The following is a 72089-nucleotide window of genomic DNA, read 5'->3' on the forward strand; positions in this document are numbered from 1 at the left end:
CATACACTCCCGAACAAAATGGTTTGAGTGAACGAACTAATAGGACAATTGTAGAGAGAGCCCGTTGTTTATTATTTGATGCAGGATTAGATAAGAAGTTCTGGGCAGAGGCAACAAACACCGCTGTCTATCTTAATAGATCTGTAGCATCAGGACTAAATAATAAAACTCCTTATGAGCTCTGGACAAACAAGAAACCAGATTTAGCCCATATTAGAATATTTGGCAGTCATGTTATGGTTCACATACCAAAAGAGAAACGACTAAAGTGGGATAGTAAATCAAGACAGCACATATTAGTCGGTTTCTCAGATAGTGTAAAGGGATACAGAGTTTATGACCCCATCAAAAGATGTATAACAACCAGTAGAGATGTTATTGTACATGAGAATGCAAAAGGAAACTGTACATCAGATTCTAATGTATCAGTTTCAGTTGGGGATATTGTCCAATCAGAGGTTCCAAGCAGTAGCAATAACATTGATGAAGAAAAGTTGGATGTCATTATGAGCCCTGTAGATTTCACTGAAAATGAGTCGCATGATGACACAGTAGGACCTTCAGAGTCTAATGCTTTGACGACTGATTTGGATTCAACTTTGCATCAATCTCAAACATCTGAAGAGGTGAAGGAAACAATGTTACCAGAACCAGCAATTACAGTAATACCCAAACGAGTGAGAAGGCCACCAGAACGGTATGGGTATACTAACTAATGCAATGCCAGCTGATGTTCTGACTTAAGCGTTATGTTCCGTAAAACTTGTTTTTGTAATTATCGTTTATTTGCTGTAGTTGGGGTGTTAGAAAGTAGTTTGAACACCAAATAAACTATAGACTCTATAGAATGTATTGTCTATGTGGATTATAAAATAAAAGAGTCTCGATCTTCGGCTTTCACAGAAATACGTTATTTTATTTCAATTATTCCCATTATAATAATAATAATATGATTTTTTACAATTATGCGTTGTTTCAAACTCTGTTGCACTATTGCAGTATTGAAACTTCGTCACAAACCATCGAAAATTTTATCTTGATCTTATTTTATCACAAGTGTTATAAACAAACTATTCATCGAATACACCCCAACACTAAACCGTTCAGCATTTTAAGTATTTATGGTACCAGAATAAAACAGCATTGAGTCGCATCCCTAAACCCGCCGTCGGGAAACAGGCTTATACCCCCGATGAGTGCTATCACTCGTGGCCTCTCAGGCCGCTTCCCGCGGGACTGTGTGTACTCGACTTTATCGACTCCAATATGAATTTCAGATGGGCTATAAGATTCGGCTTTGAACAGACAGCACTAGCTAAACAGGCTTCTTTGTATAGTTATAATAGGCGCTATGGGACTTCTTGGCTGGAAAGAGAAGTTATGTTTAGCAGCTTTGTTATATTTTCTAAAATTTGTGTTTAGCCGACTATTAATGTGTAATAATGGTACATTATTAACCATTAAGTGTTCGTGAACGTGCATGAGTGTAGGCAAATGAAACTGGTTTGTTTCAAGAGAGAGATTATTGAATTTTTAATAAAACATTATTCTTGAGAAATCTTGAAAAGTGCAATATCACTTTTTAAGTTCTCTCAAGAAGTCCGCGTGGAAACTCGAGGGAAAGGGGTATCATCTCATCTATCATTGTCTTTCTTTATTTAATTTTCATCAATGGAATCTTATTTTTACTTGAATAATAAATACTTGACACTGGCTAAATATGCACACCGCACGAAGCTAATGAACAAAAAAAAGTCTGAATACACAAGCGTGTGCTCTCGACTTTACGCGATCGACTCCAATATGAATTTCAGATGGCTTTGTACAGACAGCACTAGCTAAATACTGCCATCTTATGAAGTTATAATAAGTTCTATATTGCAACGATTTTAGTCTGGCTGTACACAAGCGTGTTTGATAAATAAGGTCTCGATAGTTTTGTTCTCCGATTGGATTAAAGTATTACGTGTTTCTCTTTGAACTGGCGTTTTGTATTAAGAAGCTATTGGTTTTGATAGACTATTTTAAAGCTGGGCCTCTTTTGTTAATATTGCATCTCGTTAAGACTGCGATTCGCTTTTGAAAATTGAATAGCTAATTAGTTACAATTTCAGTAAATGCTTATCGAGCCAAAAAGTTTTGATATGTTTTGATAACTATTTGATATGTTTTCTTGCAAAGGGTGACTGGTTCTGCTTATAACCAGACTTAACAATTAATGTGTGTTAAGATATGATAAAAATAGACTGAAATAGAACCCTAACTATTCGTTTCGTTTCAACCCAATGAGGGCTATCGTTTTTATACATAACAGATGGCACCCCTGGCGATTGACAGGACCTTACTCTACAGTGGCGCCATCTTGATGAGTGCAAATGCGATAGTCCTCCTACCACTTTAGCGCTCACCAGTTGGTGCCACTGTCTTCGCTACTAGCAAGTGACAGGACCTTACTCTACAGTGGCGCTAACTGATGAGCGCTAAAACGATAGCCCTCATTACGTCCAATGCTAGACAAAGGCCTCCCCAGGATTTCCATAACTTTTCAGTGACTGAGATATTGTTTCACTTTTCAATTAAAGATAGGTCTACTTAATTTACTATAGACAATTCTATGAATTGGCACTAATTAGGTGATTAATTAGGTGATAATGAGGTGATGAAAAAATTCTTGTTCTTCTTCTTTTTTTTTCTTCTTGTTGATAACGTCTTCGATTGCATTCTTTCTATTTATTTCTGGCGCGAAATAAAATCATACAATATACGACCGCAATTACGTTAACATAATATATCCGTGATGTTACAAATCAATAAAATATATTCTTTGTAGCGATTCTTCTTACTACGGACTTAGGGTTGTCAATTTCATTAATTAACTGTACCTGTCGACTTCTAATTGACTTGTAAATAGTCTTTTTTAAAGTTAGAGAAACAATTTTAAGCTAAGTTACTTTCAAACAATCAAAACGTTTAATAGGATAGTGTGTTGAAGAGAAATTAATTTGAGTTTTCTTCCACTTCGTCATCATCATTTCAGTCATAATAAGACATCCACTGAACAGAGGCCTCCCCCAATGATTTCCACAATGATCGATTGATAGACCACAACACATTGTTCTTCCACTTATAGATACAGAATATTGCGAAACCGAAAACAATACAAAGCAAAAGCTAACCATTCTGACCGCACATAATCCTATTTAAATCCAATTGCCGAAAAACTTATTTGGCCGAACTATCAAGTCAGATCATGGAGTCAATAGAGAAAATTGCCGTATTTGTTGTCATCTCGTTCGGGCAGCTTAACTTATGAAGGGCAAATCCTTACTGGGCACAAATAAATAAGGTGCCTTGTATGGTGAACGACAAAAACGTGAAAGGATATCTCGTTAGATATAGTCACTGCTGCAAACTAAAGAAAATTAGGAGATGTGCTCTTACGTTTGACTTATGAAGGGCATTGGATTGCCTCTGGGTAATTTTTATGATGTACTGCATTGCACACACTAGCTTTGAGAGTGTAAGTATAGTTGAGTCGTAAGTATGCCTGTCAGGTAGACCAACCAAAGTGGTCAAAGATCCAAACTTGGAACAAAGTTTGACAAAACATTGTAATTTTTTTAAATCGTATATAATCGTAATTACTTCGGAATTAATTAGCAAACATAAGTAATAACAAGTTGTTGCTGCTATAATTTTATAAGAACTTTTCATCTACCTAGTAGATCAACGAATAATATCGTTGCACGTTATTCACTTCTATTCAACTGGTTCTCTACATTAATTTATTGTAATTATAAAAGATAGAAATGTTTGGGATGCGTTACTGCCTAGCTCGCATAAATATTTATAACTTTGTAAATTTTAAAGCCCGTAAACCTTTGAAAAAGAGGCTGACAATACTTAGTGACTGAGTTTCTTGCGCTGCTTCTTCTCAGCACTGGCCCATTTATTGTCCTGAAGCAGTGGTAGGGTTAATACTGGGACGTGTAATAGTGCTTTTTTAAAGCCTATTTACAGTAATAAATGAGTTTTATGAGTTTTTTACATCTATGCTTTTGTTCATTCACAGACGTGATATGATATATTCGCTATATTCCCTGTCCCCGGAGCAGATCCGAAAGGGTCAGTAGATTGCAAGGTCCGTAATACCAATATCGCTAAATTGGCGGGTTAAAGTTTTATCTATTATTCCATTCCTTATTTTCCTTGAACGAAATACTTGATGTCGTAAGTTAGATAAAGAAATTATGTTTTATTCCATTCATATTATTGCTATCGAGAAGGTTATAGGACTTATTGTTTTTTTAGAATTAATCAATCATCGTTTTATAATTTAATTTTGAATTCTTTTTTTCCTTAAAACACTTCTAATTTACTCGTCGTACTTAATTGAGAATGATTCCAAAAGGACATTGTCAGAAACCGCCTAAAAAACCGCCCAAAAACATTGACCCATCATAATTATTTTCTATTTTTTTTAATACATTAAGCACCCTTTCATTCTAACGGACACTTAAGCATTGAAAAATTAAATTAATAAGTCTTTTAACGTTTATTCTATAATACTATTACAACTTCCGGACGTTTTGGTGCGTGGCATGGTCTAAAACCTATCAAGTTCCATAATTTTTGCCGATAAAATCTGTACGAGGCATTACCGTACTTTATTGCTGGGAGTCCATGTATAGTGATGTTCCTGCGGCCATCATAGACAATAAAATATCGATTTTGAAAATAAAATAAATCGATTAAACTGCTTTGAAGACTAGATTTGCGTTAAAAGCTAAAAAGATATTGACACTATTACAAGAAGCTATCTAAAGTGTCCAACTGGTCGAAGGTCGTAAATAAAATAAAAATAATTAGGACCATAAACTGATATTCATGGTATCATAACTGTAAAAGTGTCAGAATCCGATGTTGAATCCAATGCCAGTTGAAGTGAGAGAAACATATATCAACCTAGTATAGTTGCCAGTCTCTCATAATCTATGCCAATGAGGGTTTTCGCGATTGAAAAATCCGCCAGATGGCAATACGTAGACGTGAGGTCCAAATGCTGCATGATTGGTTATTTTTGACATGACATTGACAGATATGTAAAAATCCACCAATCATGCAGCATTTGGACCTCGCGTCTACGTATTGCCATCTCGCGGATTTTTCAATCGCGAAAACCCTCATTCATAGCACATGTATAATAATAGACCAAATGAACTTTTATAGATTGTGAAAGAGAAGACAAAGATTTTATTATTTTATTAAAATCTTGCCACGAGGTAGTTTTTCAGTAGAAACCAGGATTGGATAATCGCTACAGGCAAGTATCAGAACATTTTATAAATATTTTTAATCGATTATATCCTTGTGAATCATTTTAATAAATTGTCATTTTACTTTTTCAATTAAAACTTTTTCAATCCCTAGTCTTGTCAAACTGTCATAATGTCAACAAATTATAAATGTCACGTCAGTTGACTCAATTTCAGTCTTCTGTGCGTTTATTGTATTTTTATTTCAATGAAATAGTGCTTAAGGGTTAGTACTAAAAGTGAAAGCCTTTTTTCAGAAAGAAAACCAATGTGGTGCCCTTATTATTCATACTGTTTGAAAGTTACAAGTCAGTGATACAGAGTTGCCGCCATTAGAACTCCGTAGTGATACCATACCAAAGAAGAAGTTTTCCTAAACACTTGTGTTATTTTTATATGTGATCAAATAAAAAGGATTAATTCTACTGCTCAAATGGAATAACTTATCCCAAGAGACCGAATATAAAAAAAAAACCTCTCCATAGATATTATCACCATCACGAGGATGTGAATTTTTTTTGAGAATTTGATATTGGTCCTGTAAGAAAAGTAGTTGTATTTCAGTAGTAGAATCAACCCTTCTTGTTTCATCAGCAAGAGTAACTATAAAAACGCCCTGTAGGTAGGTATTATTAAGCTGAAGAGTTTCTTTAGTGTCAAAGACTGTCACACAGTGTAACTTAAATTGGCATATTATGATAATGAACATAAAAACTTAAATAAATATTTATGTTAATATTTTTTCTATTTATTTATTTTCCCAAAGCTTCACAGTGACAGCTGAAACAGCAATACTGTTTTAAAACTAAACTTAGAACAAACTGTTACAAATATTTTACAAATTAAAATAAAACCGCATGTTGCTTTACTTTCTCGTATAGGTAATAAATGTAATTAATGGCTAGATTATTAATGTTACTTTGTTACCCTCAATAGTGAGGAGATCTTATAAAATGGTAACCCTGATTTTCATTGTCATTCAAGTGCTCTTTCTTCGCATAGGCTTCTGTGATTTGGCCAAGGGCCACACACATTGCGATAACATTATGCGACATTGATTTGACAGCAGCGGAGTGAAGTCTTGCGACTATGCAAAATGATACCCTGTAATCGTAGCGCATATAGACATAGACAGGGCGGGGCACATAGCTCGTAGAGCTGATGGCCGCTGGGGCAGGAAAGTTCTTGAGTGGCGACCACGAGCCGAAAGACGTAGCGTGGGCAGGCCTCCCACTAGGTGGACCGACGATCTGGTGAAGGTCGCGGGAGGTGCCTGTATGCGAGCGGTGCAGGATCGGTCTTCGTGGAAATCCTTGGGGGAGGCCTTTGTCCAGCAGTGGACGTCTTTTCGGCTGAAACGAACGAACGAATGATACGTATTACCACTATTTACCAGACATTACTATTTATTGTATACTCGCCGGATTACACGTAGGAGCACGCGCGTTACAGCTTCGGCCTTGCATTATTATAAGATCTTGTTCCGCCCTTTTTCGAACTTCCTCCGTGAGGATATCCCCGCCGAATTCTATGATGAACCTATCAAAAGTCATATTCTGCAATGTCAACCCACCACAAGGTGGACCGACGACCTGAAAGGTAGCGGGAAGGCGCTGGATGCAGGCCGCTACCAACCGTGCGATGTGGAAGTCATTGGGGGAGGCCTATGTTCAGTAGTGGACGTCCTGTGGCTGAAATGATGATGATGATGATGAAATGAATGAAAATGACAAATCTTCGAACGTGTATAATATCGTGCCAAAGTAATCATATAATTTTGGCACCTTAATAACTATTGCCGTTTTTGTTGTAAAGATCATGCAGCGCTACTTGCGGATATTATTGGAAAGAAAACTATGTAGGCTCTAGATCTGAAGCCGCTTTAACGAACACGAAGTGCTCATACAATGCGGCGTATTTTCTTCCAGTCTTTAGTCAGGACTTTAGTCGAATTAAAACCCCGGTTGAACGTGATATAGCCGCACTAGAATACGGTGCTTTTTTGCATAATCGCAAGACTTCGTTCCGGTGTCGACCGAATGTTATCATGATGTATGTGGCCCAGGGGTTACTGTAGCCGCTAAGGTTTGAAACTTCTTGCTTAAAATATTGTAGTCTTTGGCATAGACTACGACGGTAGTCATGGAGATAGGAGTTTGTTATCTCGTGTCAGATGTAAATGGTAAAAAGAAAACTCATGATTCGTGTTATTTTTATGCAATATGTAGGTAGGTATTTTATAAAAGTGGAACCCCGGGTGATCTCCAAAACCCATTCTATTATTATATACGATTCGGCTTCGATATCTATAATACAATAGGAGTTTATTTAATGTGTCAGATGACAAGGGTGGAAACAACCTACGATTCATGTTGTTTATTTACGTGCAATATGTGGGCATATTATAAAAGTGGAATGCCGAGTTGTATTTCTAAAACTTGTTCTATTATTTTATACTATTTGGCTGCGACTCGGCGTGACGACAATACAAAACATTTTTCGCGAATCGGTGTTCATACATTCACACAATACATTAGACGCCATGTTGTCATAAACGACATAATATTATAAAATCGCTGTGATTTAATATTCTTAATCATTAATTTTATGGCAAGTGTCCATCAGGAATCATTGTTCTTACACACAGAATCGTATTATTTCGCTTTCGGGTAGTAATATGTCAAAATTGTTGGTTCTTAGGCGAACAATGTATGGAGAACGAACATTGTCCTTTGCTCATAAAGAAAAAACTAGAATTTGCCTACTTAATCTTTAAGTAACAGTACAAGTTTCAATTATTCCAGATCCTTAGGACTACGATTACTTATCAATAGAATTTGTATTTATTAAACAGAAATGAATAAAGTGTAGTTTGAAATACAATATGTATAAAGAAAAATACAGGTTGCTATAGTAGGTAGGCTCTACTTTAACCAAAAAGTACCTTTTAAAAACACCATCGACATCGCCATTACGTCGCAAAATATATCAAAATGGTCGTCGCTATCCCAAATCTTTAACAAAATAGCTCCCGGTACACTTTAAGTCTAAGTAAGTGGTGTTCGGCGACCGGAGATTTGCTGGACCGACTCCTAATGGCCGCTTTATCCTTATTTATTGAACTCGCGGCGATACAAATTTTAAGTTTGCCGTCTCTATAATGCGAATTTGTACCTCATACCGAAGTGAGTCTGTACCTCTCTATGCTTTGGTGTGAGGTAGAAATTTGAAAATTTAATGTTGATAGGATTCGAATGGAGTGGACACCTGGAAATCTATTTCGGTAACTGAAGTAAGTGAGAACTGGAAAATTGCTGTTAGTTTCTATTAAAAAGGTTTGATTCAGTGAAAATTATATGTAGAACAAATTAATGCTCTACATACATATAAGTTTTCATAGAATTCCCTAAAATAAAAGAGAAGATGAAAAGATAATTGAGTTTTTGCGTTATCTCTCCTCGATATCTTCCGATAAGTGCTAAAGTACATTTTTCTAAAGTTTATTTTCTAGTTAAACAAGCTTGTTACCATGGAAATTGTACTACCTAAGTTTATTAGATCCACAGATTATTATGATAACTGATATTTTCATTGTGATAAAATTTGAACAGATTAGTAGCCCTCAGAAACAATTATCTTTAATAACATCTAAATAACAAAACATTCACTCGAAAAGAATCACAATCACGATTGCGCTCATTGTGAAATCAATAACAAGCGTTCTTCAGCTTCGCTTCGAATTTTAATCGACGGGGCTTATCACGGCGTCTTACCCACCCCACTCCAGGAGGGGGGTAAATAGGTCACAAGCCCTAACAAGTTCAGACAACCGTGGCGCTCGAACGCGAGTTGACGTGTCGTCTCACTAAAACCCGCACCTGGCTTTATAATCCAAGGGCACTTAGGATTTTCCATGGAATTCAAAAGGCTCGGATTTTCTCGGAAAATGTTTTCTTGGATATTCAAAATTTGCTTTGCTTTTAGAGTACTCAATGGATATTGGAAACACTTACTACTGAATTAATAATAGATCATAATAAGTAGAAGTTTGAAAAGTACTAATTTCTCTTTCACGGAAAAACTAATAAGCATGATTCAATAATTTTATGCATATAAAGTTTAAAAAACTCTGCTAAACATACGTTCCGAATTATAAACACATTCCGATTGATGAGTTTTTATACTGACAGCTAGATTGATTCAGATTTCAGCTATTTCAGATGTTAATCATGAGAGGCCGTAAATGTATTATGTGATCATTATTTTTGCTCCCTGTGTACCTACAATTATCAGAAAAGTTTAAGGTGAATTAACATCCCCCCCCCCCCTTGAACCGCCTTCAAAAGAGTAGAAGGAGGTTCGCATTGTAGAATTTAATCTATCACAGTTGTTACTATGTGGGTTTGTTCTTATTATAACACTATTTATTTATACGTTCCCAACATTTATCATGAAAATCTTGCTCTTACTGAATCTTACAGCCTAAAGCTCTGAAACTATAGAAGATAGATTAGTTACATACTGAAAGAAAATTTAATACCTAATAACGACGGTATTATATCAAGGCGGCTGAGTTGCACCATCTTACTTTAACTTTGACAAACGTCAAAAATCTGTCAAACTCCATACAAAAAGTACTGGTTAATGTTATTGTTACGGTTAAAATTAGGTGGTGCAACTCAGCCTTAATAAATTGTTACACAACGGTACATGAATAACGCTAAATGCTGTTGGGGCATGAGTAACCTATTCACGTATTTTTTGTACTGATAGTAACAGATATATTTCTTTGGGTTCGGTGATAAGTCGATACGTAATCAGTGATAAAACCGCGTCGATAACGCTCAGCTAATATACAGGTTGCTCTAGAAATTATTTTTTAAACCCGTTGTAGGTAGCTTATTAGGTTGGCACTTTTAATTTAATTACTCGCTATTCAAAACAGCGATGGAGCGTGCTATGCTCGGAGTTTCCCTGCGTGATCGAATCAGAAATGAGGAGATCCGTAGGAGAACCAGAGTAACTGAAAGCCCGCAGAATCGCTAAAATCAAGTGGTGGTAAATCAATCAGTGGGCAGGGCACATAGCTCGTAGAAGAAGCTCTCCAAGAATTTTTAAGCTATAGGGAATAATCAGCAAAAAGTAATACCGTAATAATTATATGTAATATCAATATTTCTTCGATATATTTGCATGCTATTGTTGATGGCTGGATAGGTGATCATATTTTGTTATTTTCGACCTTCTGTACACCCTATTCAAAGACAAATAAATATTTCTATTTCTATTTCTAGAGCTGACGGCCGCTGGGGCAGGAAAGTTCTTGAGTGGCGACCACGAGCCGGAAGACGTAGCGTAGGCAGGCCTCCCACTAGGTGGACCGACGATCTGGTGAAGGTCGCGGGAGGCGCCTGGATGCGAGCGGCGCAGGACCGGTCTTTGTGGAAATCCTTGGGGGAGGCCTTTGTCCAGCAGTGGACATCTTTCGGCTGAAACGAACGAACGAACGAGTTCTTAGCACTGGTTTTTTTCTAGAATTTTCATAGACATTTTCAACGACAAAAGGTTACTTTATTGTATGTTGTAAAACTTATATTCAGTACTCGTAGATTTAGTAACATTGCTCTGCAAAAGTTTTCCTTATTAGGCGTGAAATAATTTATGTTTTCGTACCTATTAACTGAATTCATTCTGAAATGAGAAGATCTTTGGACCTAAAACTAATAAGAGCGATCAACATGATAAATCTAACATTCTGTTATGTTGTTATGTGAACAATAAAGAGTCCACTATCTGTCAGTCATTCCATCTCGAAAATTCACGTGTGTATAACTGTAGGCATGGGCTAAAGCGAAAACCATGTAAAAAGAAATTATACAAAAACCATCCTGATAACGCTAAAACTAAATGTATTTACATTAACAACCCTATATTTTGATAGCTCAGTAGTGAATGACAGTGATAAGAATCGCGTAGATAGATGTACGATTTTGGCTATTGCTGTGAACGTCGAAAACAACCTGTATTCGGGACTATCTTGGGACCAACCTCGTACTAAGTTTACTATCTCCATATTCGATGTGAGTATTGGCAAACTCAGTCCTTATACGAGTGGTTTTGAAGAAATAATGTTTTAGAATTCAATAGTGAATATTGTTTTTGTTAGTGGAAAATTGTGTGTGTGAAAATTGGATTTTCATTTTCGTGCGTGGGTGGACATTGACGTAAAATGTGCAACAGATAATAAATGACATGGGGCCTGGTGAGTACTTGAAACAAAACACTAATGATAGTTTTTCTGTAGTTGTTTTATACTAATTTTGAAAATGGAAAAACTTCTGATTTCCATTGTTTAGTTCTTTGTTTTAAAAGTGATATCGCTGGCTCTGGTATTAACATAGCGATTTATATTATTGTTTTTTAAATCTGTTATTAATTAGTATGCAAAAGGTACCTCTTTATTAAAATAGGTGAAGTTAGGTTATGTTATTGTTTTTATCGTAACTATATTATACAAACATCATAAAATATGATTAGTTCAATAGGTAAATAATCATGAGCTAGTAAGTTTTAAATACACGTTATATTATGTTTATAAACTAAGTACCTACTAAACTTTATTAAATAAACTTATCCAGTTTAAGTGGAAAAATACAATCCCCAGTGAGTAGATAATACCGTCCCAACGAGTTTGATATAAAGTATGATAATATTTATCTTTTTCATGCGAATTTCTATAATATAGCCATCTCGATATGGCTATTGCCATTTATAGCTACCAGACATTATTAATATGTCATACGTCATTAGACTCCAGCGAGATTATATTTGTACAGTTGAACGATTTTGAAACGTCAAATGGATCGGAAAAAGTAACCCGGTATTGATGATTTATTAAATTGAAGTAGTGGGTATCTAATTAAAACAGGTTAAGTTTCCATAGTATGCTTTATCTAAAAATAGGTCACCCAATGACCATTGAGATGAGAATTTTATTGAATCTAAACTTCATTTACGATGACGGGCTATCGTCTCTACATATCGTTAACCTTAAAACTACTCAATGTGGTCCAAAACTAGCATTTGAGTTGAAATAATACACTTTTAATCTACAATTGCTATTATTTTTTAATTTTCAGGCGAATTTCTCACCCTGGTGATATCGATATGGCTTCTGCCACTAACAAAAGGAGGGCCAATAAGGCGAACGCGGGAGGTAGAGGCAGACCTCCCACAATGCCTCTCGTACATTCTGAATTCGAAGTTACACGTCGATTGCTCGGACCGAGAGCTGACTGAACTGCCTGAAGATCTAAATTACGAAGTGAGTAGCAATAGCAGTCGTAAGAGAAGATAATAAACGTTATTTTTGAATTTTAAACCAATTACTTTTGAAACGAATAATATTGTTGAATGTTTAATAAAAAGAAGTCGGTCGTCCTGGACAATTCCTTCATTTCCCTCATTCTTATCTATTTACAAAAGTATATCACTTACGAGTACGTTCCAAAATTTATAGAAGTCCTTACATGGCTACTTATAATATAATAATTCTAGTTTATTATTTTTCCAGGCTCAGGTGCTGATAATATCCAACAACAATTTCATATCGTTTCCACCACAACTGGAAAGATTCACAGGGCTGGAAACTCTAGATTTATCGGCCAACCATCTCAGCAGTCCATTACCCAGCTATTTCGGAAATATGAACAGCTTGAACACGCTCAACTTATCAAACAACAACTATGGAGTCTGGGTCGACACCGGCCGCACATTCAGCATTACAAGGCTAGATTTATCAAGGAACAAAATAAACAACATTGACGAAGCTGCTTTTTCCAGAATGCCCCAACTAAGATTTCTGGGCTTAACTGAAAACAGAATCAATGACCTACCATCACAAATATTCGCAAACACACACTCTCTAGAAATAATTCACTTGTGCAGAAATTACTTCGCAACCCTACCTTCATTTCAGACGAATTCTCTGAAAACTTTGCATCTCAATAGCTGTCAGATTTCAAACTTAGAAAAGGATGCATTGGCCGGAATGTCCTCACTCGTGGAACTGCATCTTTCCATGAATCAGATCGAGTCAATTCCAGATAATTTTGCATCGAATACTCTGCAAGAATTGGACTTGAGTTACAATGACATATCTTCTATCACTGACGACACCTTCGTATCATTACCGCATTTGGCAGTATTGAATTTGAGGGGCAACGATTTCAAGGAGGTTTGGTCCACTTCACACTTCTCCTCAAACCCGTTTTTGAGGGAGATCCAAGTGAAAGGTAATCGATGGAGTTGTGAAGGTTTCCATTTAAACCTCCTCTTGACTTATGAGTTTTTAACAAGAGATCCACCGAAGATAAAAGACAGGGCGTCGCTGATATGCTATTCGCCCGCTAACGTGACTCAGATGAGTTGGCAGCAGGCGTATATTAGGACATGGCATCCAAATGAGGTGTCTACAGTGTCGTACACGTCGTTTGCGGTGTTCATAGGGATTATTATAGGTGTAGTGGTGACGTCTTGTATTTGTCGAGGACTTATGGCAGCGAGTGGGTCTCGGACGCCGAGGCAGACTGCTCAGACGACTGTTGTGAATCTCAATGGTACAGCGCAGCCTGCAGAGGATGCCGTGGTACGGAGAGTTCCTTTGCGGGAGGAGGATTTGCCTCCGAGCTACGAGGATGCGTTGTTGATGCCTCGACTGCGCAGCTCTTTCCACTCTCTGCCTGACTTTGTTGAGGAGGAGGAAGAAGAAGAGAGAACTCGCATGTTCCGCAGGTCCAGGTCCATTGGAGACCTCACTGAGTCGCGGCCCAGGACGCACGACAGACGGTCTACGAGGCGTACCCTTCAAATACACGCTAATGCCAATTTAGAGTTATAAGTAATTTAAAATATTGTTACAAATAATTATTTTGTGTGCGTAGAAATAAGTTTAATTTAACGATAATTTTAATTATTTCTGTAGGATGACAAAATTGTTGCAATGTTCAATTTGTTTGTTACCAGAAAAACCTTATTACTCTTAGCTTATTTATTTTTAAATTGAATATATTCTTAAAACCTATGATTTTATTTAACTTTTACCTTGGTTTATACTTTACACTGAATAAGTAAAGGAAATCTATGAATTTGTAGGAAGAGGAAATGAAACGAATATTTTTTGGAACTTTTAACGCCATCTATATCTTTTTTACTCAAACTAATGTTTCTATAGTCTTTTAAAGTAGTTTCATACCAATCTGATAGATGTCACTATTTATGAAATGTGGATTTTTATGAAAAATAAAATAATGATAGGTAATAGCTTTTTTCTCAGACAGCATAATTGCAAAATTACATTCACAAAAATATTTTTGTGATTGAAACATAATAATATGAACTTAGAATAAATTATATTTATTTTGATTTATTTTCTCCTAAGCAATCCTATTAAACTTTCCAAAGCCAATACAAATGTTACATTTTAGTATTCAAAAGTATCGTTTATTTTGTCTGTATTTATGCTTACAAAGCTATTTAATCCAAGTGTAGGACTAGATTACAACACTTTCGCCATTCTTTATCCTTATCTAATGATAACACGTCATAATTGGATTCTGTCTCATACAATGTACTGCAATGACCGGGTCTGGACGTACAAGTTATAAAAAAATAAATATGAGTTTTGTTAGTTAATTATCCGTGTCAAATAATTGCTTAAACAACATCCATTAGTGGTCGGTGTTAGTGTTAAAAATAGTCATTATAAAACTGGATAGTAATCGTTTCCGTCCTCAAGTGCTGCTCGGATTTGTGTGACTCATAAGAAATAAATCTAAAAGTAACTACATATTTTCATACAAATAAGCAGGAAAAAAACAGGTAAGTTTGCTACATATTTGTAATTTATTTTTTTAAGTGAATTTCCAACCAAGTGTAACATTCGTCATTCATCGATGACTTGAATGATTGATCTATTACTACAATTAAAAGTGTATTTGTTGTAAAGGGATTCCAAAAAACGATTCCATTCCGTCTCATCTAGATCAATTTTGAGTCCAGTAAAGAAATTGAAGACTTACATACCCGAACTATACAGATAGAGCGTTATTTTTCTCCTTGAATGAAATGTGTCTCAAAAAACATTTATTCAAGGAGCTGATTTACCCATAGGAAACCGTACCGGCATATACCTAACAAGTTATTTTTTTAATAAGAATCATTTTCTTACTCCATTATTTTTAATTTGAAGACAATACAATTTGACAAAATAAAGAATTAAGGGAGAGAAAAATGTATTTATAATCCGTTTAATTCATAACCATGATAAGGTACGCTCAAAACGCGAAACGACCCAAATTAAGGTACCACAACCTACAACATTGTTATCAACAAATGATAACAAAGATAAAATTGTGTGTGGTATACATAGACAATGCAGATTTAATGTAAGTGTGCCCCAAACTCTTTTGGAGTAATACGGTAGTACGTGACTGGAAAAACTGTAGGGTGCAGGTGTTCAAACCAAATAGGCTGGTGGATTCTTGACCTTAATACGTGAACAAATTGCTATTAGGCAGCTTATAACAAATTAATAACTAAGAACCAATTGATTTCAGATAGTAATGACAAAAAGACGTGATGAATTTCCAACGCACGGTCTGTCTTCTGCTGTGCGCATGGGCAGTGGCGGCAGAAGTCTTGGACTTTGAAGACAAAAGCCCCAATGACTTGTGCTACATCTGCTCGTGTAACGAAGGACATACAGAAATAGACTGTTCTCGGAGAGGACTGCGTGACCTTCCTGGTGGCCTTGATGCAAAGGTAATTTAAAATTTTATTATTCCAAGTAAAGAAAGCAACTGTTAGGATATTATAATATTATAATATGTATAAGTATTATCGTATATTAATTTCATTTATTATAACATTTCAGGTCAAAAAACTGAACATATCAAACAATGAAATCGCCACTTTTCCTGAAGGACTAAGCAAACTCTCTAATTTGATCAAATTGGATATTAGTGGGAACCGACTCACAGAACTGCCTAAAAATGGACTTTCAAACCTCTCGGCTCTGGAAGAACTTAATTTGTCAAGAAATTACTTAGAAAACTGGATAACCATGAGCCCCAACGATTTTCTTGTTCCAGCTGTGAATTTGAAAGTATTAGACTTGTCTTATAATAGATTCAAATCTATGGACAATTTAGCAAAAATAGAATTGCTGATAAGCTCCTCGCTAGAAACCTTAATAATGGACCATTGCGAGATAGAATCAATATCTGGAAATTCTATGCTAAGTGGCTTAGGTAACATCAAAGTCTTGAAACTAAATTATAATCCTTTAGTAACACTACAAGGCTTGATATCGCCTACACTAAGAAGTTTATATGTCAACAATTGCCAGCTTACATCAATAGAACAAAATGAACTATCATATTTACCATCTTTGATCCATTTGCTGATGGCACATAACTACCGACTGGAACTCGCAGACTTACACTCCACATCATTAAGGTTTTTAGATATATCCTATTGTAACGTTTTACGACCAAACCTTAACGGTTTTCCTAATTTAAAAAAAGCTCTTGTAAATCATAATATGATTAGGTTTTTACGAAGCTATGAATTTATAAATAATACCAAATTAGAGTATCTGGACTTATCTTACAATAATATTGGTTCAATAAAGGCTGATACTTTTCGGGGACTAGGTTTATTGAAATACCTAGACCTATCATGGAATGAAATAGGGATGATTCCAGAAGGTGCTTTGTTAGAGATGCCTTCTTTGAGCCAATTAAAACTAGCAAGGAATTATCTAAACCAAGTTGGACATATAAAATCCATCTCACTCACAACATTAGATATGAGTGCTTGTGAAATACATACGATAGGTAAAGATTCTTTAGAAGGCCTACAATCGCTTATAGACCTAGATTTATCGCGTAACTTACTATCTCATATCCCTGATAGTATTTCGTCTAATACATTGAAGTACTTGAATTTAAACTACAATAGACTTTCCATGGTTAACAATTTTACATTTTTCATGCTTCCGCGCTTGACAGGACTAGCTGTAGTTGGAAACCGATTCACAAATGTCTGGAATAAGGCTTATTTTGACTCAAACCTTTATTTGGAGAGACTGGACTTAAGTGACAATATGTGGAGGTGTGATTGTAGAGATGCAAACATGTATGATTTTTTTGAATTCGTTACTTTAGAACCCTTCAAAAAAGAAGAATCATACAACCTTGTATGTAGCAGTCCAGTAAATGTTATCGGACAAGCTTGGTTGGAAGCTTGTTACTTCATATGGTATCCCACCCAAAATGTCGCAAATGCAGATAGTTTGATTTGGTTTATCGTTGTCATGATAACAGGATTAGCCTTGTGTATATTATTGGTCAATTGTATAAGAAATTCAATGAAACGGAGGTTGCGTGCTATTCAAGCAGAAAGAGAAAGGCAGGTGGAAGAAGCAAGAGATCGTTTGAGGCAACTAAGACTGCGGGCTGAGCAAGAATCCTTAATTAATGCCCCAGATCCTCGAGATTTGATTGCACCACCTTCCTATGACGAAGCTCTCACCATGCCTAAGCTAAATTCCTCAACACATTCCCTTTGTGATGCCGGAACCGGGAAGACTAAGAAACGGAGAGGTCGCAGAAAAACTAAATCCAGCGGGGATTTGCTGGATGAAACTGAACGAAATGGAGATTTGCCTGTGTTTGAAGACACAGAACTAAGTGAGACGCCAGATAATAATAGGAGGAGGCGACGACGGCCACCAAGACGGTTTGGTAGCCATGAAATAGCTGAACTTGAGCACTCACCGGGGGCTCGTAGAAGACAAGTGTCAGAATACGAAGCTGGAGATGACTCTGTGACCATAGAAATAGAAGCAGAAATGGAAAGACCTAGGAATCGCAGGCATTCTGGCGGCGACGAACCAAGGGAGAGTAATTTTTAAAATTGTGTATAATACTTGTTATTTATACCTATGTTAGGAATGTGTCCTTGTTGTTATGATTAATCAATGTTCCTTTTTACACATTAGAAAAATAAATAAGATCGATTCCACGTGTATAATATTATTTCTCAAAATGTAAAAAATATGATGTGTAAGAAATGAGTCATACTAAACTACCGATTAGTATAGGTACCTTAGGTTTATATTTGAAAAATTATATTTATTTTTGTAGTACCTAGTTATTGTGTTGTCTTTTTATCCTAACTTATGAATTTTAATTTTATATTTCTATAGCAGTTTATAAGTGTGTGTGACTTATTATTATAGTTGAATGAAATAAACGTTTATAAAATGTGTTGTTTTACGTAATTGTAATCAATAGAAGTGCCCCCTATTAATTAAATGTACCATATTTCAAAACTCTAGTCAAATGTTTTACTATTTACAAAATAAAATCGATTGCAAAACAATCAATATTAGTCATTTTAAAATTTCTTCAGAGATATAGGTAAATATTATTATTATTATACTATTACTAACTTTTATTAATACTAACTAGCGCAGCGTCATCTGAATTCCATGTCTAACAATACATTTTCACACATTTTGATAGCTGAAACAAGTGACTGAGTCGGGGCGAAAGGTGCTAGTTCAGTACTCTCGTAAAAGATGGCGCTGGCAGTTCAGTTAGTGAATATTTTCGGCGACAGTGCTGCCGCCATCACGAGTTTAATAAAATAGTTTTTTGAAGTTTTCAGTTCAGAATTTTAGGGATAATTAAATTCGGTCCAGCTGTTCATAACTTAACAATAGTGTAACTATCCTCACATAATGTAGTTTTAAGCTTTTTAAAAGGTTCTAAAATATGTAACTAAGATGCAATCATTGAATTAAGTTAGTAGGTACTCTCAATGAAAATAATATGCCTTTACATAACTACTTTGAGTTATAGTTATGATTCATTATCATGGTATTATAAGTTAAATTCACTTTTTCACGATAAAAGCTTTAGTTGCAGCCTTGGGTCTTTTACCCAATTTCAATACCAATATTTCCGAATAATATTTTTCTTTCTGTTTCTCTACTCTATCTATTTGCATTGTATTTGAATATGTAAATATTTTAGTCTCTATATAATGTAGATAATATCTTTGCCTAGCTTTCTTCATATTGTTAATACTTCAAACTTTTAAGCTGTTTAGGTATATTTGGAAGTAAAGGAAACAAAAACTTGATTCAACCATTTATATCGTATAGTTCGAAATAAAAATACATCATTTATAAATCTTCTTACTGAACCAGTATTGTTCTCTATTTTGTTCTTTCGGTTTCGCTTGTAAAATTCAGAATGGTTTAAAATAACATTTATTACAGCATTTATAAATTACTTAAACGTACAAAAGTCAAAGACGTGCGAAGCGAAATTAATACAGATAACTATAGAAAAGCAATAGTTCATAATTACATAATAAAATAATTTCACGAATAATAGAGCTAGACAAATGTACACTAGAACCAAAATTCAAACAATATTACAATCAATCATATATTTACACAATGTGAATTATCATGTGTATCTTATAATAAATGGTATCACATTCTTATAACTACACAATATTATAACTTATAAAGGAACTTATGCTTAGCCAGACCATAGAGAAAATCTATGGGAAAATGTGAGAAACAAACATAGCCAGATTTCGTTGTTCTTCAACTTTCTATTTGTTTGCGGATAAGTACACAACCATTGAAATTTTACCATTCAAAGTACCGAAAACAGAGATAACTAGAATAAACTATCAGAATACAATCAACTATTGTACAACATGCGTTGGTCGTATTAACGTTTACGAAGTGGATTTACTAAAACGAAACCATTATACTATCATGAACATGGCAACATCTTTACACGTATAAAAATATGTTTACTTATTGCGCAATATACTCTCATAAATATTTATACCACTAATAATGTTAAAAATAAAGGCACTGTCGACTACAAACACACTTTGGCAGCAAAGTTTTTTGACGTTACACTCATACCAAAATCAGTCCATCGCACTATAGTTCCCTGGAATATGCTTACAAAATAATCACAGAATTTCGCCAATAGTGAAGTAGTATTGATTGACACCGTTTAACACTAAGTATAGTCCGTCAGGGGACGACCGCGTCTCAGGTGGTCGACTTGCGCGTGTTGTCCGCCGGGGTGATGATGATGTCCCCAGCGTTGGACCTACTTCTGGTGACTAGGACTGGCGTCTTCGGCTTGGGAGTCTCCGACAACTTGATGCGAACGCGGCCCATATCAGGCGAATACACCGGGACGTACTCGCGCGTAGGCGATAAGAAATCGGAATCTGTGATTTGGTCCCCATTCATCAAAGGCTGCGATACATCTAAATCGAGGGTGCCGTTTAGACGAGGAGTCTCATCGTCATTTGAAGGCACAAATATATCCTCACTAGACAACGAGTTGGTATCTTTCCGAGAATCAGGCGACGCTGGTGCCGACTCAAAAGACGTTTCTTGCTGAGGATGTGGTTCATCTGCTAAATTGTTGTCCTTTGAACTGCTTTTATTCTGATTTGTATCTCTCGGGCTATCAGTTCTTACATCATTGTTATCTCCATATTTAACACCGTTTGATAAATCTCCGTTTTCACCTTTCTTTTGGTGTGCTTCATGGGTTGGTACTAACTCATATTTTCCATTGACTTTCTTTTCAATTGGGGCTTCCAAGCCAGCAGGCTTACCTAATAAAGATTTGTTCATATCTACCATTTCTTTCGATGCTTTTTCAACATCTCGCTTCTGTTGTCTAAGTAGCCTCCTGTCTCTTCGTTTTCTCATCTGCCCTTTGACTATTGCAAATCCAATTAAACCTACTAGAAGAACTACGATTATAGCAATGCATACATATGTTCCGGTTTTATGTGGTTGTACCTTATCTGTTGTAGTGGGAGCTGCACCGAGATTTTCCGAAGCCTGCGTTACTCGTATATGTTCTGAAACTGTCGTATCTCGAGATACTTGTGGTGTCACATGGTCCTCTTTCACAACTGGTGGGTCGGTATTCATGTAAAAATTACGATCGCCTTTGTAGACTGAAGGCATTTCAGGCATTGGAAATTCCGAAGAACTATCATTTACGTCGTCGAAAAGTCTGGTCACTGGACCGGCCTCTAAGTCCTTCAACGGCGTTGTTGTAGCTGCTTCCGTTGTTTCTGTTATTGGTTCGTTATCTATAAAGTCACCAAAAATCAGAGGAAATTCTCCTGAACCCGATCCTTGGCCAGATCCTTCTAATGGGTCTTCAGTATTATGTTCATTTTCCACAGGCAATACGTCATCGGATCTTAAAATGTCTGCAGCATGTTTAACACTGACAGTAGGCTCTATGATATTAGGAACTGTGGCTGTATCGAATTCACCCGATCCTTCAATATCATCTAAGGGTGATGATGACGTAGAACGATCAACTCTCAAAAACATTTTGCTATCATCATCCTCAGCTGCGTTAGAAGTATGAATAACTTCGCCATCATCCAAATCACTTGGCGCCACCAGTGGCATAGATCTCAAAGCTGTTGACTGTTCGCCGATTTGGACCGCATCCATTGCTTGATCACCCATCATCATATCAAGATAATTTGGTTCATATTTTGGAATTTTACAAATGTCTTTTGTCTTTAGCTCTAACCAAGAGCGACCCTTTAATTTCACTGGAGAGGAACATTTGACTCTATCGATTAATACGTTTGCCTGCAGCAAGCGATCTCGTGCCATAATATTTTCACAGGAACAGTTAAGAGGGTTTCCCTCCAATTCTAAATGCTCTAGACCATCTAAATGTCCAAGGTCTGATGGCACATCTTTCAACAGATTGTTAGTTAAATCTAGTGAACTAACACTTGTCGGCAAATGCGTCAGAGAGAGCGTTTGTATCCTGTTGTTCGCCAAGTTGAGGTGTACTAATTTTTTCGCATTGTGCAAGAACTTGTTGAGGTTCGTGATGCCGTTAGTGGACAGATCTAGTGTAACGACTTCAGTGAGTCGGTCGAGTTCGTGGGTGAGTTTGGTAATATTGTTGTGAGAGAGGTCTAGGATGTTGATGTTGTGATGTTTCTGACGGAGGGTGAACTTGTAAAGTTCAGCGAGGTTGCTGCAGGTGGCGCGGTGGAGGCCGTCACGCGTGGTGCTGCACACACAGCCGTCGGGACACACGCCAGCGAGCGCCGGCGCCAGCAGCAGGCACACCGCAAAGGTGAAGGAGTACAGGCGAAGCCGCATCTTGAATTTAACTCAGCACCTGAAACGAAAAACGAATCAAATTAAAACTTGTAACAGACTTGATTCTGATTCATAAAATGGGCGTCTCAATGCTGACGCTTCAATGACGTGAGGTAAATTACGTCCACACGCATTTAACGCTAATCTGTTAGCGGTCAGTTGTTATATCATATTTCTGCCGCAAACAACACGTGTTTTATAAACATGAGTTGCCCTTTATGCATTGTTCAAAAAGGTCATTATCGATAGGTTCGAGTTTAGCAAACTATCGTTCTCGTAGGGAAATACTCGTACTTCATTCGAAATCTTATCAACGAGTGGCAGGTCTCGCGTAACAAGCCAGTGATTAAATAAATCACAACATCCTTACGATCTGTCGTCTAAATATAGGACAGAATATACGAGCGCTCCCCCGCGGCCTATTACTCGCTCCACCTCACCAATTATTATTATTGCAACTGCAGCACACGGCAATTTGAATCTACCGACTTCCTTTCATGACGGCTAGGTCTGGCTAACTTTAGACTTCTTCAATCTACAATGGAGTCGTCTAAGACTAGCTCAATCATTCTCTTGTCGGAGGAATGAATTTTACAAGGAGCATTTTCTTTACCAGCACATTATTGCATTTGACTTAGAAGAAATACATATAATTGCTTATCATTATATCAGTCCGATCTATTAAATAAAAAAACCTATAGACAGCTATACTTCCGTGAGAAACTTTTATAATGCTTCAATATTCTTTGCATGGGATTCAGAAAATTAGCAATAAAGGTTTGTTTCTAGGCTTGAATGCCTGTGAATAGATAAAATCCGTTATGAAAAGTTATTATAATAAATAACTACAGCGTGTCCACGAAGAGGACATAGGTACTGCTGTTGAACTTGGTCTACCCTGATATTACAGAGATGAAGCCGTCCGCTTTGCTCTATAATTTTGTAAAATGTGATATTTGCTACACCATTATTATGACTAACGCCTGAAATCTACCCTTAGGTGTGGTACAAAATGTAGCTGCTGAATAATGTAAGTAAATTAACAAACAATTTCCTCAAGTATTGATTACACAACAATAACTCTCACAAAAACAAACAAAAGTATCACTATTGGCAATGTTTCCGTAAGGTTCCCATGTTTACAAGCGCAAGATTTAGAGCCGCCCAATTCCCGGTGCGAGTACATAATAAAAAGTTCTATTTCGGTCCAAACAACATCCTCGTGCACTTGGCCACTTCTCAGGGCCGCTGGTTCAATGTTAGCGGCAGGAAGACCGCAGTTACCAATTTGCGAACGTGACGCTGAGGCGGCACTTCGTCGTTCAGTTGTTCTGTCGCCGTGTGGGGGCGTAGTAACTTGAATGAAGGATGGAAAGGCGTGGCCGTTTTTTTTTTGTTTTACAACTCTGGGTTTCTACAATTACAGATACGGTCTTGCCTGCCAGTTACAGTAAGAACTATGGTTGCAGTAGCAACGTTTGACTCAAGAGTGTATTAAAAATTGCTAATTAAAGCTGCTCCTAGGCTGAGTTGCACCATCTAACCTTGACCGTAACTTTAACGACAACCAGTGTTTTTATATAGAGTTTGACAGACTTTGACGTTTGTCAAAGTTAAAATAAGATGGTGCAGCTCAACCTTAGACACCTTGATGATTTACCTAACTGTTAATTGAGAACCAAAAAATGATCGGTCATCCAACCTTGCGATATTAACTTTGATAAATCAATTAATACAATTACATGATTATCTTCTAGTCTATTATGATCACCTGATCCCGAACCATCATCGGATCGTAATCATGAGTCATAAACACAGGCTTTGTTTCATTTAATGTCTACCATTAACTTTAACAGTCGTAGACAATTTGTGGTGGTAATAATGGCGTGCCAAATATAGAATTGAATTTTTAATATCCACAAAAACGCTTATTTTGTGGATTCGAGATGTTAGCCAAAGTTTTTGTTCATCATGCAAATGCTAATTATGTATACTTATTTCTTGTTTACTACGGGTATATTTGTAACGAGCTAAATGGTAAACATCATTATGTAATTTGTACAGTTTGGACCGCCGTTTGGTTTGCTCGACTTGGTGGCCCCGCACTGCCGTGCCCCCAGATGGGAAAAGGCTGGCGTCAAATAATACAATCCAAGAAGTTTAATACATACAAGGTCTCTTTGAATGACAGGAAGAATGAGACTACGCACCAATTCAAAGAAGCTACGCTACACATCATCACGCTACAAATTCTACGATATTTGCTACGAGGATTATTGTCTACTACACAAATTCATCGCTTAGCTATGATGGCAATCTCACTGTCACACCTCATTGCACTGCAGTTTTTTTCACTCATCTTTGGTGGATGAAACGTAGCCAATTTTGGCATAGCATTTTCATTTGACAACCATGAAGTATCAACGATTACGTCTGAAAACGTCATCCTCGCTGTATTGCAAATGCCTTAAAAATATTGAGGGCTATTACAAGATTCAGGCAATAAAAATGAAGTAAGGCTAAGGGTTGACCAAACTGTGTGACGAAACGTATGAGTCACAAGGCTGCTTACCACAGACCGGCTGACCGTGTGCCCGTAATGTCACTTCTTTACGATATTACCGCGTGATCTAGGGCTACTTCAAACATGACGTGGTATTTTTAGGCACAATTCCACGGAGCATACTTATTACCGTGTTTGCTAACGTGTGGCGACTACTATTTGAATTTGTGTATGGTTGTTTTATTGTTAAAGGGCTATTTTTTTAATCTGAAATGATATTTTGAACTAGGTAATGTAAAATTACATTGGAATTCAAGAAATCTTTATCTTTGAAAAAAACCTATCTTTGAAGAAGTGACAATCTAACTTAAAAATTGAAACCGAAGATCTGTAACTTTCATAGGCGTTATAATTTTCAAAATTTACAAAAACTTTTTTCATTTTCATTTTAATTTTTCATTTTCACTTGCTTATTTAAAATACGTCGACAACCCTAACTATGAAATATCTGCTCCTGATACAGATCAGTCATTAAGTAATTTCTTTGACCAGCAGCAGAGATAAGGGGTTATAATAATAAACCACGTAGACTTCAGGAAGACGATGATTACCCTTGCTGCCCCCGTGCCCTCTTTTGTAGAATTTATTTGCAGAATGACACGCTTATTTATTTAATTTGTCAACAAAGATCTTGTGAATGACTTCATGGGTGTTTTCTTTATCTGCTTTTATATTTTTATTACTAAGGAATCAATCTCAACATTTTGCAATCATTTACAACGTAGACAATTCTGCGTAACCGTTATTATTTGTCTTCAGGCTTAAAAGATTGCTATAAAAACTCATTTATTTATGCAAGTAGGCTTTAAAAAAGCACTTTTACACGTCCCAGTATTAACCCTACCACTGCTTCAGGACAATAAATGGGCCAGTGCTAAGAAGTTATTACAGGTTACAAAACGTATGAAAAATATCTTAACCCTTTCATTGCCCCATGCATGCATGCTCTTGTAAATAATAGAGGATGAATGAATAACCCGTGGAAATTAATGGGTTTAACAGTATCTTAGGGTTATGCGCAAGAGTGGATTCGCGCAACAAACTGGAATTGCAATGTGCAGTGGGGAGTAACTGAACCTGATCATGCGCACTCGACTGCGAATCTGGGAACGCGCGAACGCTAAGTAACGACAGCGTATCAAGAGTAACACTGGCTGGCGTATTTGTAGTTCTAATAGGCGCCATTTTGTAGCAATAATGACGCATCTTGTGCTGCTAACTGTACTTATAGCAAGTACGGATGACAGAATATCAACACTAACGCTTTGACGTCCATGTGGTTCATAAAGATGCTGTTTTGCAGCAAAAATGACGCTTGGTGTGCTGTCAACTGTACAGAAATATTCTATGGGTTAAAATACAAAAGGGTTAAAATATTTTTCTGATGAAACGTCTGCTAATCTTGACTAGAATATAAGTTTTTTATTAGTCAGTGTTAATGGAATTTCGAAACTGTTTATTGATGGAAATCTGTGCATCTAATCTACTGCTCGCTTGGAAAATCAACTAATACCTGTAGTTGTCATGCGATTACCTATAATATTTCATTGAATATTACACGGTAAATCTTAGCTGTTAGCTTATATAATTCTCATTCAAATATCGTAATAAATATGAGAAGTATTACCACGCATTATATCAAAGATAAAACCCACATCTAAAGCTGTCAAATAAATCTAGATTGCAAGAAGGTAAGAAAACACTACAGCTAATAAAACGAATTCTGCAGACCACTATCGTTCAAATAAAGATAAAAGAGTTCCTGCTTCCGAAACTATATAATATAACCTTCGGTTTATTTGTATCAGTATGAAAGTATAGTAAACTATGGCGCACTTGAACCTGGCTGGTGTTTATTATTCTAGCCGAGAGAGCGAGGGCTGTCGACTGAGAAGAGTTAAGATGATGGCAGATCAAGGTAAACATACCTACAAAGTTATATCTTATGTATAGTTAGAATAGGCAGGATTTTTACAAGAAAGATGACGACTTTTCACAAATAAATAATAACATAATCATGTGTAAATTGTAAGGCAACGTTTCTCTGTGTTTGCAATCTTGGTTTATGTAAACTTTTGTAAGAAAAAAAGATGCAAAGAATAGTGTCAACATATCATATTTTGGTACCGTTTAAAATTTTCCAATGATAAAATAGATAAATAAATGCATTTCATCACACTGACTCAGGTTACGAGTATTGTCTCGAAGCAGTGGCAAGGTTAATGTTAAAATCAAAATTTTGTCCTTTTTAAAACCATCAATAATATTTGACAACCCTAAAAGAAGTCCATTAACTGACGCGTGGGCATAAACGCAATAAATTCAATGATAACTCGGGATGGAGTGCGAATTATTCGACATCACTCCTATGTTCGGACGTTTATTAAGGAAATATATTTCCAATCCCAACTGTAATAAGATATGAATCTGAATATCATTTGAATAGCAAATAGAATAGCTGTATTTAGAGCGATACTTATTTGGAGAACTTGATTTGAATATTTCAGGATTGGCCTGCGGCTATCTTCAGATAGATTGTAAGTATTTTTGTTAGTCTGTCAAAGAAATTACGATACGACTAACTGACCCAGCGCACTTCGTACTTTTTGTTCATCAGAAATAATGTAGAATCTAATGGTGAAATGTTTATTTTAATAATTTGTAAATAAAATATACAGAACACAATATTTTTTCAAATCAGTTCAGTAGTTTCGGTGCCTATTCAAAACAAAACAAATCTTTCCTCTATAAAATATTAGTGTACTATATTTTTCCACAATGAACGTTCCTCCCCTGCCCGGATCCAGGCTCTTCCCGCGACCTTTACCAGATCGTCGGTTGGGGGAGGCTTTTGTCCAGCAGTGGACGTCATTTGGCTGAAACGAACGAACTATGTTTTTAACCTGTGTTGAATTTTATCAATCGAATATACAAATTACACAATTCCTTTAAATCATCAATCGATATGACACGAAATCTCTGTAAAAGTGTTGAGATAACAGCAAAAGTAAAATACATAGTACATAATATTATGTATAACGATTCGTGAAATGGAAAAGGTGTAGGTACTAATTAAATAAAACTGCCAAATATTACGAGTTGAAAAAGTTGATAAGAGTGTAATAAAAAAATATTTTATCTTCTGCATGTAGACCGGCACTACCTACACACTTAAATGAAAAATCATAAAAAATATATGTAATTAAATTAGCATGTTCATAATGATATTTTTAATGACAACACTAACCAGTGTTGGAAATTAACACCATTTTTATCACTTTACCTGTTTGTTTATTTGTTGCAAACCACAACAAATTATCTCACAACATTACTAATATTATCTAAACAAAATTTTAATTTCTCAGCTCATTAAAATTAGGTTATATCGATTAATTGATTATTAATCAAATTGAAAAAGTATCAAATTCCAGTGGTCACACGAAATTTTGAATATTTTTTCATATTCTGCAGGCTAATAATTAAAAACCAATAAGTACGAGTATAACCAACAAAATAGAGGGTAGTTGTTTACCAGACACAATAGCACAATGGTGGAGCAATTTTTCCAACGTTCAAGTTGACTTTTTCATTGATCTGCCAGTTTGTAAATATTGCGCCTTTGGAACAATGATGTTAGGTTTTAATTATAGTACGTACGTGGAATACGTGGTATGTATTTAACAGGTTGACGTATCTTTCTTAATAATTTGTTTAAAAATCATTCGTATATTTATAGACAATGTAATGTAACCTATTAGAAAACTGCTTCTAGCAAATGGTCTTGAATTCGAACGAAGAACTAAAGTGACTTCATTTTGCTTAAATTGCCTACTCTAGGTATTCAATGATAAGGTACATGTTATTTAGGTATGTATGAGGTTTTAATCATCATCATCATCAACATCAGGTCATTTAATCTCCACAGCAGGAGGACGACGCTCTTTTATTTACATGAAGCAATAGAGAAGATTTGACCGATTTCAATTAAATTTGCTTGTTCTACAAACATCAGTAGCCCAGGACTTTTTCCCTTTAATTACTATGGATAAAATGTCAGTGTTTCTGTGAACTATAAAGTAACCAATCAGACGTCCTTCCAGTTTCGAGTTTAATGCTAGCAGTTTATGCGCGGGCGCACCATCGTAAAACCCAAACTCGGCTTTATATTGCGGTGAATACAGTCAGTAGCGAAAATTGACACCCTTTCTCCTCATTAGCAATGTGTTTTTAAGGATCTAAAAGCTCGCAAGGAGACTGTACTTGTTTCAAGTTTATTAGACTCTTTTTGCAATTAAATGCGCTTTCATGCTGATCGGAATTAGTTTAATGTCAGACAAAGGTGTTTATTTTATTATTCTCGATTAAGGTACAAGTCTTATTTTTGACTAATCTGACTATTTGATAGTTTTCAATAAACACTTAAGGCTGTAAAATCGCTATATCTTCTATGCTTGATATTGAAACCTTTGGATTTCCCGTCCAAAAGAAACTGTCAAATCGTTCAAAACGTCAAGCGCTCGAAGATGCTCATGACCGGTGTCTATCAGATAACTTTATAACTTGTGCTTTATGACGCAGCATTAGAGACAGAGGTCAGAACAAACTTCATGTTAGTAAACACTCGTATCGCGGTCGTGGCCGGGTCATTACCGGGGCGGGTCTCATTAGGCTAATTAAATTCCAGACTGTGAAGGCAAATAATTTTCTCCGCACACACCTAATTTATAGCGCCGTTATATAATAAATGATTAGCGATGCGTGCTTGTTTTACCAATTTCAGTCTTGTAACTGATTCACGGGCCTTGTATTTTAAGATAGGACGTAACTAGAGAACATGATAACTATGCAAGTTTAATTTTGAACTAATGAATACAGCTGTAAGAAATTGTAGAATATTTCCTATTAGCACAGAATAATAATAAGTACTACGTACAGAAGCTTTACTTCGCGAAGGTATTTAAAAAAATATATGCTCAATGTCATTTATAATATGGTGTAATTTAGCCTGTCTCAAGAGTCAAGCACCATTTTGTTGACAAACGTCAGTGATCGGCACTGCGCCGAAGCTATAGGGCTGACTTCGGTAAAATGATGTGACGTGAGGTGCCAAACTGCGGAAAATGGCGAAGGAAATACATGATTTAGCATGAATTATCATGAATAATATTAACTACTTATTTACCTCTCAGTGTCTTGAGGCAACTTAAAAAAGTACATTCTGTGTTTTTATTATTATTTAGGCAGTTAAATACTGCACAGTATTTAGTACACCATTTTCTTTATTTTCTTCCATCATACACAAGAATACGCGTGCGTGAGTCAATGTTCGCTCGTATGTGAGGCCTTGTCGAATAGTATCCTGTAGGTGGGCCATCGTGCGTGTTTTGTTTTCGACGTAAACTTGCGGAGATGAACAGGCCTGCTATTAGTAGGTACACCACCACAAACAATCAGAATTGCACCCACAGTTTGTGCCACTTATCTGATAAAAATATCACATATCGGTGGCTATATGAAAATACCTTTATCAGTATAACTATAAGTAGAGTTAGAAGTTGTTAGTGATGTTCCTAAAATAGAAAAGTCGATGCCACAGTCCGTTCTGCGTTTACACAGCAATTGCCTGGACGTGGCTACCGGCAGCTCACCTGTTAACGGTTGTCACCGGCAACCAACCGGTCGCCAATTGCTAACCGATGAAAACAAAAGACTGTATGCACATAAAACTGCACAACACACACGAAACAAACGCAGTATTCCAAACAATCACTTGAATTTCACTCGCGCGTCGCAAAAGTGAGATTTCTCCGAACGTTGCAAAGTGAAGTGAAACATTTTATTTGCGCTCAAGGTGAGGTGGACGTATTGTCCGCTACTGGACGACGTCCAAGTGAAACAATTTTGAAAACTATCGCTCTATTTTGCCGGCCACGTGGTTGCCGATTGATATGGGATTGTCAGCTTTTAAAAGTGGTTCATTAGGTCATACGATACGACGAGACGTAGCCATGAACGAATGTTCGTTCATGATCGTAGCTGAGCGTGTCATGCTACTATGGTAATAGTATCGTGTTTGTAAACTCGAAGACACGCAACGTTATATGAGTGATGATGACATGGCATGGTTACCTACCTAATTTATAAATAAAATATTACATTCAAAAATTTAAAGACTAGCTGTATTTAGACTATCAAAAGGAAAAACCTTATTACATCCTATGGCCATTAGTAGTCCTATCCTATTACAGTTAGCCTCAATACACAAATATAGAAAGAAGAAAAATGATCGTTATATTTTTTCAGGTTGAAAATCAATTAGTATGTGAAAACATATTTGCAAAAAGCCTCTCACAAAATGAAATCTCTACTATTTACTAAAGGATAACTTTATCTACGAGCACAATATATCTGCGTAATGGAAAAAAATGTGTAAATAATAATTGTTTACACGAAAACTGTATAAGTTCTATCCGTTTTGATCACGAATTATTCAAGTATATTCAGCAGTGTCGTCAGCAATTGCGTCAAACAAACTTTTTTGCAAACCAAACTTGTGTCCGGCCAAACAACCGTTTTAAGAATATTATAACGGTGTCAACACTAAAGTAATAAATCTAGCTTTTTTATCTGTGGCTTAAACCCTTAGATTAATAAAGCCTAGATAGATAGTTAGTGCACGAAAGGTGAGGCAGTTTTTAGGGAGCCGGCACGGCTCATCCGTAAACGTCACATGAACTGTCAAAGTGAAAAATTGGTAAACACGTCCGAAGAATTTTAATTAATTAAAACGGTTTGTGCTGTGAAAGGGTGTCTAAAATACATCAGAAAAACGAAAGAAAGTGACCAGTGTTACATTTCATAAGTAAGTACTACAATTCGACGCGTATTTTGCTTGAATTTAGCTTTTAAAAATTAAATACGGGAATGATACCAGTAACAAGAAAATTTATTTCCCAATTGTTCGCCGTACAAATACACTTCCTTTTTTATGAAATCGAGACTTTTAAGTCGATTTATCTTATTGTTATTAGGTAGGTACTTTGAATTCAATAAATAAGTAAGTACATGATGCGTTTTGTTTTTGTTAATTATAAAATAATTAAAAACGTATTAAAAATTTCCCTACTTTCGGGAAAATCGCCTTCACTGTCTACACTCCCCAACAAAATTGACACTAATGACATAAGATTTTTGCCTCACTCTTGACGAAGCGTTTGTATGAAGACTATCCATCTAGGTTTTATTAATCTAAGCTTAAACCATAGATAAAGAACAAGATTTGAAAATAGAATAGCCGATAACAGCATTCGTGTTTAATCTATCAATGTCAATAAAGATTAAACTAGCTGGACTAGGACAGAAAAATACCTATCTTAAAGCACGCACCTATCAGAAAATTTGGACAACTAACCCAATACCTAATTCCTATTAAAATATTGCAAATAATAAATAAGGTGGGCGTAACCTACGCACTGATAGCAAAAAATAATAGTTATTGTAAATTACCAGTTTATTTAATTGAACGGTTGACGATCCAGTTATAGTAGGTTTATGGTACACGCACAACCAATTATGTATGGAACAATTTATATTGATGGCAGTTACAGTTCACTAACATCGATATAATTTGAACAGCTGCGACTTTAATTCAAAATATTGATTAAAATATCAAAATATACGCAGACTTACAGTTATACAACTCTGTAAGGCATCAACATCTTCTAAAATGTTTATCAAATTATTTGTTGTAGGACGCAATTAATAACCTACCTACCCACCGTTAAATAAATCAAAGAAATACGCGATTACGATGATCCTATTAAATATAATAAAACTTTAAAACACCAATACCTAATCTATGCCAAGTTCAACGACCTCAAAGTCAACAATGATGTTGCACAACTGCGACTAGACGCACCAGACGGGTCTGGCGTTAAAAAAGTTCACTTGCAACTTGCCAGACGGTGCGAAGGAGAACTACACCTTTCTAACGCTTTAGTAGCATTGCCAGATAATTTAAAGGGTAAAAAGATTAGCTCCAATAAAGAAATAAAGCTTCATAACGAAATGACAATTACACTTAATGTCATTTAAAAATTGCAGCTGAAAGTAAAAAAAGATTCGCACCTTTCACTCGGACTTGACGATGTGCCAAACGTGCGAGAAAAGCTGCGTCCCTTAGTCAGGTATATGAATGCGCGCAGTTTCCCGTACAAAGTTAGGCCTTCAAAGAGGTACCGGTGTTTCTCAAACTTGGGAAATCCTCACCAAAGTTCATATTATTTTAACCTGTAAGAGGAGTTATAATAAAGAGAAGATTGGACACGTCAGGGCTCAAAAATACACGCATTGATGATTTGATAAGCAAATAAAATAGAGACACAATGAGCAAATTCATAAACACAGTAACTGAGAGGATTTTCTATTATGCTATAAAATAAATTAATAGGCAATATCAAACGTTTCCTGTTAATGTAACCTGATCCACAGAGAATCTATTCAGCAATTTTAATACTTTGATATTTAATTCGCGATAGGGTTTAATTTTGTCATGATTTATCGAAATACTCATTGTCACTTACTACAATTGCACTTTTTGTTCAAATGCAAGTAAGCTCCACGTGAAAAGAAACGTGACAAGAGTGTAGACGCTTTTACCTAAATCTTACGAGACACTGCGTCGCCGTTGCCCGGCACCGCTTGCAAACTGTTTTTAAATTTTTAGAGCTAATTTTGATTTTATTGCAGACGTCTCTGACTAATTTGCAATTTGGAAGCTTTAATGTTCGCGTGTTTTAATTGGTTTTGTGGTTTTTACCGCTTTCCATGTCTCCTAAACTTTTTTAATTTTGTGCAAAATTTTGCGAGCTTTCATTTTTTATGAACTTTGGACCCTATTTTCTTCCTATACGATATTAAAATAATTTCTAGTAAGCAAGCAAATAAATTATAACATCTAGACAAATCATTTATTTTTAGATTAGAGTTTAATACGAGTAGGTATAACTGGTTTACGTTCATTCATCTTTTCATTAATTAGTGCCAAAATGGTCAGCGACCGTGGCACACAGACCGTGGCGCATTTAACAGTTTTGGTTGGGATAGTTTTGAAATAAAAGCAGATAAAAGAATACAGTTCTGCCACTCGAGGTCACTTTTATTACTGTCCCGTTCCGATATTAATCATCGGAGAGAGACGGGGAATTATCCATTACTCTTAAAATATCGCACAGCAGAAATAAACTTCAAGATAACTCGGTAATGTCTAGAACAAGTTTTGCATCTGGCGTTGTTTCACCTGCCGTGTCGACAATACAACTTTGGTTATGTTTATGCGTCTTTTTATGACTTGCAAATCAAGTTACATTCATACGGTCTCGGTAAAGCTGCAGCTTATAACTGCTAAGGTGGTATAAAAGAGATCACCAGCATCAAGAAAAAAATCTAAACTCAATTTGCACTAGAATATCATCTTAATGCCTACAAGATATCCTACTAGAAGATCCGGGTATTTCAAAAACCAGATTAAGGTAGAAGCACAGATAATAATAATACTAGTGTAGAAGTAACATAACCTACCAAATAGTGAATAATTTTCTAAATTTATAGATACAGGATATATGAGTAAAATTAATATGGAATAGTTGTTATTGGAATTTAGCAGTACAGTGTTATCTGGCTAGATAAGATTTGCTAATCTCCGTGACGCCATGCTGTAGTTAGCATTGTACGAACTCCATCGACCGTTTCACAGAAAGAGGCATATATTTGTAATACTATTTATATGGAATTCTTTAGTTATACCGTAGGTACGAAAGATTCTTCTTATCTACGAAAAAGGAGATACAATGATACCATCGGTTTTACTAATACGTCTACACTAAAATGATTCAAATAAAATTGAAGACGAAGAATTCGTTGAAGTTGAACAAAATCATTTTCAATTAGACAATTTCCAACCATTTGACTCAATAAAGAGAGGGTAATATTGTGAAAACAAGTTTAGTGATGAACGCTCGTAAAACAAGAAAACGTCGAACTGCACTTTGTGAACAATTGATAATCGATTCTCTGTCCCACAGTTCAATAAGAAGCAATTGAACAAATTGGATGTTGTTACTAATTAAAACTTTACCACTGCATTTCAGTTCATGGATAAAGCAATGTTTTAACTGTGATGCAGATGAAACATCTGCTGGTATGGCTATTTGGTACAACCTTACATTTTGACTCCAAACCACAAGCTTAGAATTACTCAGAAAATTGACAAAGTCCAACTAAGCCGGTAAAGTGGACTATGACTGATGACTTCATTGCATCAAGTTCATAGTTCGCGATTTTAATGTCGTAGATTTTCCTATTACGTATCATGATAGGATGATACATCATGATATTATTATGCAGCCAGAAGCTAAAATAGAAATAACATCCTTGAAATATCTTATCAGAATTTCGTAGGATCAATGTTAATACAAAGATTATATTAATGTCAATCTATGTCCTGTTCCCAAAATGATATTAATAAATATTTCAAGGAAATAATGACCAATTACTGTATACCTTTTGTGTTATTTCTTTGTTCAGGTTTTCTTAGAAATAAGATGTATAAAGATACAAGTGATATGACTCAACTCACCTTTCAAAAGAAGTAGTCAGCAACGACATCCCACTTGCACTTCTGCAACAAAATAGAATTAATTTAGCAAAGCATACAAAAAACTTGATAGGGATAATAAAAGTTTAATAATAGTTCTTGGCAAAATTACGCAGCTGTTCAGATTATAAGGCTAAGAAAAGGAATTCCCGACGACATCAAAGACGGCGACGAAGAGAACAAATCGAGTATTATACAATATTATTGGTTCAATGCCCAAGCTCGGAACAGCTGTTGCGGGCTAGCGGGGCACGATGCCGCTATTATTATATAAGCAGGTAAAAAATCGTACGTTTCGAATTCATCCACCCGAATTCTTGGATCAAATAACGGTCATTTACAGACAACAACAACACACGAACAGATTATCAAATTCATCCACATGTTGTACCCTGTTCAGGGTTAACATCAACAGCTTGTAGGCAATTTTCTCAAAATTTTACTGGCTTACGAAAGCAATATTGTGACATTCTCACATCTGACATAGTAACTGCCAACTAACATGCCTTCTGAAACACGTTCATATTTATTTCTGTTTCTGATAAATAAAATAAGACTGTATTGACCCAGTCTCAGTCTTGAACGAAGCCAATAAAATCAGTGTCCCCCATTAAATCCTTAATGGCAGTTCAAAAGCTATCGCAGACTGAACGCAATGAAGTTCTGCTATCTAATGACGTGGGCTGCCACAAGGAGCGATACTCAGCCCCAAGTTAAAACGCTACAGAAACTAACTGCTTATTCCATTTTCCTCAGCCACTGATATGATTAAATCTTTAATGTGTTCTAGAATTTACTAGACAATATACCTACTATCGTCACTCATAAGTTATTCCTTGAAATCGTTTTAATTCGGTGTCAACGATTTAGCATGTACTTATGTATTCGAATAAATTTGAATTCATGCCGTAGTAAATTGGTCTAACTTAGATGATGATTTCATTATGTACCAAGAGTTTTCTATGAGCAATGATAAGAATGACAATAACATTGTTAAAGTCATTACTAACATTGTCTTCAACTGAGATGTGGATTCTTAAGTTATGGTGGATGACGTCAGATATGAAATAAGTAAAACAAAATCTTATCTATCATTAAGTGACGATGCAACAAGGTCATTGATATGCTTACATGATAACGCCCAACTTGACTTTGATTTGACTCGATATAATTATTCAAGATTAGCCTTAATACAAGTCGTAACTATGTATTTCATGTGCATTATAAATGTATTAACATTTAGTTAATTTACATAATACAATTTTGGTGGGAATATCCTGTCCAAATTTACTATTCAACATATAGGACACACTATCAAAAGTTTAATTGCATTGGATTTTTATATCTTTATAGACTAGTCGTTAAAACCATAGCAATAAATAATTATAATATTTAATGCTAAGTTTCCTGTTAACTGCAATCTATAGTCATATTTTTCTTACTGAACAAATAGATATTTCCTACAATAAATGAACTGGTTTTCTGGGAATGTGGACTGGATGCAAATTCTAATAAAAGCTAACACGTTTTGACGAACGGCCTTCGATCAGGGCATTGGTCTGTATATTTAGAATGTTTGAGTGAGCATTGTTTTCTTAGACAATGTCCATAGCTGGGCACCGTTAATCAAATAGTTAACTTCGTTAATCGTTAAACCGTTAATAAAAAAATTAACTTCGTTAAACGTTAAAACGTTACATTTCGCAAGATTTAACGCAAGTTAACGTTAATCGTTAATCCGTTAACACATGATAATAAAACGAAAAAAATAATTGTATGCAAGGTTCAAATAATTTCGAAAGCTTGTGTCACGCATGGAATTTATTCCTCTTTTATGTTTGCGCTACAAGCTTTCGAAATTATTTGAATCTTGCATAAGTACAATTATTTTTTACGTTTTAGTACAACTGCATTTCAGAATAAAAGCTTGTTTTTAAAAAATATTTTTAATTATTATAATTTTATTTTACACTTTTTAGTTGTATCTCAATCTCAGAGCCTTGGTTCAATTACAATACAATTTAGCACCAAAGTGCTCGAAAAGACAAATCCAGCAAACCCAAACTCGATAAGTTTCCACCGTTTCGTTTAGGAATTCCTATGACCACCTCCTGACTCCATCATCAGGAGCCTGGACATCATCTAGTACTAAAGTGCTCGAAAAGACAAATCCAACGAACCCAAATTCGATGCGATGCCGCCGTTTCATTTAGAAGTTCCTATGGCCACCTCATGACTCCATCATCAGACCAGCTCAATGGTACCATTCACCAGCACATTGCATTGTCATCGTACTTACATAAGTAATAAATATACCAAATTTCAGCTCAATCGGTTGAGGAAAACTGGTCTTAAATTCAGTTGCAAGAGTTGTCCCACACATATTAACAAGTGTCGTTAGTGATCTGGGGGTCTAGACAAAGTGCAAATTATAATCGCAAACCAGTCGAAAAGTGGTCGAAAAGCCCCTTTTTTGTATGGAGTTTTGACGGATTCGATTTTCGATTCGATCAAAAAGTGCGTTTTGTCTAGGGGGGCTGATTACAATAACCGTTGTTTTGTGTTCTGGAAGTTCTGGAAGCCTGAACGTACTTGTCAGAACGCGTTTTTCTAGCGTTTTTCAGCGTGCCTTCTGTATCTTTTTGGTAAATAGTAGGTACTGGTTTAACGATTAACGGACTTAGGGTAATTTAACGGAAGTTAACGAGTCCGTTAACATTTTTTAAAGTTAACTTAAAAGTTAATCCGTTAATAGAAATGTTAACTTCGTTAATTAACGATTAACGGATTAACGAGTTAATGCCCAGCTATGACAATGTCATACTTCGTGAAACCGAAAACATATTTAATTACTTCATTATTTTTTACGGCTTCTTCAACTGTAATTTAAATTTTGTCGACAGTATTGGTAAAGTAATAGGCTAATTAAGTGCATTTAGCGTAATTTCTAGGTAAAAATGCTGCTGCAATAAGTCTATCTAATTTTACATAGGTAACACAAATTACTACTACCAATAGGTCACTTGTGTGGTAAATGATTTGTTACAATACATTGTATAATTTCTTAAAACAATAGATCGCAAGACGAGATTTTCGGGTCAAAACCAGTGACTAGTCATAACTGAAAAACTTAACTTAAATTCACTTTTATATTGAGGTACAGGTACTTACATTGTTTTGTGAGTCAATGACGCACATCATTCAAAATTCACAACTGCATCTAGAGCTTAGTAACCACCTATAACTAATGCTGACTTCATACATATCCAAGTAAACTGACTCTGACGGCGCATTGTAATTCACGCGTGCCTACGCACACAACTTCGGTGACCTAATATCATATGTAATATCTTGTCAGGCTGCATAATATCATTGTGTGCTTATCAGAAAGAACGTTGTAGGCAACTTCAGCTTGTATTATGACCCAGGCGCGGATCCACCGTTGTGGGCACTGTGGGCATGCCCACAACCCTAATTTGCTTGTTTTTTTAATTATGATCTATTGATAAGATCGATAGGCATGATGTATGTCCGGGCATGTAGTGATCCAACTCTCACTTTGCTAATTTTTGGTGGCTGTGCCCACAACCTTTTTTGAGGGCTGGATCCGCGCCTGTTATGACCTTCTTGTCTTCTTACAAAAATATAGAGAGAGTTTATTTAAATAAGGGGTAATAGATGCTCCAAAGCGCTCTTATACCCGATGGAACAGAATGAATCTTCAGTGGACATAAGGCATGATATTGCGAATTAGAATAAGAATTTTCGTTACAATTGTTTCATAGATTTCTGAATCAACTAAGATCTTTACTCTGAAAGTCCGTTTTTCTCCTTCGTTTATAAGGGCACCAAAGAAATCATGTCTGACACTCATTGGTGACACATAAACATGGTGCATCAATTGTAAAATAGTAATGTCTTTATTGCGGCGATCGATCGCAAGATGGGTCATTAGCGTTATTACGGCGCGACGGCGGACCTTGGTGTCGTTTTTGTAATCGGAGGTGCAATACAAGACGTTAGTGATTGTTTCATGGCTGTTTGTTGAAGACAATTCAGTCATTTTTCGTATTCATTCATCAAAAAAAGAAATCATGCTGATTCCTAAAAAATAGATGACACTATCGACCATAATGGAAAGAATAAATTTTAAGGCAGGAAACATAGCTTAAGATGATGGGTAGAAAGTTCTTAAAAAGTGGTTAGTGGTCTTCTAATAAGACTCTTGATGAATTAATTTAAAATTTTATTAATCAAGACGAAAACTCAATGAATCTGTATAAGCGACATAGGTACCGAAATTGCAACACTTCACGTTACCGCACAATGCTTCATCTTTCCCATATTTAGGTGACAAGCGCAATTATAATTCAGTAACATGCTACTACAACGGTCCATTTACATACAAACATTAATCCTTATCGTCTAATACCATTAATATTCAACTTCCAGTATTTCGCAGTCGCTTAGCAATTCTAATTACTTTAATTGTCTGCTGCTGTCTCATGATCAGCGGGCCGACTTCGTTTAATTATTATCAGATAGTTCAGCGTCAGACGAGTGTTACAGATATTACACTAAATTATAGCTGCTCTGGCAGTGGCAGTTAAGATAACGGTGAATGCAAACCGCTGCGAATACCGTACGGGAAATCCAAAAGTGGTAGTTAGCTTGCCAAATTTAGAGTTTATTCATATTTGCTAGAATTCCTTAGTCGCAATGAAGATACAAAAGATTTTGTGTTTGGAATGTACAAAGAACAGTAAAAGGTTTACTCTGAGGTCTATAAATTCATCATCATCATTTCTAGCCAATGATTAATAGGTAAGCCGTAAGAGATAATGTTCTGGTCGATACGTTTCAATTCTATCTAGCCTTATACAATTAGAGATGACCATAAGGCCACAGGAAAAGCCAACTACCTCATCTTATCTATAGAATACTTTATTACAACTATGGATATACTACAAACTGGATTTTCCCAGTCAAAAACAGCAGCTGTGAAGTGAGATATAAAATTTTAGAACCACGATATACTATGTACTCAGTAGTATATCACGTACACTATCTATTATACGCATAGCGTGACAGCACACCGCGTAACATCTGTGTCCCCGTTTCCTAGATAATAAGAAACAATTTGGAGACTTGTAACAATCCAACTTGGCCTTGTAGTTTCGTGATAAGGCCAAAATGAAAAAAACGACATCATCCGCTCATAAGCACAATACTTATTTCCCGTTTATTGCCGTTACGTTGTTGCAAGGCTGCATTAAATGACAGCAATAAATACAGGTGGGTAGCCTCAACTAATATTGTTTACATTTTTTCCCCATTTGTGAAACATGAATATAAAACAACTGCTTATAAGTTTTCAAACAGGCATTCTATTCATAACTGAAAAATGGGTATTCCAAAAAAAATTGAATAACTAATGAAAACATTATTCACCTGACTAGAAAGGCGTGCGCCAAAAAGACTTGCGTTATGATTCATAATGAATAGAAGATGCGATTACGAAAGTGGTCTTTAACAATCTAAAGAGATGAACCATCAATCATATAGATGCCCGTAAAAATTGTCGTCCTTATTGCATAAAATTGTGGTATATAGAAAGTACCCATTATGTTCTTCATGATGATAAATATCTATCACTATTTGGTAAGACAGTTACTAATGTTTAATCCTGCCGATTGTCAAGAACCAAGCGGAATTAAATTTAAGTAAGCATTGGTCAATGACACAAAGGTGCGAATGTGAAAGTGGTCGAGTTAGCAAATAATGAGATAGTGGGTGGCATTCGCGAAACCACTCGCTAAACAGATCATGCGTCGCTCACAGCTAATGAATGTATCACCGAAAGTTATTATCAAACGATTTCTCCGGCCGTTGACGAGATAAATGACGAAGCATGAATAGTCGCTAATGTGAATGAAATATAAAGCTAATTGTCTATTGACAAAACATGAGATGTTGCAGACGCAAACTACAAGGAAGTAGATAATCCGATTGGAGTCTTACGCAAGAAGTAAGAACGCAGAATGGAATTACTATTTAAATGAACAAATCAAACAAACATGAGCTGAGGACACAAAAAATCTAACATAAAATTGACCCTAATTAAAATTTTATGGCATCTAACATCGCATAGAATGTGTAAATCAACATGACTTTTGAAAAAAAACCGTGACGGAACTTGTTTTTTTTACAGATAACTCCACATTCTTTTTAGTTTTAACGCTTCATCAACATGACTGGGGGTTGTGATTTATCGAGATCGCCCATGACCAGAAATACTTGTTCCTTTTATTACAGAAAGTTACATTTCGTTAAGTGCCTAGATTTGCAGCTGTGGCAAAACTTACTTATTGGGCAAGAACACGCAATACTTAGATTATTTAGTTCCTGCAAGGATGTGCGATTAGATGCGTTTGCGGTCGACTGTAGTTACCCACTGGTGCGTAAATTGCAACTGAATAGTGTAATCTCATATGGCTAACACCCATTACTTAGCACGCAATGCACTGGCGCAGTCCGCCGTGGGAAATTGGATTAAATAATAACATCTGTATTTTGAATCGATATTATATTTGCATTGAAACCCTGCTGCATAATAAAACACACCGCTTGCAGCTTGCTATGCTTGCTCACTCTATCACAAGAAGAACTTTAGAACTTGTCCTCAGGTTTTTGTTTGTTTTGGGATCACGTTTAACTGTCAAATGGACTTGATGAACTCAATTTGGTTTTAAATATATGTATTTCGGGAACGACTCGATGGTAGGTCGAAAATAGTCAACATACACTTTTCACCACCATTAGACCTGTCTTCTCCCATTACTATTAATAGGACGAAAACTCAAAAGAGATTCTCTTGAAAAATCTCATTTTACATTATTGCACTTGGAGTAATTTTATCAAAAATTTTAATATCTTCTACCGGACATACCATATTGATGGATTTATCGCATCGCACACTTATCATAATGTGAAAAGCCAACACAAAATACTTTCTGATAAGCATGTTTGGTTAGTAACAAGGTCAAAGAGGGTGACGTGACACGTTGTTGTCATTGGGCACGGAGTTTGCATGGGGCGACATGACGTTGAATGAAGCAATATTCGCTTGTTTATACTCCCTTCAAGGTCTTTTGCCCCTTTCCTGTTTGTGAGTTGCTTTTTTATTTCACGAAATACAAACAACACCATCCTGTAATTGTATAAAGCAATGATCAAACAAATACAACGTGCTGCCTACATATCGGTTAATGTGTCATCCTCAATATGAAATTGACTTGCTGTTGACTCGATAAGAAGACCACACAAATATTATTTATCTTGTTTAAAGTTTAATATCAAATGTGTACTCTCTATATGATTTGCAGGTTTTACAATAAGGACTGCATGATAGAAACCAAAGTAAGCATAGTTATACCGACGAATATCAAAGCAAACGAGAAAAGGAAAACGAAACGTGAGATAATTCAATCATCCGTTGAAGGCAGATTATGAGACGTAGAGCTGGCCTTGTCGCTCATTTGACAAAAAGTGGACATCAGTGTCGTATGTCTCATCTTGCGGCGTCTACCGTTTCTCTTACAGTACAAATTATTAAAATTGCCGTCCTGCCATCTCTGGCTTTCCTCACTTTACTAATAGGCTTTGCGTGGGAATCTTCGCTTTGCCAATTATCTAACTGGTTTTTGACGCGTCCACCACATAAGATCATATTATTACCAGCGTCATAATTATGTACGCTAACCATTGACGTAAAGCCGACAATACGTATATTCTTAAAGTCGTCTTCAACTGTACTTTCGCACAAGATTTTCCTCGATCCTTGGCGACCTTTCGAAACGTTACGCCAGGTCATTATTTTCACAGAATCTGTGACATCAGTGTTTGTATTGAATCACATTTTTGTTTTTACATTAGACGGGTCTATTCTGGTGACACTTACGTATATGAATTTTAGAAATACGTGTGACCGTGAATCTGTAATATCCGGCAGTGTTGACGATAGGTTTAGCGTTGTTAGCACGATGACGTTAGACTTGTAAATTGGTGTCCCACGGAGCACTGGTTACGCCAGGTTGCGGATAAAAATGCACTTGGAAGTTACACGAGCAATTTTAAAGTTACGAAATAATTCAATTTACATAATTTGCCAAGTGAATAAGCAAGGTCAAGTTCAACGCTAATGATAAGTGTTTTCGATAACTAGATAACTATCCAACTGTGGCGCCGTGTCTGACATTGCTCGCTAATTTAACAATCAGTTGTTTTGAGAATTACGGAAAGACACTGCTAATGAGCATAAAGCTTGCCAACTAGACTGGGCAAGTATGCGGGCAAAAAAGGGTCGGTAAGACCCGGGAAGGCACAAAGGCAGTGTCGGAGGTCTTGTAAACAAAATGTAAGGGAAACGATTTTTTGTAAGCGATTTCGTATCGGCCGACGGCGCGACGCTCTCAGGTAGGAATTTCTAGAACTCAACGGCACTCAAACTAACATTCAATGTTTGAGCATTACCACACTCTTTAGATATTGTCTTTAGATATTTTGATGGCTTTATGAGCCCCTCAAGTGATTTACAAATTCTTTTAAGAGCTTTATTTAAAAGTGACAAGACAACCCAAAAAAAGGATGTCAGTTAACAAAAAATATTTTGCCAAAACACGCAACAGCACCGGTGTTTTGTTCGTAAATAATCTTGAGGATGACATCAAAGATAGTGTGTAATACAACTACGCTGATTGCGTCATTTTAATTCCTAGTTTGTCATTGTTTGGGAAACACTGGCACGGCGGAGTGCTAGATATTATCGCGATTACTTATGTATGAGTGCAAACGTTGCTATCTCGAGTCCACTGTTTGCTCAAATAAGGACAAGCTCACATACGTGACTGTGTTACATGCACGTTAACTTTACGTACCGACCCCTTAATCTGTGGTTCTCATAAAATTAGCAAACTTACTGCTAATTTAAAACACCGTTAGTTAGTGGGATAGGACGTTCATTATAATCTTAATGGAAAACTACATACGCGTTAGTGTAGAAAATCATGATTTGTAGACAATTCTGTCGAGACCACTTCACAACCTAATAGAAGAACTACGCGAATTTTGCGACATTAATGTTTGGTATTACTCTTTCACACAGATGTTAACAATTTTTGTTAGACAGCTAAACAAACGGCCACTTAAAAAGATGTCAACGGATCAGTCTTAAGTGCACTGTCCTCGAGTGTCTATGGTCTATTAAGTCTTTGGTCAAACTTAATGTGGTAATGAACATGGAAAGGCTCTTCGGCACTATCTAAATGCCAGTCATTATGTAACTGTGACGTTACATAGTGCAAATGCACTTTGTAATGAGTCACGGATCTATTGGTTAGTCTGCAAATGTCTCTAATATTTTATTCATAGACCCGTTCTTTGGATTTCATAATACAGTAGAACCTCGATAAGATAAAGACCAAGGGAAACGTTAAATAATTTGAGTTATAGAGGTTTTTACTTACTAAGGGTTTAAGTTAAAGAGTTTTTATCGGTTTATATTTTTACTTACAGAGGTTCGATTAAGGGCTTTGTTTAAGACTAATAAAGATAGACGAGGTAGGTTAAATTACTTTATTTTACATTTAAAGGTAGGTATATTTATTGAAGTTTATTCTGCATAAAATTCTCAGCATAAAATATGTTAATGCTTTCAGTTTTCGTTTTGAATTCATTTTCACTCACAGTGTGCAAAGAGATGCTGCCGAAACAAAGGCTAAAAGATACTGACACAAACAAACAAATAAGTTACTGTACTTAAACTTTAGTCTATTGTTTACATTTTGAAGCCATTTGGTAAACACGTGTAAGCAATGGACAATAACAATGGTCTACAGGAAACCTTCTTTGATTGCACATTCGTCTCATTGACAGATATTGAAGTTACAAAGGTCGTCGTCAGTACAACTTTGAGTTACTGAGGTGTGAAGCCCAAATTATTCGTTTAAGTTATAGAGGGTTCGTATTTTAAGTAAAAGAGGTTTTGGACTCCGAGGGGAAGGGAACACAATATTTTATGAATTTATAGAGGTTATTACGTTATCGAGGTTTAAGTTATCAAGGTTCTACTGTATTGTAATGTTGAACATTCGACTTAAACAAACGCCGAGTGTTTTAAATTTTGAATTGTAATTTCTATAACTGCTAATATTGAATGCTGTTATTGAAAGTAGTGTCATAAGTGGATCCACGAATAGATTTTACTTCTTTTTCTCTTCTTTTGTCATTCTGTGTTATATTTACTGCTTCATAACTTCTTGATTACATCACATTGCAAATGGTAGTTATAGTCAACATTTGCCCACAACAGCGTACTTGAAATTCTTACGGCTTGAGACAACACGCTTTCTTTGTATAGACTGACCGTGAAAGTGTTATCTTATCTTTACCATTATTTCACTGTAATAGGAGTGCAAGTACAAGCTTCATTTCTAAGCGTCTCGGTTTTGTGTTTTCGAAACAAAAACTGGTTTTCGTCGGGGCAAAAAGGTACCTATGCAACTTTAATTCAAACCTACATACGTTAGGGCTTATCAAATAAACATGGGTCAACAGAATATGTTAGAATGACGCTTCGTTCTTTGGGTAGAATACTGAGTAGCTGATCGCATTTATGACTTGGACACTTGTGTATTAAGTATGCTTAGATGGATATTATTTCTTGATCCTGAACCGTGATTTGAGTCCCAAATCGAAATTTATGCACCCTCATAAAATTTAAAATGGCTCAATAAGATTTGTATTACCTCAGGGAGAAATACAATAGAAAACATTTTATAGCATCGCCATTCAGAAGCATTTATTAACATCTTCAACAACTTAAGAGCATGGAACAACACTTGATATTTTTTCATCCATTGTGATTTGCATCAAGTTTGCATTACTTTGTGACGTCAAGACAAGAATGGTTACATTTGTCTAACCACCAAGATAAATATAGAAAATAGCAATCAATTTTGGCTGTCTCTAGTATTCCGAAGATATTCAGAGCGGAAATGTATCTAGCGACAAGCTGGGACATTCTACAACATTCTAAAAATCAAGGACATTAATCGCGAAAAGAGAAAAAGAAAACAAATATAACATTAATGAGCACTTGATTGAATTGGAACACGAATAAAATGAATTACGTCTTTAAACGGAGTGGTCTGAGTCTGAACTTGAAAAACCGGTACAAATTTCTATTGATTGTAATGAATTGTTAAGCGCTTTAATGTATTTTCAATAAATCTCAAACTGGTTTTAGAAATGTTTACTACTTTTGTGCAGCGTATTTATAAAGAGCTACACAAATAAACACTCGTTATGCCCAGAGCGTGAGAAGTAGTTTGTAGCATAATTATAAATTTTGCATCGACCAATCAAAGTAAAGAGTCTGAAGAAGATAAAATTACCGAGATGTCATGATGAATGATATAAATAGCCATGACTTTTAAGTTAACTATTTTATAAACTGATCACAAAATTACTGGAATGCACGCTACTGTAGTCAGCATGCACATGACAATTAGATGAAGCCATATTTATAATTGTCAATCGAGTACCCAACGGTACAATTATGCCAATCACGCATCCGATCGCCTGCATCACAAAACAATGAGATAGCCAGAATAAAACAGCTTGCTTTATTGATACAGAAGTTATTTTATCTACTGATTCTACAGTTTACGTATTCTCTAAATAGATCTGTGAATAAATCAGATTTTTTTAGGTACAGTACGACTAGAAATGAGGTAACAATAGTGGCACCTCGGGCTGATGCTGTTGCATTAATTTGTCAAAGGACTCCCGTGATCCTTATCAGCATTGTAAAGTAGCTCTTCTATTTGGTCTATGTTCATGCAATATTCATCCTTTGTAATTCGACCACTAGATTACAATTTGATTCCAACGACCGCGACTGATGCATAAAAATCGAACGGAAGTTATAATTTATTCGCTGTCGAAACAATATGTCGATGATGTGGCGACACTTTTTGGGTGGTACTAGCACTACATGTACGGACATGGCACTGCCAAATTATTTGGTTGCATTGTCTACTTAACTTTGTATGACGCTTGTTTGAATAGGCGTTTCTAACTCCATTACGCATACGAAATGAGAATAAAATTTGTGAATTTTAATCAAATGGTAACGACTTTTAAAGGTATTTTGATCATATCTAAATTGGCCATTAATAACAGTAGCTAATTCATCTCAGTCTACATTTACGCGTTCAAACTAGGAAATTCATAAAAACATTCATCAGAAGCTTTCTTAGACAGTCCTCGGAATACAGCCCGGGGCGCTGTCGAGCCGCCTGTAAAACATTCCTCCTCATTTACGCGAAGAGTAATCTAGTCGGTAATAGCAATTTTATGGCTCTAGAAGCCACAACACGGCACAGAGGGCTTGTAATGAGCCGCCTGCCAGAGGCAAGTGTATTGCAAACCATTCGATTTAGACGACACGACCTTTACACCGATGGATAAATTGAAATGAGAAGATTGAAATGCAATCTTAAAGATACATGGATTACAAAGTACACATTATGTTTGTAGATAACGATACAACCTTGTATTTTGTTGATGATGACTTTCAATCTTTTTAATTTCGTTGATGATACAAAAGCTTCAATAGCCATTGGATTGGAGAATTTTGTTTCGATAAAACTAAGCACAAAAGTAACATACTATAAAATTTTTGTACAGTTAAATGTGTGTTATTTACGTTCAAGCTAAAGGTTGCTTTTAAAGATGATTTGCAATTTGGGATGTGTGAGAGTTCCAATATTTCTACAATCCATGTTCTTCCGATGCAAGTTGTAATCCAACGAGTCGGAAGGTTTGTTATGCACTTGCGGGATTCTCCAAGACATTCTGATTTGTGTCCTATGTCTGAGATATAGGGATGCTAATTCAAGGTAATGATAATGGTAGCGAGGTCTGTGGAAGTAATGGTGCACGTCACTCTGAGCTGCGGCGCGTTTGACCGCCTAATTAGCAAAGGCAGATACTTAAACTTTTTTGGTGACACTGTTAACGTTCTTCGGTAGCTCTGTGAGCGACAGACGTGTGCATTTTTTCACCATTTACGTATAAGGAGGATGCGCATACGCCGCTGTGCTTTCTAATTGAACGTATAACTTACCTCCACTCAACGGATTGCGACCAAAATTAAAAATTCCAAGAAATTTTCAGATTTTTGCAGACTTGACATTAATTACTTCCTTACTCGTTTTTAAGGCAAAGTTTTAAAATCAACGTCTTATCAAGACAAGATTAATAGCATATCAAAATTAAATATGCACGGTGAACAAGGACCAAAAATAAAATTAATTAAGGTAATAAAGGATGGAATTCTCGAACCGTTCGTAACGGTCGATTAGCAGAGCTAGCGGTGATTATAAAATGTCATAGAAAGTAAATTGTGTGGATATAAGAAAAAGCTGCAAAAAATACAGTCAAAGATGGTCCGTGTGAATGGTATCATGTGATTCTTAGAAATGTTTTTTGTGTTTATTCTACAGAGTTTTTGTAACTGTTCAAAAACTGTAATGTTGTGTTTGCTTGTCTTTCTTGGAGATGTCAACTTTTTTTTGCAAAATCTTAGTTTTAAAAATGAGATTGTTACATCGTATTTAAAACTACCAGTTTGTTTATACAGTTGCCGGTGTTTTTACTGACACTACCGACTAATTCTTTATCATTATTTGAGCTTGTTTAATTAACTGCATCGCTGTATTTTATACACATTTCAACACAATAAAATAGTGTTACAACTTCGCAAAGATAATTGCTTGATAGTTTATTCGTTTATCTATCGGTAACACTGAAATGCAATTTGAAAGTAAATTGAGTTTTTCATCACGAACGTAATTCTTATTGTCTGATAACGAGTGAGTTAGGTAACAGGTTAGGAAGCACTCGTGCGCATCGCACACTCCAAATCTTGTAGAAAAGAATACTAAGCAGTTATCAATTATACTATTTAAAAGTATACGCTAGACTCCACTAAAAGTGTAATGAGACGTTAGATAATATTTGTACATACCTATTTGCGAATAGTATCTGCGTCATTTCTGAGGAATACACACGACTGATTTACACACAAACGCCTAATTTTGTTTTTGTTTTTTTCGAATGTAACCAATTTTGTTTAAGTACTTATTAGATTTGTGTTACAAACCCGTACATAACCTCTCGGCACGTTTAACCTATAGCAAAAGTATGACTACGATTGACCTCAGAGTTCTTAAAAACATGACCAATAAAAGTGTTAACGACTGAAAGAGACAGTAAAACTGTTAGCTGCACACTAAAATCGAATTGTTATTGGATAATCGAATCGTTTATAGCTCGCGTTTTCCATTCGATACCAGTTGGAAAGCTTGATACGAGTGCTTGCGTGGGCGGGCCTGAAGGGTCCCTAATGAAGGTCTAGGACCTAGGCTTTACGATTGTTAGAACTTAAATAACCTACGTCTAGTTCTGTAGCTATATTTTCTATGTTATTGTCCTCCCAATAATTAAGGATAATTCGCTTCTTATTTACTAGCCTAACTAAATTAGTATGTAGCAAGTATTTTATTAAAGGTTAATAAGCTTAACCTTAGCTTTTATGTACATAAAAGCATAGGACCTATTCAAATCTTGCAAGGTATTTTCACCATTTCATCTTTCACGTTCCTGAGCAGTCTCATAATAGGCTGTCATATTTAATTTTAATAACAGAAAGTTCAGGGCTGTTTTCTTTGCATTTTCATGTCCAAGATGTCTTCCGTAGCATACAAGACCATTTCCCTGACGACAAATACAAGCTACTGCAGCTAGTAAATTGCATATAAACACTGCTTATACGTTTTAAAAATACGTTTCGAACTGCAGAAGCTACCTAACTGGATGCCTAGAACGCAAGCTATACTTAAGGGCCGGTTGGTTGTAGCTAGATTTATTGGCTTGGTCCTGCTCACCCACGCTTCGTAGGCGTTTCGTGATCACCGAGAGCGTACTTATACTAGTGATGTACAAAACTCGAGACCTCTGAGTCCTTTTGTCTAGAGCTCGGTTTACAGGACTTGCCTCATTTGTATCAAGCTCGACTCGGGGACTTTTTCCGTCTTTTTGAGAGCTCGATCGATAGTTGTGACGGGCTACTGAAGAATGAGGATAAGTAGGGGTAAAGCACAATAGAGATCTACGGTGCTCTTTATGACATAAGACATTCATCATTTTGAGTTCTAATTTTAGATTTTACCACGGTAATATTATCGTGATTTTACTGAAGACTCGCGTTAATTTTTCATTTTTGGAGCCAAGGTCGCTGAGTCCTGCCGATCCGCCTCGCTCGCGGCTTCAAAGTAGAACTCGACTCCTCGTGTTTTGTACATCACTAGAGCGTTCCCAAGTTGGAGAAACCCTATTCTAACGGAAACGATTTCTCATTATTTGCGAGACATCTATGGGCTGGGAAGGTATAAAATGAATAGTTACGCCGCATAAACTCTTTAGATTCAGTAAAAGGCAGGATGCCTTCGCACTCTTGTGGGGTCGCGTCGATTGTCTTTATATTGAATAGTTTAAGATAATATAGAATTTGTGATGCAAATTGCACTGGGGATTACAAGCTTGTGAAATACAGCGACAATCGATTAACATAAAGACAAGACATTCAATGGAAATAGTAGATTTCATCCATATTATACTGATACAAATGACACTTTTCAAAAAACAGTTCTATTTCGGCATAGAGATAATAAAAACGAATGTGGTTTCACAATAAAATCCGAATATCTTGAACAGGGTAATCCACTTAAGTGCTGTTTTGCTGGAATGTGTAAACAATCACTAAGATTAGTTGATGATTAACCATACGGAAGGGGAGCCAGCAATTTCTATAAACTATCCAATTGTTTATTATAATAAGGCACACGCGTAAATACAAACGCAGGCGTAAAGGGCGAAACCTAAACAATTTTGAAGGTTAGTTAAATTCAATTCTGCGAGGCGCAATAAAGTTATTGAGGTAACATTTATCGGGATTTAACGGTTGTCTGTTAACTACGGCGTTCCAGAATTGGATTTAAATAACGTATCATTAGGATTTTTTTATTACGCTTCCTCTTCTTTAGAGAGAAACTTTTGTCTATGTTTTAAAATAAACATTCAACACAATGAAATGGTGAAACTGATTTGCTCTTACTTATTTTTAGCCTCGACTCAATAATCTGTTACCAGAACCATCTAATAGATAATATTAATCAAGATAATGGAGACCCAAGGTAATGAAACGTTGAGTACTCTGATTGATTAATCATTACATTTTTCAGAAAGCCTCCACTTTGCACGAAGACAATTCGCTGTATTAAAGATTCTTTATCATGTAAATAAGAAAAATCCAATCGCAGTAATAGTGTTTCAAATGGAATAAATTTCCAATATCACTTTATGCCAGTGTGATAAACGCACGACATAAATAACACCGAACAATATCCCGAAGGATAAAACACCCTTCCCGGAATCAATGAATGCATTCACAAAGCGAAGGACTTGCAGTGAGGTCTGTATAATTATGTTTACACATCTCCAACCCCTTTCTTGTCTTCTTCCCACATTTCAATGTCAAAACTGCGATGGATTAGACCCGCATTTTTACATTTCCTATTTATGGTTATTTCTTTTTTAACCCTTTTTCTGTAAATTACTGTGAAATGTGTTTGTGTTTGGTTATAATGGTTATTGCAAAAGGAAACATTAAATATTAAGGAATTGATTGGGTAATTACTTTTACCATTTAAAAGCCACGGTCACATTTAAAATAAGGAAAAGGCAATTCAATAACACTTATATTTACTTTATAAGTATGATACAGATAAGAATGATTTTATCTGCACTACAATTCTAACAGCATCTTATTGCGTACCTGCCTTTATAGTGATTCGAATTCCTATTTCTCTAATCCTGCGTTTGAAAAGGCGATCTCGACAAGAAATGAAATATTTGTCCTTGCTGGATCCGGTCCCAGCGCGACCATATCAAGGGGTCGTCCAAGGGTCCATTCCGTAGCCATCGTTGTATGTATTTATTTATAGGATTACGTGATGTTTGTTTATCAAAAGCCGTACTGGCTGCTCAAAAGATTTAAAAACTTAAAGCAAGGTATTTTCTACAGTTACTTGTACTTAAATATTAAGAGCCATACGATTTTTTACGTAAATAAAATCCCTCACATTTGACAAAATCTTAAAGAAATATTAGAAATAAATAAAACACCTTCTGTTGCATTAACAAAAACGCAAATCTATCGTGTCAAATTAACCCAACACGGCATGTTTTTCCATATCCAGTACCTTTAACCAGCTTTGAATTTTAAATCAGTTCGGAAGAAGAAGCAGTTAAGCCCATAAAAGGAACTCGTACGACTAGGATATTCAGTAGTAACGAGAGGCCTCTTAGAAGAGGTACATAACAAGGGAAAATAGCCAGATACTACGACAGGAATGTTAAGGTGACACGGAGAAGTGTGTCTTTTTATGCCTGTAGGTCCATATCTAGGCATCACTAGTTTTTAACGGCAATTTGTTACGCTTGGAACATCAATCTTCTTCGTATGAACAGCATAGCTAAGTGTGGTATAATATTCAGTGACAATGTCAATTGCTTGTAATTTGAGATTGGGAATTTAGTTAATAGTGGAATAATATGCTATTATAAATGGCATCAAATGTTTGATAGATGTCTCAACATCATTAGCAGCCACGTTTAAGACTAACATTTCCTGCTTTTTATCTTCTGTCTGCCCAGACGTCAGCGCCAAGTCAACAACAGCACAACCACGTGTCTAAGGTGAAGTAATTGCCAGTTAGCGTCACTCCGTCGTGAAGCGCGCTTTCTGTGCATTAGCATTACAACAAACTTGTGACATAACTGCGGCTGCTGTGATTTGTGTTGTGGTTTGTCAAATATTTGTGTTTTTAACTGAGTATTATAACTTATTATTATTGTACTGGTAAATTCATTCATGTCAATAATGTTTCGATATCATCATCAAGTCATTTATTTGGTTTCCTCTGTAGGAACAAGACCCTTTATAATTTAGTAGAGACAAATAGAGGATTTGTTCACTCTCCACACTATTCAGACGTGTTGGGGAGGTCTGATATTCGCACATTTAACCCTTAATCACCTTTAACGACATCCACGAGAAGAGTGTGAGAGTGAGTTTTCCTCCACACGGTCACAGTGATAACAATATTTCTAGCCTTTATTATCTAAATCATAAGACTGCAATAAATTAGGTACACTTATGCCCGTTTTCACCATCAATCCCTAATTTTAAGTGACCCCTTTGAAAACAAAATTCCTGTTATGTGTTACCACTTACCATAGGGGTCACTTAAAAATTAGGGATTGATGGTGAAAACGGGCATTAGTGCGCTACCGTAGACATACATCACTGTAAAGTGTGATTGAGGATATCATCAACGTTCTGTTAAAATTTGTAACTACGTAGTTCTCATTCACTTTGTAAAATCACGTGCTGTGATTAGAACTTTACGTAACAATCTTAATAAATCATACAAAAGATATAAAGATTAGCTACCTCATTTGATAATGGTAGAAAATGGGTTTTAGTCGATAAACAGAAATGATCATTGGTAACGTAATTTATGTTAGTATTTATGTTTTAGAATGGCATCTAATGTGTACTAAATTTTTAAAGAACCATAAACCACTAAAGTGTTAGGGTCGTAAATACAAAAGTAATGAACAAAAAATATGGCTGTCGTTAGACTAACAGCAGCAGTAACATTAGAGTTATTGGTTTAGAAAGTGGAGATGTCTGGACGTTGCAATGAGTCTTTGTTCAAATTTTTTGTTGATGCTATGAACCAGATGCCGGACTATCAATACAGACATTGTCCGCGGTCATGAGAAAATCGTCTCCCCTCGAATACAAACAAACACACTGTAAAATCATGTTTCGAGAATTTTACTTTTTATGTAATATTCGTACATGTCATTACTTCTAGAATTTGCCTTAAATTAACAAAACACAAACAATCTAGTGAAGACGTAAAAACACAGAGAGTTCAAAGAGTTAATTGCCCTTGATGGCATAGATAGTTATTAAGTTGACACGTAGATCAAGCAAATACGTTTACCGCTCAACTCTTCCGCAGTACAAAGGTCTCAATAAGTACAAAATATGATAACTTAATTATTCGCTAGTTACGTCATTATTCTGCCAAACATTTATAGCCTTCTTCATCTAGGTGACTATAGGTTAATGCCTAATGTTTTTCCTTTCTTCGGATATGTATTTTAAACTAGGATAATCGTTTTACAAGAACTGTTAAAATTAATGTTTCACATAAAGCTCTTCTTGGTTCACAAGTTGACTGCTAAGGATACATTTTGCAAACAATAGTGTTATAATTTTCATCTAATGCAGCGTAAAAACTTCAATGAATTATTCAATCAGTATCTTATGATTGACATTTTCTAATAAACATTGGTATTTAAATAGTTAGGCACTTATCTCATTATTTATGTATCGATAGTCGATAAAATTGGTTTTTATCTTCGCTGCAGAGTGTCCTGTCAAGTTGCCGATAGCGGAGCATCTTTAATTGGTTTAACGTTCTCATGCTTAGTAATTGATTCAATTAGTTACATCTCGTCTAATGACTTGTTTGCCACTAACGTGTGATCTAGATCCGGTGCGATATCATTTGTGATATTACTATCTTCTACAAACATGTCTTTGGTATGTGCGTAATTTTCTACAGTTATTGATTTAAATTTTGCATTAGTTGGTACTATTTAGAAGAGAGACTTTAGAAACTGATTACTTTAAACGTAAAACTAAAGGAAACGCGGCTGCAGTCGCGTGAGAGTTTGTTAATGCTCGTTATTGCAAATCCAGTCATATAAATAAAAAAGCCCAGAAAAAGTGACATTGGTTTAACACCAAAGAACACAGTAATTTGAGAGAACAAACTTTGAGTGAGTAACTGAGTAGGACAAACATTTTCAAAGACTTTTCGCTTAATTTTGCATATCTATTTGCATTTGCAACATATAACGTTTCAGTTACATCATTCACGCATCCAGATACTGCATTATAATTGAACTTATGTCAACGTTCGCCACACCATAGACCGGCAATTACAGAAGCTAGGTACTGTGACTGTGTGTTGCCCTTTGACCCATTAATGTGGACGCACCTTTACCGCATCTGACCTAATCGGGCTCGATGTTCAGTCACGCGTTTCAAGTTCAGATGTCATAGAGCTATGTACACAGCTTAAAGTTGATAACGGGTCTTGAACAATAACACATATGTAAAGGACATACTTGTATTAGCGATAAAATGAAAGAATGATGGATGACCTTGCCCTAATTTTTTTATCAGTGCTTACCTATTGGATAAAATTTTCAATATTTTTTTTGACATAATAAGTTACTGTGTGAATATTAGTTTAATAGTGAATCGTAACGCTACGTTACATATGACAAAATACACGCTTTGTGGACTCAGTCATGACATATAATAATGTTTTAGGTGTGCTTTGATGCATTAACTATTATAGCAAACACTGCGCTATTATCTAACACACACACTCCTAGAGATATGATATGAATACAAATAGTTATTACCTTTGTTAACAATCGAACAATAATTGAAACTGCTCTCAAAATGTACGCTCATGAAGCAAAATAATGATTTTGAATTGAATTAAAACGATGCAAACGCAACTGAAGTTCGTTCATCTGGCTCCAACTTTCCAAGGATATCAAGTTATGAATCAGTAGGTGCCAAAGAAGGTAACAAAAACGCGCTCGATGCAAGATAGCTCACGAATATAGATATTACAGCAGTAAGAAGACATCATACGCCAATGACAAAAAATGTGAAAGCAAAATTTGCATGCATCATAAGTGAACTAAACATTATTATGCATACATTAACAAGACAAATGCGGTGTTTCGAAACCCCGCTAGCTTAAACCTAACAAATCGCAGTCTGTATCGCGATATTATTCATTGCTTGAAGACCTAATGACACAAATTTTTTGCGCAGTCCATGCGCAAGTGTTGATACAGATTTGCGGACCGAATTATTTCAAGAGGGGTGAAAGTAGGTAGGTACTTTCACTATGGCGGATTAAATGGCAAAAATTCTGATAGCGAGATTTGGTTTGAAATATCCCGAGAGTTCGTTGACATTTAAAAAGTACACCTACCTACACGTACCTTACGTAAAACATGACATCGTTAAAAAGTAAAGAACAGCTTGTCTCAATAAAAGGTAGAGAAGGAAATGAATTTACATTTCAAGGATAGGATAAAAAAAGTTGACAAATGCGTGATTGGGACCCAGTAGAGCCACATCCTTCTTATTTAACAATACAATGACGTGTTTATTAGATCGATCTTTTTTTCAATATAAAATCAGAGACTATAGAGAAAATCTTTTATCAGGAGCTGCCGGTGGGAAACATACAAGAAGGTATTAGCCTAAATTATCTTGGCACTTCGAGGTCCTTCGTAAATGAAAACAACTGTTGATTTTATGTAAGAGTTACTGCATTTTGTTGCATTTACCACCCACTTGTTACGAAAAGTTTCACTTGCCAAATCTTTAAAGTGATTCTGTTGTAATTTACAGTGTTAAATAAGTGCTTGTAAAGTTGCTTTATTTTAAATTTGCCTTTTTTTATCGAATTTATAAAATAAATAAATAAAAAATAAAAAGTTTTTATTTCGAACAACTCATAGTTCACAGTGTGGTTAGTAAACACACCTTAAATGCTAATGTTAGTAATCATTTATAAAACCAGAATAAGCGATTCAGTAGGTAACTGTAGCGGACAGCCGCTCGGGCGTGCGGAAATAAGAAAAACCTTCGATTAAAATGAAGATGTATTTCAGCAATATACGCCCACAACGGCTATAAAAAAAAAACAAGAAAAACAAAAGGTATCAAAAAGAGTAAAAAAAGTATAAAAACATAGATAATATCAAAAAGAGGTTGGTCCACGTATCGGTTCCCAACAGTAACAGTTTTAATTTTGTTTAATAATAAAAGTATGAATGAGTGGTATTATTACTTTTACCCCAGCCATTCAACTGTCGCACTGGACAGATGTGGAGCATAAGCATGTGCAGACAATTTGTTATCCCACTGAACTCTTTAAACAGTTAAAAAGAATACATTGCAAAGAATGAACTGAGTAATGTGTTATAGTATTCGATGATAAAATGAGTAGGCCAATGTTACTGATAAAGGCAATAATAATCTGAACCAAGTCGAAGTAATAATTCGAGTAATACTCGTATACAAGACTACAGTCTCGAATGAAGCCATCAGAGATATAATGAAGCACACTGATATACATGACTCTGAGACGTGATTTACAAGAGATAAAGTTAATTATAAGACAAAAATAAGTTCAGTCATGATTACTTTGAATACAGACTTAGAGCGTGAAAAAATTGAATATAAAATTACTACAACAGAACAAAACTTTAATGAAATAATAGGTGAAGTAGTTAAGCAACATTAAATCATCGGAACTATGTATTCACATGAAGCTAACCACGTTTTATCTAAAGCAACGAAGTCACAAACTAGTGTATCTAAACTTAACCTCATTGAAGAACCAGAATATTAGCTTGTTAATCAGTAATTGAATTGGCCCACCGATACGCACAATTTGCATACTTATCGCCATTATAAAACGTTAGTTTCAGTTAAAATTGTTACACGAAGGAGGAAATGAAGTGGTAGAGTAACTCAGTGCTGGTGGTCGCGGGGTTAATCGAAAACGCTCGCTAATCGCGCGACTATTACCTTAATAACCGCGACTGCGCCGGCGCAGCCTCCACGCAGTCTATGGCGAGCTGAACGTTTAAAACTCAAAAGACATTTGCCAACTAGGTCTCCGGCTTAATAGCCTTAGTCATGACAATGTATGTGGCGCTGGTTTTCAGCAGGGATATATGGGTAAAACAAATAAAATAAAAACTTTGATCAAAATCATATGCCCATTTGCAAGGTGGTCCTGGGGTTAATCGAAAACGCTGGCTAATCGCGCGACTATTACCTTAATAGCCGCGACTGCGCCGGCTCAGCCTCCACACTGTCTATGGCGAGCTGAACGTTTTAACACGGTTCTGATTCATCATTATTACAATTGCCTCCGCTCAAAATCCGTCTGACTTCACCACAAACACCGGTCATTATTTTTATTATATCTATTACTGTATTTTTCAAGTTGTAAGTCTTGGTTTGGATGTCAACAGATGTCTGATTGGATAATGATCTGAATTTGAAGAGTTGTTGATGACTTTACAAAGCAGATTGATTTGACCGCCCACGTCTTTAAAAATGTTTAGGGTCAGATTTCTATGCACTTTTATGCAGATTTACTATCTACTGGTTTAATAGAAACAAAACATTTCTCTTCGACCTCTGGATTCAAGAAAATCACGTTTGAGAAAATTGATAATATTTTTTCCACAAATAAGGTAAATTACCGACGTGTACTACCAGTATTATATTAAACAATGATGTTATTGAATGAATTGGCCTAACACGATAGGTTTGATTAGTTTTATCATTGAGTTATCTACAGTAATTGTGCCAAGACTAAAAGTGTGTGGTAATTACAATCTTTTGGTTGAAACTAATTTGTCTTTTATTTTATTTTAACAATTTTAATGTAAGTTATCTACGAACGCAAAAATGTGTTCATAGTAATCTGTGATAGTAATTCACTAAAAGTGTAATTGTTTAAAATAAATGGAAAACGTCACTAAACAAAACGACATAGACCTTGAAAACTCGTTTTTCATTAACACCATAGGTGGGTATGATGACGATACCATCATAAACATCGTCCGATATCCATCCATAAATTATAAACCTTAACATTAAGTCCAAATTGTAAATTCAAAGTCTAAATTTCCTAATATATTCACTCGAATGTTAGCACCGGTCAAGCACTGACCCGGTGAAATTTAAATCCAGCAATTTGTAGACTTTTCTGCGTAAACTTAAACTACCTACTCACCGAGAATATTGTGCAAATTTCTGAATCGGTCGTTCGTTCGCTGAAGGTGTAAAATAAAGTTGAGTCCAGCCGAATGGTCACTGAGTCTGCACTGTGGCACTGTCACTGTATGCACGGGTTCGCTGGTGCGTGCTCGCACCGCGTGGTAGCAGGGCGGCGGGTCGGTTGCAACTGGCAGCGCGACGCGACCGGCCCGTTGCCACAGCGTTGAAACCCGATTTCTGATAGCTCTTGCCGTGTTCTATGACACAGTGGAGGGTCGGGGTCTTGCCCGGCATTACTACAATAATAACAGAAGTTTTTATTCGAAAATATTTTCAATGGAATTTTATCAGCAAAGAATTTTCTGGAAAATAACGCGAATTTTTAGGAAGTATTTTGCAATACTTAATGCATACAGATTTTATAATTTGCATGCTTAAATATCTACATAATATAAAATTTACTCCGGATTTCAAATGATAACTTACAATAGATGCCTACAAATATCAGTTTTACAATTTACATTTCTGATACTACGATAAGATTTGATTGATATGATTACATGCCATCAAGAACAGTTAATTTTATCACACATTGTTATTTAAAAATAGAATCGCTTTAAAAATAAGTAAAAAATAGCAAAAAAAGCAAAGCAGCCAATGACACGGTGTCCGTAGGTGAAAAACCGAATCAGCTGTACGTAGCAGCATCGATGATCGCGCCACTCGACTATTACCGTACCCACTCTTTTTTTGCTACATAGCGTAAGTTGTACAGCCAGTATTGCGTGATTCGTATCAATGTATTTTTTTATTTCGTATCGGACATAAAACCTATCTGTCAAAGTTTTATGAAAACGTCCTCAATTAATATAAAACGGGAATATTGATGTTGATGTTAATTATGAAAATAATAGGCAAATTATTGAAATTTTAATGTACCTATCTTTCACCATTGTGGTTAAATGAAGACCAGGACTTATATTATTCCAGACAAAATAATCCAAAACTCCTCTGATTCTGATATTTAATCAAATTAAAATTAATATGTTTTGTCATTTAATTTTTATGATGACCGAGGTCGGCATTGGCTAGTCTACTATCAATAAAATAATGTGACATAATAATTAATTACTGATTTGGCACGTGATTAACGCTATTGTAACCCTAACACCGTCTAGTCTGCTTAGCATGTGGTTCAAATATAATTACTAATAAGGTTTTTTTCCAGTTTTGATGACATTACAGTATAACAAACTTGTCTGCGTTTGTATGTGTCGAATTTCGTAAATCGTGTTTTGTTTAATATTTCGCTGCGTGCGCGCTACGCGACTGTGCAATACATGCAGTGTGCATTTAGGCCAAGTAATGCTAACAAGTTTACTCATTAGGTAGGATTATAGATTTTTATCAAAACTTAGACTAAATTACTACTTTTCTATGATTAAAAGACTGACTTACATAATATTTACAGGTTAACAGGTTTTAACCTAGCTCAAGCTAAAAAAGACTATGAACTCATGTAAAATGTTAGACCTCTTAACGCTCTTATTTTAATAAATAAACTATTTATTTATATATGTTACGGCTAAAGATAGGTGTGAACATAAACTTAAGATTAGCCGGCTAAACTTAAGTTTATCTTCGACGAGGTGTTAATGTTAGTTTCTTCTATCTTTAGCCGGCTAAACTTAAGTGTAACCGCAGGCCCTTGGCTAAAAATGTAGAAGGAAATGGAAAAGGAAACATGTAATAATGTTTACTATTTTGACACGAAAACTTTATTAACACGTTCCGACGCTGTACTCCAGTCCAATATGACACTATAGTCTTTTTCAGCTAAGATGATCCGTATGACACTTTAAGGTTATCCATATTACGCATACTACATATCGACGGCAGAAAGCGATTTTGTCGTATCTCAAAAAGTCCGATTTTACACCAGAGCAAAAAAACTATTTCAAAAATTCATAAATCTTAAATTAAGAAAGTTAGAAAGCTGAAATTTTACATATTTTGTCTACTAATTAAACTTTATTTAATAAAGGTGATTGGAATAATCTAGAGTTACTACTTCATTGACTTTTGACTAGTTACAGCAATTGATTTTTTAATGCCGAGCTGCAGAAATGTTGTATCAGGAAGGTAAAATGTATGGCTTATTTAAGTTGACTTCAATTCCCAGGCAGCGGATCTGCTGTATCTCAAAGAAACGATAAACTGTACAGGGCTATTTAGCTGTATGGACCTTATAATGAAATAACTTTCTACATTTGAAATGTTTTATCTACAATAAGAGTCAGAGATGTGAAAACAATAAAATACTGTATCTTTTTCTTAACTGTTTTATTTAAATTTTAAGAATGTAATGGCACAAAAAAATCAGTCTGTTTTTTAATTATAATAATCAGTCCGACAAAAATATTCTTTTTTATTAGTTTATCTCTCTTCTTCATTAATTTTAAGAAGCATACACTTTCTCTTTAAAAGTTTAACAATCAGCCTGCCATAGTTTTTCTTCTTCATTAGTTTCAACAATCAATCTGCTAAATTCAGTATTAGTTTTTAAACTAAATAAAAATAATCATCATGTTACTTTTCCTTCTTTGTTCATTAGTTACATAAATCAGTCTGCTATACTTTCTCTTTATTGCTTGCAACAATCACTTACTTATACTTTGTCCTGAGGTTTGCCATTTATTATTTTTAAATACGTAGACAACAAGTGCCGTGTGGGGGGGACGGCCATAAAGAATACTCTTCCCCACCGCCAACAGGAGGCGTGTCGTAATAGGCGACAAAATCCCTGCAGCACCGGACGGGCAGCAGCGTCTGCGTGCGAAACCTCACAAAAAAAAACTGCGATCGCTAACCCGCCTGCCAAGCGTGGCGATTAAGGCAAAATCCCCTCATGAAGAGACACAAAAAAACACGGCCCCTAGTCCCCGGCGGCCCTACTATCCCGGGCCACGGTAGCGGTCACGGTAACGTTGGGGCGAGAGGTGCTAAGAATCACCGGGTACCGACAGGCTACCAACCCCGACGACCTCTGGCCCTGGCAACATTTAACACTCGCACGCTGCGGCCTGACGTGAGGCTCGCCGAATTCGAGGAAGAACTGAGCAGGTTGCGGTGGGATATCGTAGGATTATGCGAAGTCCGAAGAGAGGGGGAGGACACCATAATCCTGAAATCCGGAAACCTGCTCTATTTCCGGGAGGGCGACCAACAGTCCCAGGGTGGTGTCGGGTTTATCGTCCACAAGTCCCTTGTCAACAACGTGGTCCAGATCGAGAGTATTTCGGCGAGGGTAGCGTACCTTATACTCAGAATCACCAAACGGTATTCGCTGAAGGTCATACAAGTATACGCACCGACCACGGAACACCCCGACGACGAAGTGGAGACTATATGTATATGAGGATATTTCCAGAGCCATACATACATAGCTCCCGGTCCCATTTTACCGTTGTGAAGCTCGAGAGGCGTCGACTGATGAAGTCTACGCTCCGCCCAGCGCCCATCCAACTCCAAAACCCCGAAAGCTTTCAGCTCGAGTTGAAAAATCGTTTCGAATGCCTGGGATTCTTGGGAGACTGCGAAATTGTGGACGAATACAATGACAGGTTCGTGGAAATTGTCCAAACGACTGGGTCTAAGTTCTTTAAAACCCGTCGTTCAAAAGAAACCAAAAAGATCTCTGACCTCACCAATAAACTTATAGAAGAGAGACGAAACTTGGTTCTGCAGTCCTCTAAAGATGCTGCTCAGTATCGGCGTCTTAACAGACAGATCTCCAAGTCTTTGACTCGCGACCAACGCCAATTTAATACAGATCGTATTAAGGAGGCGATTGAGCGTAACAAAGGCTCTAAAGTGTTCGCAAGGGATCTGTCTGTTGGCCAAAGTCAACTGACCAAGCTGAAGACCGAGGATGGCAGAGACATCTCGTCGGGGCCTGAGTTATTGGAAGATGTTGAGAAGTTCTACGGACAATTATACACGAGTGTACTTCCCAAATCTAGCTGAAGACCCAAAAGCTAGATTCACCCGACACTACACCGAGGATATCCCGGACGTCAGTCTGTACGAGATTAGAATGGCTCTCAAACTGCTGAAAAACAACAAGGCACCCGGTGATGATGTAATCACGGCTGAGCTTCTGAAAGCAGGTGGAACGCCGGTACTAAAGGCTCTTCAGAGGCTGTTCGATTCCGTCATACTTGAGGGAAAAACGCCTACGGCATGGCACAGAAGTGTGGTGAAACTTTTCTTCAAAAAAGGCGACAAAACCTTGTTGAAAAATTTATAGACCTATCTCACTTCTGAGCCATGTCTACAAGCTGTTTTCGAGAGTCATCACGAATCGTCTCGCACGCAGGCTCGACGACTTCCAGCCTCCCGAACAAGCCGGTTTCCGAAAAGGCTTTAGTACCATATACCACATACATACGCTACGGCAGATTATAATCAGCCACTTAGGCGTTTGTGGACTATGAAAAAGCCTTCGACTGACCTGGGCAGTGCTACAGTCTCTCCAACGGTGCCAAATTGACTATAGATACATCGAAGTGCTGAAGGGCTTGTACGAAAACGCTACAATGTCGGTCCGCCTCCAGGATCAGAACTCGAAACTTATCCAGTTGCAGCGAGGAGTGAGACAGGGAGATGTCATATCTCCGAAACTGTTCACCACCGCCCTGGAAGATGTTTTCAAGCTTCTGGACTGGAGCGGATTCGGCATAAATATCAACGGCGAGTATATCACCCACCTTCGTTTCGCGGACGATATCGTAGTCATAGCTGAGACCGTGGAGGACCTAAACACAATGTTCGATGGCCTCAGTAGAGCCTCTCAACAAGTGGGTCTTAAAATGAACATGGACAAGACAAAATGCGTGGCCTGGATGCGAGCGGCGCAGGACCGGTCTTTGTGGAAATCCTTGGGGGAGGCCTTTGTCCAGCAGTGGACGTCTTTCGGCTGAAACGAAACAACAAATAAAAATGTAAAATAATATTTATTTTAAGAATTTACAATTCTGCGTTCTCACTATCGGCGCTAACGCACAACTGCCGCGCGATCAGAATGGCGTATGACGCAGCGGGTGGAGGGGGTTTGTTTTGCTAGAGTGACGTATTACTTGCTGTACACAAAACAAGACTCTATTCTAATGATGTTAGCAAGATTTTCGCTATTAGATGATACGTTTGAAATGCAGTAACTATTTTATAAGTACTCACGTCAGTTCGGCTCATTTGCTGTATGTTCGACATCGTAAGATTTTAGGGCGGCTGAAATGCTGTATCTCCTTAAAAATCAATGTTTGACTCAGAAAAAGAGTGCTGTAACTGTTTAACATACTAGTAGTGTGGTCGTATCTATTTTATTTTCGAAAGTTGCGTTTTTTTGACCAGTTACAGCAATTGGTCAAGTAAATTGTAAAAAAACTGGAAAAAATTCTATGACGTATCTATATTTTTTTTCATCGTAGAAAGACGATACATACACCATTCGACGCGGCTTTTTTTTCTTAATACAATACAATTAAAAGTCATTTTAGCCAATTTTTGAGATACGACATTTCCGCTTTCTGCCGTCGATATGCAGAATATTTTTGAAAAAATATTTGTATTTCATTAGCAATATAATAAAAAAAAATTAACTACTTGTCTTGAAATATCTAGTAAAATCTGAGTCTATTGATTATATTTTAATTAAATACGATGTAAAAATATTTTTTATTTAATGTACGCAATGTGTGAAACGGAATAGATTTAGTGCTGGGGTATTTGTTGTATAACAAAATCGATTATTTCCGCGTTTCATTAATCGATTGTAGTGATTACTTAGTTATTAAAAACATCTCAAAAATCAACTATATTTTTCGATTGTTGACTTTAATAAACGCATTGAAAATAAATTAATAGTTTTTAATTTGAAGAAATAGAACCAGAACTTTTTAGGAATCGTTTTTTTGAACACGAAGTCCATGGAATTTGAATATTATCAATAAAAAATTGTTACAATAATATTTGTAATTAAAAAAACATGTTTTTTTGTTAAATAACACTTATACAAAATATTTCTCTAAAAGTAGGTTTCACTAACTCTTAGAAAAAAATCGATAGATAAATCGCTATGGTTTTGTTATGTGACATCTCTATAACTTTCAAACTCGAAACGTGAAAAAAAAGGCGCGAACTTTCGAGGCGGGAGGTTCAATTTTTTTCGCTGCGATTTTTAATTTGAGTTTATTGAGTTTATCTAAAGGGAATTTCAGTTAAAACTGCAACTATGGGTTCTGATAGTGGTGGATCTGCTAATTCTCAGAAAAAAAGAAAGTTAAACAAGACATCAACTGGTGAACTTTCTGATGATGATGATGACAGAAAATATGCACCATACTTCAAAAAGAATCACATCCGGAGTTATCCCGAGAACTCTCCAGGGACAGTATATCCAGTTTTTATTCAGAGCATTCATGATGACATTAAATTTGGAAATAAAGATCCAATTTACTTAAACACAATATTCAGTAGATACAACAAAGGTGTTAAGGAAATCAAACGAATCAATGCATTGCGGTATGCTGTATATTTCGATAACCCGAAAAACGCCAACTCTTTACTGTCTAATTCGGCCTTTCTATCATCTCACGAAATCAAGGCATTCATTCCTGCCTCCAACTCAGAGCGAACAGGAGTAATCAAATTCATTCCAACTGAATTGAGCAACCGGCATCTTTTTGACAAATTGATCAGTTCGCAGGAGATCTTGGCTGTGAGGAGATTCACCAAGAGGACCCCTGAAGGTGTCGTCCCTTTGCAGACCGTCTCAGTCACCTTTGCTGGTAATGTTCTACCTGAGCAAGTAAGTTATGGTCTATGCATACTCCCTGTGGAAGAATATATTAAACCTGTGTTACAATGTTTCAAGTGTCTTGGCTTCGGTCACACAACTAAATTCTGTAAGCGCAATGTTGTTTGCTCTATTTGCTCTGAGTCGCACTCATATAAAGACTGTACAAATGTCAACAAACCTTTGTGTGTCAATTGCAAAGGAGAACACGTTGCTGTAGCTAAGATTTGTCCTGTAAAACAACAAAAAATTTTAGAAAACAAGTCTCGAATAATGAATAAACAAACTTTAGGTTCCTTTTTTCCTGCACTCAACAAATCTTATGCTAAAGCAACAGTTTCTCAACCTTCACCACAAAACCAATCACAAAACAAGAAAATTACTAAAGGAAATAAAGATCTTATGTGTGACATAATAAACAATGAGTTTATACTCAAAGCCATTATCGACACCCTGATGAGTTTTTGTAAAAAAGATAATGTAATACCAGTCAATTCATCAACTATTAAAGAATTGTTTATTAAAAATGTCAATCAGAATGGATAGAAAGTTAACTATTTTACAGCACAACATACAGAGTTTAAAACCAAAAATTCCTATTTTATCACAACTTTTAGTTAATTTAGATGTTGATATTTGTGTTTTAAATGAAACTTGGCTGAAATCTTCTGACAGAATTATATTTAGAGGTTATCAAATATTTCGTAGAGACTGTGACACGGGTTATGGCGGTGTTGCCATTCTTTGTAAAAATTCTATTAAGTGTACAGTAATTTCCACTAACAGTAATGATAAAATACAGAATTTAGCCATTAGTATCCAAACTTCGGGTAATAATTCTATAAATTTAATGGGGGCGTATTGTCCACCTAGAAGAGGCCGATTTCCAATAAATACATTAAAAGATATTGTTCATTCATTACCTTCTCCTCTAATAGTCGTTGGTGATTTTAATGCTCACCACACAGCATTTGGTTCACAAAATAATAAGCCTCGAGGTATTCAAATATATGATATGTTAGATGAGCTTAATTTGTGTATACTAAATAATGGCGAGGTCACTACTCTTGCTCGGCCCAATACTACTGCCTCAGCTATTGACATTTCACTTGCTTCACCTTCTTTACTTTCATCAGCAGAATGGTCAGTATACTATGAAGATAACTTGGGCAGTTATCATTTTCCAACAGTTATTAACCTAGAAATCAATGTAAATGTTTATGAGTACCCAAATAGACAGGAAAAATTTATTTATAGTAAAGCCGACTGGGCAGGTTATTATTGTAAATCTGAAAATGCTTTTAATATTATAACTTCAGAAGTAGATCCTAGTAATGCCTACGATAGCTTCTGTGAGATACTTAATAATTTAAAACTAGAGTTTGTTCCAGTTCACAAAGTTTCAAATAGTAATCACAAATCATTTAAGCCTGTTCCTTGGTGGAATGAGCGTTGTTCAGATGCAGTACAAGCAAGCAAATTCGCGCTTCGTATGTATCGACGATATCCCTCAATGGATAATTACTTGTTATATAAAAAATTAGATGCTGCCAAAAAATTGATAATTAAAGAGGAAAAGTCTCTCAGTTGGAGAAATCTTTGCACCGGCTTTGATCGCACTACACCTATTAACAAAATTTGGAATTTCATTAAAATGTTTAATCACAAACGTCCATCTACCAAAAATATAGAAAATGATGTATTAATTGACTTTTTAGGAAAGGTCACATCGGATAAACCAGCAGATGACACTGAGAAATTAAATGATATCTTTGAGTCTAATGTATTAAATACTCATCTGAACTTACCATTCACCTATGATGAATTTGTCTTGTCTTTAGATAGTAGAAGAGATACCACACCTGGGCTTGACGATTTTCCTTATATTTTATTAAAACGTTTACATAAAAGAGCTAAGCAAATCTTACTAACTATATTTAATAATTTATGGACGAACAATATCATTCCAACTTCTTGGAAAAGTATAGCTGTAGTACCGATTTTAAAGCCTGATAAAGATCCTAATTCGGCTGAATCTTATAGGCCAATTTCTCTTTCATCATGCGTAGGTAAAGTCTTTGAAAATATGTTGAAGAACAGGTTGGAATTTTATGTAGAATCCAGACTAATACTCCCATCAGATCAATTTGGCTTCCGTAAGGGCAGAAGCACACTTGATAGCCTTTTAAAATTTAGCGGTGACATAGAAGACGCATTCTGTGAACATAGCTATTTAGTAAGCGTTTTCCTTGATGTTAGTGGTGCTTTTGATAATGTGAATTTGCCAACCTTAGTAGAAATTTTACACAGTTACAATATTCCCGGAAAAGTTTGCCAGTGGATTTTCAATTTTTTTAATTCTAGATTAGTGTATATTAAACATAACCACACCATTCACGGTCATCAAAGAGCGTATAAAGGAGTAATGCAGGGTGCAAGTATTTCCCCCTTAATGTATCTCTTGTACACAGCCGAATTTCACAAATATGTTTCTGTAAATAATTTATCAATATTACAATATGCAGATGATATTGTACTATATACTAGAAATAGAAATATATCAGAAGCTGAAGCAACTCTCAATGAATCGTTGAATCTTCTGTTTTTGTATTATAAAGAAAGATTAAAGTTAGATATTAATCCACAAAAAAGTTCATTGATGGTGTTCAGTAGGAAAAATGATTCTGATTTTGTAAATTTAAATGTAAAATATTGCAATGTAAATATTAGTTTAGTAGGAGAAAAGAAATTTTTAGGCTTGTTTTTTGATTCCAAAATGTATTTCAATCGTCATGTAAATAACGTAGTTTGTAAAATGCAAAAAACTGTAAATATTATGAGATGTCTTGCTGGTGTGAGTTGGGGCATGGACCCCAAATTACTTAATCTAATATTTAAGGCCATAGTCAGAAGCCACTACGATTATGGTTTAATAGTATATGGTAAACATATCAGTCAGTTTCTTTATCGGAGAATTGAAGTTATGCAGAATAGAGGTTTAAGAATTATTACAGGTGCTTTTTGCTCGACACCAATAAATTCTCTCGAAATAGAAGCTGGCATACCACCTCTATCTGTAAGATTAAAATATTTGACTGAGAAATTTTATTTGAAAGTATTGGCTAATAAATTTTATTTAAATCTTTATCATAAAAACAAAACTTTGCAAGGTCAACATTTAGTAGAACTTAAGGAAGTATGTAAATGCATAGACCATAAAGAGAATTGGGACTTAGGCACTTTAGAAGTTCAGACGGTAAAACCAGCAGTTTGCTCAGCGAATGTGAAAAATAATACGGAGTTTTTAGAATATGTAAATACAAAGAAGTCAGGATATCGAAGAATATATACGGATGGGTCTAAGACAGAAGAAAGTACAAAGGCTGCATACTATGACTCGGACATAAGATTTGGCAGATGCTTTTCTTTAGACCAAAATGCATCAATATTTACAGCAGAAGCTTTTGCTATAAGCACCGCTTTGCAATATATCCAAGGAATTGAGGATACTAACACCTTTTTGATTATAACTGACTCATTGAGCGTACTTAAATGTTTAGAAAATGCGCACATCTCGTATAAGACGAACATTTACATAACCAAAATTAGACAAATAATATTGGAAAGTCAGAATAACAAGAATATTGAATTTATGTGGGTTCCCTCTCATTCTGGGATAACTGGAAATGAAACTGTGGACAAACTTATGAAGATACGAAATCCATACAACAATCCACTTTATCCAGCTCCGCCAGTACCTATTACCGATTATGACTCGATTTTGAAAACCAGGATGAAAGACAATTGGGAGGAAGTATGGAATATTACAACACAAACAAAAGGAAAATGGTATTCGCAAATCCAGCAAGGAATTCCAAGTAAACCGTGGTACTTCAAACTGCAGAGTCCTACTTCAAGAAGATTCATAACCACAATAAATCGTTTAAGGCTTGGACACGCAAAATTTCCAGCCCACTTAAAAAGGATGAGAATGGTCTCTACAGACAAATGCGAATATTGTCAGACAGACGCTGCAGACCTAGACCATATGATTCTACAATGTCCAGCCTTTAAAATGGAGAGGCTACTGCTAGTGGGTGGCTTACTAAAGATATACCAAGATGGAAATATTCCCCGCCTCTTGCCATCCTTACTAGCGAACGAAAATTCATATCTCCATATTTATCAGTACATTACTAGTACATCAATAGAACTATGAAGACCACAATGAAGACTTAGAAAGAACAAAATAGACACAGACGCACAGAAGAACATAGAAACAAACACTGAGATGTTTTACCAAACTGTGCAATACAAGAAAGATGGAAAGGCCGTATGGATATATATCCAAAGCCGTAAAACCTATATAGAAAAAAAAAAAAAAAAACTCGAAACGTCATACGAATCATCTTAGGTGAAAAAGACTATAACAATCTTCACATAAATGTTTCATACACCTATACCCGTACTGTTGTTCACAATATTTTGCAACAACAAGTCTGCTCTCTATGAAACTCTAATGTAAAATCGACGGTTGTTGCCGTAGTGTTTTTTAGATTGATTTTCGTGAAAACGGCGAGATCCGTACTGCCATAATATGAATGAATTCCACCTTTACTGTATGTGCCGTTACCGCGGCGGAACGTGTTAAAAAATAATCACTTTCATTACACATACTTTTATGTACCTATGTAGGTATTCAAAATTACAATTATTATAATAACAAAATATTAATTACTTAAAACAATATCTACCTAATCATTAAAATAAAATAATAAGGAACTATTTGGTCATTACAATTGAATCTTCTGTAGGTATTTAAAATTACAAAATAAAACAAAATAAAACAGCGCGCGCGTTGTCTCCCCACCACCCTCAAGCCCTCCGCCGGCCTGGCGCGCCCATCGAATACATTTTTAGCCGTTCCGTTTTGGCTAATGTGCACATTAGCCGGCTAAAGATGGAATATCACGACGCAAACTAACATGCTATCGAACTTTAGCTGCTTCTCGAAGATAAACTTAAGTTTAGCCGGCTAAACTTAAGTTTATGTTCACAACTATCTTTAGCCGTAACATATACATATATTAGTACAAAATTAAAGAATGTCCGAAAAAAGGTCTCCTCACCTTACGTTGCTGTCGAATCCCGTAATTTTACTCGAGGTCCAGTAATGCAGGAGGAAATAATGTTTTGTGAACACAAAAGTGTGTGTTTGATAATTCCAAATTAGAATGGATCAGTTTTATGCGGGACTCTGCAAACGGAATGTTCGTTTGAATGTTCATTAAAAACAACGTACGAGATCCTGCAAAAAACTGTTTCTGCA

At 35.9% G+C, this 72089-nt stretch overlaps 3 protein-coding genes and 1 long non-coding RNA gene across 5 annotated transcripts; 2 read left to right on the forward strand and 2 right to left on the reverse strand.

The window, feature by feature from the left end:
* The first annotated feature begins 11301 nt into the window (after positions 1-11301).
* Positions 11302-14396, forward strand: LOC135087834 (leucine-rich repeat-containing G-protein coupled receptor 5-like). Its single transcript, XM_063982655.1, has 3 exons — positions 11302-11577; positions 12455-12639; positions 12889-14396. Exons 1-3 carry the CDS (start codon positions 11568-11570, stop codon positions 14212-14214), a joined length of 1521 nt encoding a protein of 506 aa, XP_063838725.1. The 5' UTR covers positions 11302-11567; the 3' UTR covers positions 14215-14396.
* A 534-nt stretch (positions 14397-14930) lies between these two features.
* Positions 14931-18645, forward strand: LOC135087826 (leucine-rich repeat-containing G-protein coupled receptor 5-like). 2 transcript variants are annotated; one of them, XM_063982633.1, is made up of 3 exons: positions 14931-15194; positions 15932-16136; positions 16249-18645. In XM_063982633.1, the coding sequence occupies exons 2-3, from the start codon at positions 15954-15956 to the stop codon at positions 18289-18291; spliced, it is 2226 nt and encodes a 741-aa protein (XP_063838703.1). In that variant the 5' UTR covers positions 14931-15194; positions 15932-15953; the 3' UTR covers positions 18292-18645. The 2 variants fall into 2 exon arrangements, with proteins under 2 accessions (XP_063838703.1, XP_063838712.1); XM_063982642.1 differs by lacking the exon at positions 14931-15194 and adding an exon at positions 15761-15848 and having other exon boundaries at positions 15936-16136.
* Positions 18646-19522: 877 nt separating this feature from the next.
* On the reverse strand, positions 19523-60108 carry LOC135087957 (protein windpipe). Its single transcript, XM_063982827.1, has 3 exons — positions 59921-60108; positions 35784-35825; positions 19523-22603 (listed from the first exon to the last, which is right to left on the reverse strand). Exon 3 carries the CDS (start codon positions 22582-22584, stop codon positions 20467-20469), a length of 2118 nt encoding a protein of 705 aa, XP_063838897.1. The 5' UTR covers positions 22585-22603; positions 35784-35825; positions 59921-60108; the 3' UTR covers positions 19523-20466.
* Positions 60109-66477: 6369 nt separating this feature from the next.
* On the reverse strand, positions 66478-67462 carry LOC135075287 (uncharacterized). The gene is made up of 3 exons (XR_010257995.1): positions 67248-67462; positions 66942-66992; positions 66478-66797 (listed from the first exon to the last, which is right to left on the reverse strand). It is a non-coding gene; the product is annotated as an uncharacterized LOC135075287 (long non-coding RNA).
* Between the last annotated feature and the right edge of the window lie 4627 nt (positions 67463-72089).

The sequence above is a fragment of the Ostrinia nubilalis genome, chromosome 1, assembly GCF_963855985.1.
Source record: "Ostrinia nubilalis chromosome 1, ilOstNubi1.1, whole genome shotgun sequence".
Lineage (NCBI taxonomy): Eukaryota > Metazoa > Arthropoda > Insecta > Lepidoptera > Crambidae > Ostrinia > Ostrinia nubilalis.

Bases quoted from the DNA above. Each gene is read 5' to 3' on its own strand.
- LOC135087834 (XM_063982655.1), top strand. The intron at 12,640-12,888 runs GTGAGTAGCAAT...TTATTTTTCCAG, and splicing joins CTGAAGATCTAAATTACGAA to GCTCAGGTGCTGATAATATC.
- LOC135087826 (XM_063982633.1), top strand. From the start codon at position 15,954: ATGAATTTCCAACGCACGGTCTGTCTTCTGCTGTGCGCATGGGCAGTG. The intron at 16,137-16,248 runs GTAATTTAAAAT...ATAACATTTCAG, and splicing joins CTGGTGGCCTTGATGCAAAG to GTCAAAAAACTGAACATATC.
- LOC135087957 (XM_063982827.1), bottom strand. From the start codon at position 22,584: ATGCGGCTTCGCCTGTACTCCTTCACCTTTGCGGTGTGCCTGCTGCTG.